This window comes from Salvelinus namaycush, chromosome 8 (assembly GCF_016432855.1).
Source record: "Salvelinus namaycush isolate Seneca chromosome 8, SaNama_1.0, whole genome shotgun sequence".
Lineage (NCBI taxonomy): Eukaryota > Metazoa > Chordata > Actinopteri > Salmoniformes > Salmonidae > Salvelinus > Salvelinus namaycush.
The window spans coordinates 23,400,231-23,472,319 of NC_052314.1; the positions used below are offsets into that span (position 1 = coordinate 23,400,231).

The window sequence follows — 72,089 nt, forward strand, 5'->3', positions numbered from 1 at the left end:
AAAAACAACAGAGGTGATGGGGAAGAGAAAAGGAGCCCCACAGCACAGTGGACTAGGTGATGGTCAATTCATCATCACCATCAGCAGCAGCAGTAGCATCACCATCATCATCATCATCATCATCATCATCTTCTACTGCCTTCACATAGCAGCTCAGCCCAGGTAACTGTACTGCACCACACAATAGATATGTTCTGATACTCAGGGGATATTTGACACACCATGGTGAGAATTGTCTTTGAAAGCTGCTGAAAATAACAACAGCCCACCACCTCACCCCCCACAGCTATTCCATAAAGCAGCAGAGAATGCCACTGGGCACATTGCATTGTTTTCTACTGGTGTCAGCATTCTACACACTCTTGGCTCCCGAGTGCAAAAGGTTTGGCATTCAACATCTCTTTTCTCAAACAAATCTGAAGTCTAGGCTTGGCAAAACAGATGTATGCATAATGGAAGACAAAAGAGGAGAATCGTATGAAAAATGTAGCTGTCGAGTGTATTCTTCTCAAAACACAGATGAGGTAGTGGTGTGAGGCTAGCGGAACTCGTCAAGTCTGAGCTTTAGTACAGGATATCTCTGCTTTCAGTTTCAAGTTTTATTGTCACATGCACAAGTACAGTGCAATTCCTTTCATACAAACCTAAAATCCAACAATGCATTAATCAATAACAATGTAATACTAGAAAAGAACACACAAGAATTTAAGTAAGCATACTATCTATAGGGTCAGTTCCAATACCGTATTTACTATGTGCAGGGATACTGTAGTGATGGCTGTAGATACACTAGTATGTGGACACCTGCTCGTCGAATATCTCATTCCAAAATCATGGGCATTAATATTGAGTTGGTCCCCCCTTTGATGCTACAACAGCCTCCACTCATCTGGGAATGCTTTCAAGTAGATGATGGTACATTGCTGTGGGGACTTGCTTCCATTCAGCCACAAGAGCATTAGTGAGGTTGGGCGCTGATGTTGGGCGATTAGGCCTGGCTCGCAGTCGTCGTTCCAATTTATCTCAAAGGAGGTCGATGCAGTTGAGGTCAGGGCTGTGTGCAGGCCAGTGAAGTTCTTCCACACCAATCTCGACTACCCATTTCTGTATGGACCTCGCTTTGTGCACTGGGGCATTGTCATGCTGAAACAGGAAAAGGCCTTGCCCAAACTGATGCCACAAAGTTGGAAGCACAGAAACGTCTAGAATGTCATTCAATGCTGTAGCGTTAAGATTTCCCTTCACTAGAACTAAGGGGCATACCCCGAACCATGAAAACAGCCCCAGACCATCATTCCTCCTCCACCAAACTTTACAGTTGGCACTATGCATTGGGGCAGGTACAGTAGCGTTCTCCTGGCATCCGTCACACCCAGATTCGTCCGTTGGACTGCCAGATGGTGAAGCGTGATTCATCACTCCAGAGAACGCGTTTCCACTGCTTCAGAGTCCAATGGCGGCTAGGTTTACACCACTCCAGCCAACGCTTGGTGTTGCGCATGGTGATCTTAGGCTTGTGTGTGGCTGCTCAGCCATGGAAACCCATTTCATGAAGTTCCTGACGAACAGTTCTTGTGCTGACGTTGCTTCCAGAGGCAGTTTGGAACACAGTAGTGAGTGTTGCAACCGAGGACTGACGATTTTTACATGCTACGCGCTTCAGTACTCGGCAGTCCCGTTCTGTGAGCTTGTGTGGCCTACCACTTCGCGGCTGAGCTGTTGTTGCTCCTAGATGCTTCCACTTCACAATAACAGAACTTACAGTTGGCCGGGGAAGCTCTTGCAGGGCAGAAATTTGACGAACTGACGAACTGATACCAAAAGGTGGTATCCTATGACGGTGCCACGTTGAAAGTCACTGAGCTCTTCAGTAAGGCCATTCTACTGCCAATGTTTGTCTATGGAGACTGCATGGCTGTGTGCTCGATGTTATACACCTGTCAGCAACGGGTGTGGCTGCAATAGCCAAATCCACAAATTTGAAGGGGTGTCCACATACGTTTGTATATATAGTGTATTTACAGTATAGGAGTATGGTGACTAGGCAACATGATATAAGATAAACAGAGTAGCAGCAGATTGTATGTGAGTGGGTGTGTGTGTTTAGAATCAGTGTAATTGTAATTGTATGTGCATATTATGTGTGACTGAGCAGAGTGTGTGACTGTGTAGGGCCCTGTGAGTGTGCATAGAGTATAAAATAAAATAAAAGGCCAATAAGGATACAAGGTTAACTCAGATAGTCTGTGTAGCTTTTCACAAGGCACTCAGTAGCCTACCTTCTCTAGTTTCCATAATCATGGCATACACATGTCTATTGATATACATTTGTTCCTTATAAAGGGGTGCACCTAATGGCCACATTTGTCAAGTGATAAACGTTCTTACAACATGGAAAACATATTTGCCGTGAACGAGACAGCAGACTGTGAGTATCACTACAGCATTGTATGGGTATTCAATTTTTAAGAGTTACTATATTCCAACGTCTGTGCCAACGCAGTTTGACAAGAGACAAATTGGCAACCTTAATTGCTTAAATGGAATAATTTAATTGTCTAAAATCCCATTCTTCAGAGCCTTTTTTTTCTGATAAGAAAGCCTAAGCAGAAGTGACATTTTCTTACATACGAACTGTCATTGTGGTCTAATAAACATTCCTATTCAATCTTCAAGGTGGCAACCTGTAATGTAAGTGTCTGCAGATGACTATCTAATGATGAAAAGTGCACCAGATGTCAGGAAAATTACAAGCACAATTCAGTGGAGGCATGGTGAGAGCCTACTGCTAGCAGAGAAATTCACACGATTTCTTCATGGAACAATGGGGAGAATCCATCACATTCCCACTACCATTGGCATATAAAATAACGGAACTTAAAGCCTAATCTCACCAAAAGAGAGCTTGCTAGGCGTGTGTGATTTATTTTAGAATGCATTGTTTTGAATTATAATGACCCAACCGAAGCTGGGTGGGCGGGTTGTCCACTTTGACGCCTCGCTCCATTAAAAAGTGTCTCTATTTTTGCATTTTATCGCTGGTGCTGTAGTCACACTGACAACTGTTGCGTTAGGAGGTAGGTGAAGGAGTCAGGCGCAGGAGAGCAGAAATGTCTGAGATGCGTACTTTTAATAGGCAAGTCCACCAAATACAGGTATGGCACAATCAAAAAGTCAAACGCCCTCGACAACAGAGACACCCGCTACTCACGCATGGAGGAACAAACAAAGTTCCTAAATAACACACTCTATTTACAGTGGGGCAAAAAAGTATTTAGTCAGCCACCAATTGTGCAAGTTCTCCCACTTAAAAAGATGAGAGAGGCCTGTCATTTTCATCATAGGTACACTTCAACTATGACAGACAAAATGAGGAAACAAAATCCAGAAAATCACATTGTAGGATTTTTAATGAATTTATTGGCAAATTATGGTGGAAAATAAGTATTTGGTCACCTACAAACAAGCAAGATTTCTGGCTCTCACAGACCTGTAACTTCTTCTTTAAGAGGCTCCTCTGTCCTCCACTCGTTACCTGTATTAATGGCACCTGTTTGAACTTGTTATCAGTATAAAAGACACCTGTCCACAACCTCAAACAGTCAAACTCCAAACTCCACTATGGCCAAGACCAAAGAGCTGTCAAAGGACACCAGAAACAAAATTGTAGACCTGCACCAGGCTGGGAAGACTGAATCTGCAATAGGTAAGCAGCTTGGTTTGAAGAAATCAACTGTGGGAGCAATAATTAGGAAATGGAAGACATACAAGACCACTGATAATATCCCTCGATCTGGGGCTCCACGCAAGATCTCACCCCGTGGGGTCAAAATGATCACAGGAACGGTGAGCAAAAATCCCAGAACCACACGGGGGGACCTAGTGAATGACCTGCTGAGAGCTGGGACCAAAATAACAAAGCCTACCATCAGTAACACACTACGCCGCCAGGGACTCAAATCCTGCAGTGCCAGACGTGTCCCCCTGCTTAAGCCAGTACATGTCCAGGCCCGTCTGAAGTTTGCTAGAGAGCATTTGGATGATCCAGAAGAAGATTGGGAGAATGTCATATGGTCAGATGAAACCAAAATAGAACTTTTTGGTAAAAACTCAACTCGTCGTGTTTGGAGGACAAAGAATGCTGAGTTGCATCCAAAGAACACCATACCTACTGTGAAGCATGGGGGTGGAAACATCATGCTTTGGGGCTGTTTTTCTGCAAAGGGACCAGGACGACTGATCCATGTAAAGGAAAGAATGAATGGGGCCATGTATCATGAGATTTTGAGTGAAAAACTCCTTCCATCAGCAAGGGCATTGAAGATGAAACGTGGCTGGGTCTTTCAGCATGACAATGATCCCAAACACACCGCCCGGGCAACGAAGGAGTGGCTTCGTAAGAAGCATTTCAAGGTCCTGGAGTGGCCTAGCCAGTCTCCAGATCTCAACCCCATAGAAAATCTTTGGAGGGAGTTGAAAGTCCGTGTTGCCCAGCAACAGCCCCAAAACATCACTGCTCTAGAGGAGATCTGCATGGAGGAATGGGACAAAATACCAGCAACAGTGTGTGAAAACCTTGTGAAGACTTACAGAAAACGTTTGACCTCTGTCATTGCCAACAAAGGGTATATAACAAAGTATTGAGATAAACTTTTGTTATTGACCAAATACTTATTTTCCACCATAATTTGCAAATAAATTCATTAAAAATCCTACAATGTGATTTTCTGGATTTATTTTCCTCATTTTGTCTGTCATAGTTGAAGTGTACCTATGATGAAAATTACAGGCCTCTCTCATCTTTTTAAGTGGGAGAACTTGCACAATTGGTGGCTGACTAAATACTTTTTTGCCCAACTGTAACTGCGTGAAACAAAAAATAGGCACAACCTCACCGAGCGACATCACAAAATAAAACAATCCCGCACAAACCTAGGCAGGCAACAAGGTAAAATTACACACACAGAAATTAAGGCAAATGAAATCCGGTGTGAAAGAACCAAAGACAAAACAAACAGAAAATGAAAAAAGGATCGGTGATGGCTAGTAGGCCTGCGAGCGCCGCCCGAACAGGGAGAGGAACTACCTTCGGTGGAAGTCGTGACACACACAAAACAATAAAAAATGTGTTATTATGAACTTTTTTGAATTCTGAAAAAGGTAGCTAAGTGTTGTGGCTTTACAATACACATTAAATTAGACCAATTCACAGCAAACACAACATCGCTATCAGCAAAGATGATTGGAGATATTGACTATCCTGCTAGCATACAGTTACTGCTCTGCCTATCCTGTCCCCTCCAGCGTTCGACATAACCAGTTTACTAACCACCGGCACTGGCAACCATCGTTACATGCACCTGGCACCCATCATTACGCACACCTTTGTCTCATCATGAGACACACCTGGACTCCATCCCTTCACTGATTACTTCCCCTATATCTGTCACTTCCTGTGTTCCGTTCCCCAGGCAGTATTGACTATGTGTTTCATGTCTATATGCTACTCCTGTTTCTTGTATTGTTCTATGTTCCGTTTATTATTAAACTCACCGCCTGCACTTGCTTTCCGTCTCCCAGCGTATATGTGACAGTATCCAATCACTCAGCATCTGTTGTAGACAAACAGGTCGAGATGCGAATGAGGTGAGCCACTGGTCCTTCTCAAGCATGCCTCTCTTCCTTGCACTCTTGCGAGTAGGGAAATGCTGTGACACAACTCACTCATAGAACTAGGGTTACAAAAGTAACACTAAGTCACATTTCTAATACTCGTAACAGTATGAGATATGGCCAACTCCCATAACACAGACATGCTCTCCGAAGCCAGGGTTGTCTTAAACAGCATTACCCCTTAGAGGCTCCGACACTGAGGACAGTCCACTCCCTTATCGCCGTGGGAACGTACAGGCGCTCAGGAGAACAGGTAGTGGGTGTGGGTTCCCTCTCCAGAGCCTGGCGAGTGTCCACATCTACGTCCCACACCACAGGGGATATGACAAATGAAGGTGCAGTGACATCCAATCGGTAAAACCTCATAAAAGTATGCGGGGTGGCGCAACATTCCATCTCGCAAGAGGTAGCCATACCTCTGGTGCAATAACCTCTCACTCAATGTTGACAAAACAAAGGTGCTGATCGTGGACTTCAGGAAACAGCAGAGGGCGCACGTCCCTATCCACATCAACGGGATTGCAGTGGAGCAGGTGGAAAGCTTCAAGTTCCTCGGCGTACACATCACTGACGATCTAAAAATGGTCCACCCACACAGACCTCAGGAGGCTGAAGAAATGTGGCTTGGCACCTAAAACCTTTACAAATGCCCAATTGAGAGCATCCTGTCGGGCTGTATCACCGCCTGGTACGGCAACTGCACCGCCCGCAACTGCAGGTCTCTCCAGACGGTGGTGAGGTCTGCCCAACGCATCATCGGGGGCAAACTACCTGCCCTACAGGACACCTACAGCACCTGATGTCACATCTAGGCCAAACAGATCATCAAGGACAACAACCACCTGAGCCACTGCCTTAGTTGCATAGTTTGGACAACAGCCACTGCCTCTTGCATAGTTTGGAGCTGTGCTTTGGGTCATTGTCCTGTTCACCCTGCTATCATCCAGAAGGCGAGGTCAGTACAGGTGAATCAAAGCTGGGACAGAGAGACTGGAAAAACAGCTTCTATCTCAAGGCCATCAGACTGTTAACTAGCCATCAATAGGGGGCTTCCAATAGGCGGTTTCACCCCATGCTTCCTGAAGCGCCTCCCACAAGTTGGGTTGGCTTGATAGGCACTTCTTACGTACCATACGGTCCAGCTGCTCCCACAACAGCAGGATTTAGATCCAGTGACTGTGCTGGCCACTCCATTATAGACAGAATACCAGCTGACTGATTCTTCTCTAAATAGTTCTTGCGTAGTTTGGAGCTGTGCTTTGGGTCATTGTTCTGTTCACCCTGCTATCATCCAGAAGGCGAGGTCAGTACAGGTGAATCAAAGCTGGGACAGAGAGACTGGAAAAACAGCTTCTATCTCAAGGCCATCAGACTGTTAAATAGCCATCAATAGGCGGCTTCCACCCGGTTACGTAACCCTGCACCTTAAAGGCTGCTGCCCCATATACATAGACTTGAAATCACTGGCCACTTTAATAATGTTTACATATTTTTGCTTTACTCATCTCATATGTGTATACTCTGTATTATATTCTACTGTATTTAGTCTATGCCACTCCGACATTGCTCAACCTAATATTTATATATTCCTTAATTCCATTATCTTACTTTAAGGTTGTGAATTGTTAGATATTACTCCACCGTTGCAGCTAGAAACACAAGCATTTCGCTACACCTGCAATGACATTTGCTAAATATGTGTATGTGACAAATAAAATTTGATTTGATGAGCCTTCAAGCTCTCCGGGGGCTGTAAACCCTATTATAAGCCAATATAAAAGCCTCCACTATCCAATGGGATAGCCGTTGACGAGAGAGGGGCCCCACTTTAAGTGTGGGTCATTGTTACGCCATGCTCTCATTCTATCCAAGCAGATATGCGAAGCACATACTGGAAATAAACGGTGGAGACTAGGGATGTGACAAATGTAAATAAACAAATGTTTAAACAACCCTTTTTAAATAATTTAGGTTCCGTTTTTAGTTTCTCTGCTGTGTGTCTCGGCTCCATGTTCTCAGTGGTTAGTACATGCGACGTCATGTCACATTTCTCATCAATGTGATTGCTCGTTGCAGTGACGTATGACAGCGTGTTCATAGATGTCCAACAATCTGTTTTTAACGCCACTTATGGGGTATTTGAGAGCTAGCGCTTTCTTATTGCAGAGCAATCAATTTCTCCATCCGGTTTTTCGACATGGCATCTTGTAGTCGGGTTCTAGATATGCCATCAAGGCATTGACGCCGACATCCTCTACCATTGACAATGGCAGCATATCCACTGCAATCATTTCTGTAATCAGCGCTGTGATTTTCTCACCATTATTGCACCTCTTTCATGTGAAGAGCCTGTCTCGTGTGTTTTTGGGGTCCTGGGCTGCTGCCAGCAACAGTTTGGGTCTCATGGTGCCTCCCTTTCAGATGATAAAGCATTGCACCTGTACTACCACTGTAGCTCAATTCCACTTCAGAAAGTTTGCATTTCACCACCTTCTCATTTACCTTCTCAAAGTATTGCTATACAGGAATGTTGTTTCTGTTCTTTCCCTGTCTCGCTCTCTGCCATTTTTCCAACTGTTAACGATGATGACATGTGGTGCGCTTTATATTCGTGGCAAATAATTTGCAAGATGCATATCACCTCCTAGTAACATTACAGCTTAAGGTATTTGTTTAATTTACATTTTTCCCTTTATGATGATGATCGGGACCTGTTAGTGGTAGTTTTGTGAGAAGTGCACTGTAATTTAATAAAAATATATATATTTTTATTCTACACAATCCCAATTTCATTTAATAATTTAAATGTTCAAACGTTCACACCCCTAGTGGAGATGCTCTTCTTCTGTAGAAGTGAAAGGTGGCGGGTGGAAAGCCATAAGCTCTAAGGCGAGACAATTAGCAATTGGCGATGACCTTAGGCATAAAGGTGGGGTTGGGTAATAGCTTTACCTTTAATAACCTTGGGACAAACTGTAGGCACGCATGGTGGACTGACAGTGCGTGTAGCGCACTCACTTGCTTTGTTAATGTAAGGGAAATTAGCAAAGCCGTCTTGAAGGAGAGATATTTCAACTCCAAGCTTTCCAGTGGTTCAAAAGGTTGCTGTGAAATCACCTGAAGCATTATAGAAAGATCCCAAGACTGGGCTAAAGGCTTGGAGACTGGGCTAAAGGCTTGGAGACTGGGCTAAAGGCTTGGAGACTGGGCTAAAGGCTTGGAGACTGGGCGTAAGCGATGTGCTTCCCTCATGAAAGTACATACCAGAGGGTGTTTCCCTACTGTGTTGTTGTCGAAACCTATGTGACTGGCTGAGATAGCGGCTAAAGGTCCTCCAAAAGATCCTGCAAGAAGTATAAAACCTTGGATACAGAGCATTGGAACGGAATGGTCTGTTTTTGGTCACACCACATTCAACGAAGATCGAGGGGCTCCTCCAGTGATGAAGAGCCGAGACAGTCCGTGGTCATCATTATCTTTAAATGAAGGTGCCGTTGTGGGTATCTGCACTTCGCCTGTGTCCAACGCAGGAAGTCTCTTATTCTCAGTAACACCAGCGGTAGAACTGAGATGGTGGTTGCCATCAACCCCAGGACTCTGAGACACGTTCTGAGTATGGTGACCATATTACCGCCACACCGGCAGTCACAAGTCATGACTGCAGTCAAATTCCACATGACTGCTGAGTCATGGTAACTATGCTTCTCCAAAACTGCGCTCTGATGCCGCTGATGGTCATTAGTAGCAAAACTTGCTACCGGCCAGCCAATCGCTAATGACCTGGTACTCAGCACTCTATAGTCCCTCTAATCACTCTGACACCAATGCAAATGAAATCGACAATCAAATCAAACACTTGATGAAAGTGCTGGCATTCAGAGTTTGAGCAGAATAGGATCACCTGTTGCTCAGTGAGAGACAGGTCCTCATAGCTGGTTGATGCATGGAATGAAATAAGTGTTCCTAAGCCCATGTTGCGCAACATTTCTATAGGCTATGCAATTGCATGAGAAAACAGAGTTTTGATGGCCTCTTTTAAACAGAGGAAGATCCCATAAGCTTTCTATAGGCTAGTCTTACTATGTTCATTTCTTAACTTTCATAATATTAAGCACGTTGCTTCACTTTACAACCGGAGTAACCTACTTGGAGGCCTGATAATGAACCGTGGGAAAAGTGTCCTCCATTCGATATTCAAGTGCATACAGATGACATGTCTTTATTTTGCACCTGTTCCGCCAGGTGCATGATAATGGCCGATTCTAAATCAAAATAATTTCACACATATATTATTTAGTATATATATGAAACAGGGCATGCATTTTTTTTGCAACTTTTTCAAATCATAGTCGTATGTATCATGCAGCCTAGCCCATAGGCCTATATATTTTGGTTTGTATCACAACTAAAGTGGCCAAATAACTCTAAGCACAGCCTATAGGCCTAGGACCCATGGAGCAGGGTTGGAAAGCACATAGCCTACAGAGCCTAATGAAACATGTTCTTATAACTTTAGTCATTGCGCAATCCTGTGTGAAAACAGAGTTTTGACTGTTAAAAATCCAATTCAATCAGTGTAGACGAAGGGGATTGGACACGTTAAAGAAGGATTTTTATGCCTTGAGACAATTGAGACATTGATTGTGTGTGTGTGCCATTCATAGGGGGCCTTAGATAGTAGGTGCCAGGCACAGGCTTGAGTGTGTCAAGAACTGCAAAGCTGCTGAGTTTTTCACCCTCAACAGTTTCCCATGTTTATCAAGAATGGTCCACCAGCCAAAGGACATCCAGCCAACTTCACACAACTGTGGGAAGCATTGGAGTCAACATGGGCCAGCATCCCTGTGGAATGCTTTCGATACCTTGTACAGAACATGCGTCAATGAATTGAGGCTGATCTGAGGGCTAAAGGGGGTGCAACTCAATATTAGGAAGGCATTCCCTATGTTTTGTACATTTTGTGTATACTTACACAATAGCAGTAATGTAATAATAGTAGACGGCGCTACTATGAAGAAACACTTGCTTGCATTTACATTTACTTGTAAAATAAATCTCATCTGTTTAGCCTTCAGGGTAAAGACATCAGTGACTGAACTGTAAAACTCCTCCATGTTGGCTCTCAGTTTTAAAAGTCTCGATTTAAGATTTTCAACTGTATGTCTTTATCCATTTCAGTGCAGAAACGGATGCTGTCGTGGCTGGTATAGTGAGGACCAGCTGCAGTAGGACTAACTTTGTTGTAGATTCGCCCAAGTCCTAATCTGATCGCCTGTTTACTACGAGTTTAGCTTTCTGCAAGCCCAGTTCATAGAAACTATCTAAGTGTTGTCGCTGCCATTCCACTACTTTCATTGTGTTGCTGATATGGTTACGGCAGAAACCCATATCGATAATTTTGTTCTGCAGAACATGGAAGAGCGCGTCAGTTTCATTGACAATTTCATCATAGGTGATGAGCAAAAAGCAAACAAGGTGGCAGTCTCTAAATGGGTTGCTAACTGTTCAGTTTGTCTTCCAGCAAGGCATGTAGACTAATAATTCCACATAGTTGCCCCTCGGCCAGTTTGATGAGCTGGCACTCATCGTTTCCACAAAGCTGTCTACATACCACCACAAACCGATGCTGGCACAAAGACGCACTCAATGAGCTGTATACGGCCATAAGAAAACAGGAAAACGGTCATCCAGAGGCGGTGCTCCTAGCCGGGGACTTTAATGCAGGAAAACTAATCCGTTTTACCTAATTTCTACCATCATGTTACATGTGCAACCAGAGGGAAAAAAACCTCTAGACCACCTTTGTTCCACACATAGAGAAGCGTACAAAGCTCTCCCTCGCCCTCCATTTGGAAAATCTGACCATTATTCTGTCCTGATTCCTGCTTACAAACAAAAACTAGAGCAGGAAGCACAAGTGCCACGGTCAATAAGAAAGTTGTCAGATGGCACAGATGCTAAGCCACAGGACTGTTTCGCTAGCACAGACTGTAATATGTTCCGGGATTCTGGCATTGAGGAGTACACCACATCAGACACTGGCTTCATCAATATGTGCATCGATGAGGTCGTCCCCACAGTGACCGTACGTACATACCCCAACCAGAAGCCATGGTGTACAGGCAACATCCTCACTGAACTAAATCTACCCAAGGAGCAGAAATCTAACCCGGAAGCTTATAAGAAATCCCGCTATGCCCTCCGACATACCATCAAACAGGCAAAGAGTCAATACAGGACTAAGATTGAATCGTACTACACCGGCTCCGATGCTCATTAGATGTGGCAGGACTTGCAAACTATTACAGACTACAAAGGGAAGCACAGCTGCAAGATCCCAGTGGCAGGAGCCTACCAGACGAGCTAAATCACTTCGATGCTCGCTTCGAGGCAAGTAACACTGAAGCATGCATGAGAGCATCAGCTGTACCGGATGACTGTGTGATCACGCTCTCCGTAGCCGATGTGTGTAAGACCTTTAAACAGGTCAACATTCACAAGGCCGCCGGGCCAGACGGATTACCAGGACGTGAACTCCGAGCATGCGCTGACCAACTGGCAAGTGTCTTCACGGACATTTTCAACCTGTTCCTGACTGAGTCTGTAATACCAACATGTTTGAAACAGACCACCATAGTCCCTGTGCCCAAGAACACGAAGGTAACCTGCCTAAATGACTACCGACCCGTAGCACTCACATCTGTAGTCATGAAGTGCTTTGAAAGGCTGGCCATGGCTCAAAGCAACACCATTATCCCAGAAACCCTAGACCCACTCCAATTTGCATAACGCCCAACAGAACCACAGATGATGCAATCTGTATTGCACTCAACACTGCCTTTTCCCACCGGGACAAAAGGAACACTTATGTGATAATGCTTTTTATTGACTACAGCTCAGCGTTCAACACTATAGTGCCCTCAAAGCTCATCACTAAGCTAAGGACCCTGGGACTAAACACCTTCCTTTGCAACTGGATCCTGGACTTCCTGACGGGCCGCCCCAGGTAGTAAGGGTAGTTAACAACAATTCCACAATGCTGATTGTGAACACTAGAGCCCCTCAGGGGTGCGTGCTCAGTCCCCTCCTGTACTCCCTGTTCAAGCATGACTGCATGGCCAGGCACAACTCCAACACCATCATCAAGTTGCCGATGACACAACAGTGGTAGGCCTGATCACCGACAATGATGAGACAGCCTATAGGGAGGAGGTCAGAGACCTTGCCATGTGGTGCCAGAACAACAACCTCTCCCTCAACGTGATCAAGAAAAAGATGATTGTGGACTACAGGAAAAGGAGGACCGAGCACACCCCCATTCTCATCGACGGGGCTGCAGTGGAGCAGGTTGAGAACTTCAAGTTCCTTGGTGTCCACAACACCAACAAACTATCATGGTCCAAACACACTAAGACAGTCGTGAAGAGGGCACGGCAAAGCCTATTCCCCCTCAGGAGCCTGAAAAGATTTGGCATGGGTCCTCAGATCCTCAAAAGTTTCTACAGCTGCACCATCGAGAGCATTCTGACTGGTTGCATCACTGCCTGGTATAGCAACTGCTTGGCCTCCGACCGCAAGGCACTACAGAGGGTAGTAGTGTCAGAGGAAGGCCCTAAAAATTGTCAAAGACTCCAGCCACCCTAGTCATAGACTGTTCTCTCTGCTACCCCACGGCAAGCGGAACCATAGTGCCAAGTCTAGGTCCAAGAAGCTTCTTAACAGCTTCTACCCCCAAGCCATAAGACTCCTGAACAGCTAATCAAAGGTCCACAGACCCCTCTTTTATGCTGCTGCAACTCTCTGCTTATTATATATGCATAGTCACTATAACTCTACCTACATGTACACTACCATTCAAAAGTTTGGGGTCAGTTATAAATATCCTTGTTTTCCAAGAAAACAGACATGAAATTAGTTTCAAAATGAATAGGAAATATAGTCAAGAAGTTGACAAGGTTATAAATAATGATTTTTAATTGAAATAATAATTGTGTCCTTCAAACTTTGCTTTCATCAAATAGTCCTCAGTTTGCAGCAATTACAGCCTTGCAGACCTTTGGCATTCTAGATGTCAATGTGTTGAGGTCATCAGAAGAGGTTTCACCCCATGCTTCCTGAAGCGCCTCCCACAAGTTGGTTTGGCTTGATAGGCACTTCTTACGTACCATACGGTCCAGCTGCTCCCACAACAGCAGGGTTTAGATCCAGTGACTGTGCTGGCCACTCCATTATAGACAGAATACCAGTTGACTGATTCTTCTCTAAATAGATCTTGCATAGTTTGGAGCTGTGCTTTGGGTCATTGTCCTGTTGTAGGAGGAAATTAGCTCCAATTAAGCGCTGTCCACAGGGTATGGCATGGCATTGCAAAATGGAGTGATAGCCTTCATTCTTCAAGATCCCTTTTACCCTGTACAAATCTCCCACTTTACCACCACCAAAGCACTCCCAGACCATCACATTGCCTCTAACATGCTTGACAGATGGCGTCAAGCACTCCTCTAGTAAGCACTCCTTCATTTTTTCTGCATCTCACGAATGTTCTTCATTGTGATCCGAACACCTCAAAATTAGATTTGTCTGTCCATAATACTTTTTTACAATCTTCCTCTGTCCAGTGTCTGTATTCTTTTGCCCATGCTAATATTTTCTTTTAATTGGCCAGTCTGAGATATGGCTTTTTCTTTGCAACTCTGCCTAGAAGGCCAGCATCCCAGAGTCGCCGCTTGACTGTTGACGTTGAGGCTGGTGTTTTGCGGATACTATTTAATGAAGTTGCCTGTTGAGGACTTGTGAGGGGTCTGTTTCTCAAACTAGACACTCTAATGTACTTGTCCTCTTGCTCATTTGTGCACCGGGGCCTCCCACTCCTCTTTTTATTCTGGTTAGAGCCAGTTTGTGCTGTTCTGTGAAGGGAGTTGTACACAGCATTGTACGAGATCTTCAGTTTCTTGGCAATTTCTCGCATTTTTTAATTTCTCAGAACAAGAATAGACTGACAAGTTTCAGAAGAAAGTTCTCTGTTTCTGGCCATTTTGAGCCTGTAATCGAATCCACAAATGCTGACGCTCCAGTTTTCAGCTGTGCTAACATGATTGCAAAAGGGTTTTCTGATTATCAATTAGCCTTTGAAAATGATAAACTTGGATTAGCTAACACAACATGCCATTGGAACACAGGAGTGATGGTTGCTGATAATAGGCCTCTGTACGCCTACGTTGATATTCCATAAAATCCGCTGTTTCCACCTTCAAAAGTAATTTACAACATTAACAATGTCTACACTAAATCTCTGACAAATTTGATCTTATTTTAATGGACAACCAATGTGCGTTTCTTTAAAAAATAAGGACATATCTAAGAGAACCAAACTTTTGAACGGTAGTGTACATATTACCTCAATTACTTCGACTAACCGGTGCAACCACACATTGACTGTGTACTGGTACCCCCCTGTATATAGCCTCGCTATTGCTATTGTTATTTTGCTGCTGTTTAATTATAAAAAAATCATAATGTACTTGTTTATTTTTAACTTAACACGTTTTTCTTCTTAACTTCTTAAAGCATTGTTGGTTAAGGGCTTGTAAGTCAGCATTTCACTGTTGTTATCGGCGCATGTGACAAATATTTGATTTGAAATGCCAACTCCTGTTTACCTAGGTAGCATGTAGCAATAATTAGCTAGGTCTTTCAAAATCTCACGGTTCTCTTTTTACCATTGCATTGTGTATGCTGTTGATGTTCAATCTTCGTTGTTCATTCAGATTAAATCCTGCGACTAGTGAGGTCTGGCCACCCGACAACCTGCATGCTCGACACCATCCCCTCCTCTCTTCTCCAGACCATCTCTGGAGACCTTTCCTCACTTCCCTCATCAACTCATCCCTGACCACTGGCTGCATCCCCTCTGTCTTCAAAATGGCCCTAGTCACTTCCCTCCTCAAGAAACCAACACTCGACTCATCTGTCGTAAAGAACTATAGACCTGTATCCCTTCTTTCTTTTCTTTCCAAAACACTTGAGCGTGCTGTCTCTCGTCAACTCTATCGTTATCTCTCTTAGAACAATCTTCTTGACCCTAACCAGTCAGGCTTCAAGACAGGTCATTCAACCGAGACTCATTTTCTCTGTGTCTCCTCTGTTCTCATCCTCCTAGATCTATCCGCTGCCTCGACACCGTGGACCATATGATTCTCGTCTCCACCGTCTCAGGGCTGGGCGTCTCAGGCTCTGCACACTTTTGCATTGCATCCTACCTGTAACGCCACTCCTACCAGGTGACGTGGAGAGGATCTGTGTCTGCACCACATACTCTCACTACTGGTGTCCCCCAGGGCTTGTTTCTTGGCCCTTTCCTCTTATCTCTACAAACCAAGTTACTCATCTCCATCATATCCTCACATGGTCTCTCCTATTATTGCTTTGCGGATGACACTCAACTACTTTTCTCCTTCACCCCTTCTGACACCCTAATGGCAACACGAGTCTCTGTGTGCCTGACATATCTCAGCCTGGATGTCGGCCCACCACCTCAAGATCAACCTCGACAAGATGGAGCTGCTCTTCTTTCCGGGGAAAGCCTGCCCACTCAAAGACCTCTCCATCATGGTTGACAACTCCACAGTGTCGCCCTCCCAGAGTGCAAAGAACCTTGGTGTGACCCTGGAAAACACCCTGTCATTCTCTGCAAACATTAAAGCAGTGACTCGCCCCTGTAGTTTCATGCTCTACAACATATAGAGTATAGACTACAATCCTACCCCACACAGGAAGCGGCGCAGGTCCTAATGCAGGCACTTGTCATCTTCCGTCTCGACTAGTGCTACTCGCTGTTGGCTGGGCTCCTTGATTGTGCCTTCAAACCCCTGCAACTTATCCAGAACGTTGTAGCTTGCCTGGTTTTCAACCTTCCCAAGTTCTCCCATGTCACCCTGCTCCTCCGCACACTCCACTGGCTTCCAGTCTAAGCTCCCATCCATTACAAGATCATAGTGCTTGCCTACTGAGCAGCAAGAGGAAATGCCCATCCCTAACTTCAGGCTATGCTCAAACCCTATACCCCAACCCGAGCACTCCGTTCTGACACCTCTGGTCTCTTTGTCCTCCCACCTCAGCCCAGTCCAAGCTCTTCCTTTGCTGATAGCTACTTTATTGAGAAAAATTAACAGTACAGTAAGTCGCTCTGGATAAGAGTGTTTGCTAAATGACTAAAATACAAAATGTAAATGAAATGCCAGATCTACCTGTGAGCTGCCAAATGTCTTAAGAGCTATCTGGCTTTAATGTGAGACAAATGTATCATGCTTGTTGAGTGCTATAGGCAAGTTGTTCAAGTCGCAGTAACTGCTCTTTTCTACACGCTGTCGCTGGTGGAGAATAACAGCAGGCAGGGGAAGCAGTAGAGTAGCAGAGCAGCCACAGAGCCAGTCTTTCCGTTGATACCACTCAGATTGAAAGGATCCTGTTATTTTCTGTCCCTTTGATGTAGGTCTCTGAGCTTAGAGTTGGTCTTCCGTCCCTTATCACCCTGTTTGCTAGAAAATATATATTTTTAAACTGTTTCAGATGCAACATGTTCGCCATCCTGATCAGCTTACTAGCAGTAAAAACAAGCTCTGCCTATTTTCCTTCCAAGCCTATTACTTTTTTCTCGCCAACAAGCATAGTCGCGGAAAGTAGGAGTGATGAGGGTACTGCACACCACCGATCATTAAAATAAAATCCCCACAACATTTGTGAACTAGGCCTTGATTACTCCTGTAGGCGCGGAGAAAAATACGCATTTTGCATGAACTGGCACACACATTTTTTGGGGAATATTTTGTGCGTATGCAACATTTATAAATGAGGCCTCAGGTCCTAACATAAGGATGACTCGGAATATGCTATTCTGTTTTTCTGAAATAGGTAACATTTTCTTCATATCATAATGCTCATTTAGACCTGCATAAAATGAATAATGGATTTCTTGTGATGGTGTAGGCTATATTAAGTGGATTTATTAGAGTTTTTAAAATGTAGATGTTCAAAATGTCCGCATCAGTGGCTTGTAGGCTATGCGTGGAAGCACAAAGATGCTAAACCTGTTTATGTTAAAACTGGAAATTATTTGCATGACAGTTACTGGCTGACAAAATATCATGACCACCAGCCACTGTGCTGCACCCTAGAGAAGGCAGGTCAGGACACGGAGTAAACTGTTTGCCCCTCTCTGCCGCTGGGGACGTACCCCTAGGCCGGACACCAATTCTTTCCCACGGGGAAATCAGGTGGGCGGGACACAAATGCCGTAGAAGCAAAGGACTGCTTCCCCCACTGTCGGCCTCTGTTAGGAGAGCTGATCTGTGGGTTAGCAGCCTGCTGTGTCACTGGGGGTCTTGCGTTACGGAAAACCCTGGTGCCAGCGAGTTGCCCACTCCCTGCACGAAGCCTTAGCTCGTGGAGGGGGAGACCGGGTTGCCATGGTAACCAGGTCTACGTGGCAAGCAGAGTGCTCATCTCTTGTAGCAAATCGGCTTGGTTAGCCAAAAGTAAGGATGTTATGTTCAAGGCCCGTACTGAACTTGCCACAAACACTTAGACCTTTGGTCTTCCCAGGGACAGCAGTACCGGTCATAGACGAGGTACTGGGGTTGAGGTGGCTAGCCAATGACGGCTTAACCACCAGCGGCTTCCATGTCAACAGTGTCTGGTTTGGACCTGGCTGGACAAGTGCTTGCCGTCCCTAGGAGGGGTGCGTCAGTTGAGTGGGTTGAGTCACTGACGTGATCTTCCTGTCTGGGTTGGCGCCCCCCCTTGGGTTGTGCCGTGGTGGAGATCTTTGTGGGCTATACTCGGCCTTGTCTCAGGATGGCAAGTTGGTGGTTGAAGATATCCCTCTAGTGGTGTGGGGGCTGTGCTTTGGCAAAGTGGGTGGGGTTATATCCTTCCTGTTTGGCCCCGTCCGGGGGTATCATCGGATGGGGCCACAGTGTCTCCTGACCCCTCCTGTCTCAGCCTCCAGTATTTATGCTGCAGTAGTTTATGTGTCGAGGGGCTAGGGTCAGTTTGTTATATCTGGAGTACTTCTCCTGTCTTATCCGGTGTCCTGTGTGAATTTAAGTATGCTCTCTCTAATTCTCCCTTTCTCTCTTTCTTTCTCTCTCTCGGAGGACCTGAGCCCTAGGACCATGCCTCAGGACGACCTGGCATGATGACTCCTTGATATCCCCAGTCCACCTGGCCGTGCTGCTGCTCCAGTTTCAACTGTTCTGCCTGCGGCTATGGAACCCTGACCTGTTCACCGGACGTGCTACCTGTCCCAGACCTGCTGTTTTCAACTCTCTAGAGACCACAGGAGCGGTATAGATACTCAATGATCGGCTATGAAAAGCCAACTTTACTCCTGAGGTGCTGACTTGCTGCACCCTCGACAACTACTGTGATTATTATTATTTGACCATGCTGGTCATTTATGAACATTTGAACATCTTGGCTATGTTCTGTTATAATCTCCACCCGACACAGCCAGAAGAGGACTGGCCATCCCTCATAGCCTGGTTCCTCTCTAGGTTTCTTCCTAGGTTTTGGCCTTTCTATGGAGTTTTTCCTAGCCACCGTGCTTCTACACCTGCATTGCTTGCTGTTTGGGGTTTTAGGCTGGGTTTCTGTACAGCACTTTGAGATATCAGCTGATGTACGAAGGGCTATATAAATACATTTTATTTTATTTTATTTTATTTGTCCCAGTTGCGTTTGCCTTCCACCACGCAGAATGGGTTTGCTGATTGGGACCAAGTTGTTTCCAAGTTGTTTCCCCGGGATGGTGCGAGAAGGGAGTTACCTCACATCGAACCAGTCCCTCTCGGTGCTGCCACCCCTGACAGGTGATGGCCAGTCGATACCGAATCTGGCCATTGCCCATTTACAGACATTCACAAGCCCAAATCTTTTATTGGGTGCCGATGCTGCGCTGAGAGAGGAACAGGGCCTCCCTCATCGATTTGGAGTATTTCTTCCTCATCGATATCAAGGTTGTCATCCTCCTCGCCGACTGTTTTGTCTTGAGACAGTGGGTTGAGGACCCCATATTCCATAGCCTCCTCCCAGGAGGGTTGGGTTTGTGGGGTAGCCTCATTGCCCGATGGTTGTGAGGGTGACACGTCTTGTATGGGGGTTGCTCTGTGCACTCGCTGATGGAGGGATTTTGCAGGCAGTGTCCTACAACTCGGGGCTAGCGAGTGATGCTGTAGAGTGCTCAAAACCTAAGCAGGCGATGCACATGGGGTGTGTATCCTTGCCTGCTATCTTCACCCAGCATGGACACGGGTGTGCCGGTGCTGGGGCGGGGGCAGGAGCCCTGCTCGGTTCTCCCTGAGTAGGGGTAGCAGGCTCCATGGCTCAGAGAAATAGTATTCCTTGAGCAAAGTGTGAGTTAACTACCGATCACCTCGCAGCTAATAGCCTAGCTAGTTAGCACACAGCTAGCTGGAGAAAGAAGTGCTTTCTTTGTTTCTTGAAGAACAAAGCGTATCTCTTCACCGTTAAAGTTTGGTAGGAAGACAGGAATCAAGTCGTACTGCGGAGAACTTCAGTGAGCGTAGTCTCTTCCACAAGGAAAAGAGGCGAGAATGACCAGTGGGCGGGCGAGTGGCTCATTATAAGGAGGAGAGGGCCTCACCTCATTTGCCACTCGAGCTGTCTCCAACAGACGCTGTGATTGGATACATCGAGCCAGTGATTCGCCTCTGAGCAAATCCCATAGTGACACATCGAAACGAGTATTAGAAATGGAACCATTAAATACATATTAAATGAGATTGATGTTCGTTAATTATCTGCCCACCCGAAACAGCTTAAGGAAGGCATTCATTTATCCATGTAATTAGCTTCGATATTGCACTATGACTTTATATAATTTCCAAGGAGGAAAGTTGTGCCTTAAAAGCAAGTTTAAGCACAAAATCTCTTGAAATTCCAATTCCAAATCAAAAAAGGTTTTAGTGTATTGAATGAAAAATATTCCATTGTACCTCATACAGCAATCTTTTTTTTTAGGTCATTTAGCAGACACTCTTATCCAGAACGTTTTACAGGAGAAATTAGGGTAAAGTGCCTTGCTCAAGGGTACATCGATAGATTTTTCACCTAGTCGGCTCGGGGATTTCAACCGGCTACCTTTCTGTTACTGGCCCAATGCTCTTAACTACTAGGCTACCTGCCACCCTATTTTTACCCATGTATCATCCAGAAGACAAATTGAATCAGTTATTTTCAAGAGACTTAGTATATGACTGTCTTTCACATAACAGAAACAGTTGTTTGAGATTTATCTCAGGTTGCATATGCAATGCCTTGACAAGATGCATCCCTCAGTTCACTAATCTACGATGATTTGAGCCGAGGCAAAGATGCTGATTTGCTGTTTCTGTGTGTCCAGGATGGAGCAATGTCAGCATTGGCTGACCTGAGGGGAATGGACAGGAGTCTGAGATGTGTCCGGAGGAGAGACAGAGCACTGTCCACTGCCTGCACCCTCATCCCCACCTTCTCTCCCCCTCCTCTCTTCCCTGGATCCCTGGCGGCCGTACTGTAGCCAGTCAGTTCAGGCTCAATGCCATCACCCCAACACAGAGACCCGAGCAACTGACCTTCCCACTGACCGTTTATCAAAGCCCTGATGCACACGGAAAACTGCTAAACACATAAAGCTCTTAATTTTTTGATTAGTAGGCAGGTCGCTAAATTTGATTTAATTGGGCCCCCAGATAATGTGAAAGAAGAGGGATGGAGGGGAAAAAGAGCGAGAGAGATTAACCAAACTTAACCTGCTCTCCATTTCAGTCCATTCCAATAATAATGAAACAGAAAGGGACATTAACAAAATAAATAGCGAACGGTCGGCTGTGGTTCTGGAGCCCTTTGCCATTTGTGCCTTCCTCATTCAATAAAGAATAAGCACTGTCATATGTAAGGGACTACTAGTGGGCACATAGACAGTTGATAATCATATCATTAGGATGCAAATGGCACATTAACAACACTGAAGCTGTAGGAAGAGATGGCTTCTAGTATCTGGTTTATGGCAGCATTAGCAGAGAATGTAATTATGAGTCTAATTGTCCTCTACCCACTACTCATACTATATTGAGCAGTTAGTATTTATGTGTCTCCATGAACATATTTTTCCTGGAAAAGACGGAACCACCAGTAGGCGAGCTGACGTGACAACCCGCTGAGTGGACATGTGTTCATCCTCCCTCTGTAAATGACTTGGCGCTTTAGCCAAAGATAATCTGTCTTCATTTCCTGTGGAGGACCCACTTCTCACACCCTCACAGGCTTACCCCCCTGCCACACATTGGTTCCCCAGCAGTCGATACACCATGGCCTGGCTCAGATGGTGGAAGAAATAGATGGGGTTTAGCTGGATGGCTCTAGGAGAGAACAGAGAAATAAAAAGCGACTGCTACGGAATAGAGATTCAACTAGTTCAGAATGTTTTAATACTATAGTTTTACCCTCTGAGCATCTGCTTAAACGTAATGTCCTCTAAAAGTGTAAAACAACAACAGCTTTTCTTTGATGCCTGGTTAAATTGTAAAAAATAAATGACATATTGCTGAGTTGTCATTATTGTGGGTCACGGGGGAAATTATGTCATTGTGCAGAGTCAGAGTGATGTTGGCAGCAGCTTTTTCAGACAAAGAAATACTTTTATGGCAGATCAGTTATGGAAATTTATGAGGTAATCATAGAAATGAAACTTTCAATGGGAGCAAGGAACTGTGGTGCAAGGAGGGAAAGAATTGAGGCCTGATAGGTTTAATGTGAAATGTGAAATTACTTTTTTGGTGCAATTATTGTTTCTGATGGGTTTGCCATTTTACATGCCTTATACCCTTAAGTCTAAGCTTAAAAAATACTAAATCATCAGGATAACTAATGTAAAACAAAATGAAATAAACAAATTAAATTACAATAGTTTGTATTAAACAGAAAAGGAGGTGGATTGCGTAATTTCACCCTCCACTCAAGCCGTGCAATAAAGCATGTGTCCAACAGTTTGCCAGTCAACATAGCTGCCTTTGAAGGCCCATTACTGTTCCTCTCCTTTGTCATCCTGCAGCACACAGCTCAGTCCACAGCAGCACCTCTTACTAAGCCTGGGCCAATTAATAGCATGTTTCTGCTGCCTTCAATACTATAATTATTGAGCAGGTGAGCCCCTAAAAGAGCCCCTAACACACCTACCTTTTGACTAAGCAGATGAGTAACATTGGGCCATCCAACATGTGACTGCACTAGCGTGAGATATTTGGCTTTTCTTTCTCCTAGATTCGCATGCGCCTGAGTGTCTTTTGTTCCCCCACATATCATTTGCCCTCCCCAAACATATCCCCATCCCACGCTGTCTGTGTTAACTGAATAATTCAACGGTTTGAAAACATTACAGCTATTAAGCACAAGCCCTATTAACCTATAAAAGCATTCTGTTTTGCTTGGCTGATGCCTCTGTGAACTGTGCTCACCTAACACGCCATGGATCTTTGGCTCAAATACTGTCATCATCATCGTCCCCACTCTCCCTCTGCATCACTCTGTAATGTACAGTACGATGAGGGTCATCTCAACTCCTTATGCATGGGATGAACCTCGTGTCCAGACAAGGGGTTGAGAAAGAGAGATTGCGTGTGTCTCGCACTCTCCAAATTAACTTGATGAGGGCAATAGAATTCATATCAGAGATTTTCTACAGCAAGCTGTGGCATTTCGGGAGGAAAATAACTGCTTATTCCTTATTTAACATCTCCGAGCTTCGGAATGTAACAAATACAGCAAAGGTCTCTGAAGGCACGTCTGGGTGCTGCCAACATTTCCTTGGCAAAAGCTTCGTACAAGGACGCAAAAGCAGGTCTGCCAGCCAACCTTTCTAAGATGAACTTCTCATTCAAAACCAGACATTTGACCTGGCTGGCATTAGTCAAATATAACCTGCTGTAGAAACAGCAGAGACTATTCACTAACTTTTATCATATCGTTCTGTTATTTTGACAGGGCCAGAGCATATCATCATCTCCCTAATTAGGACATCATGGAGAGTTAGTTCTGTTCTCTCCTGTTTGTCTGAATCTGGCCTGACATTGGCTGGTTGATATCTCAGCACCACTCTCCATGTATTGTAAGCACGTACCTGCAGCTAAGGAGAACAATCTGCTAGACAATAAAATAATGCAATATTAATTTGTTAGTGCCTATCACTTTGTAAAAGTTTTGTTAAACTCCTTGCACAGAAACCTCCCCACAAATGCTCAGTATTCTTTACTAAAACTGTTTATGGCCATCGTATTTAATCTAAATGGAAACAATTACCTGAGTGGGGCTAGGCTCTTTAAAGCCTCCTAGATAATTACACCCATTAATCTGCTGCCTTAACTAAATGGCTGGCATTTAGATGAATGCACATCTTTTTAGCTATAGTTTCTTGAAAGTGTTCTATTTAAAACTTTACATATAGAAATGGCAAATAAATGGCCATTGTTCAATGAACATGAGGGAGACTTCAAATCTCCCTTGACATTTTTTTCAGTCTGAAGAAGATGGTGGGACCTCAAAATAACTGTCTGTACATGACAAACTCAAAGTGTGCGATGTGACAGCGTGCTTACAGAACAGCATAGGAAAGAGATGGCATCTACAACCTGAAGACAAGAGACAGACGCAGCGCTGGAACAGAAAGTAATCTGCAACACTGTCATCGCAGCGGGTTCAAAGATTGAGCTATGGTATTTTTATCTGTATTGTTTTGTCGTGTTCTAGCCTCCTTCGAAAGAAACAAAATCCATTTACGGGGGAATCGACGTGGCTGTCTTTGATCCAATCCCGTTTTTGCACTCATCCTGCTCAAAGCCAGCTCCTATGAAGCAACAGAAAATACAAAATGCACCACATTGAAATGTATTTTCTGCCAAACACTAATGACACACAGCCGGTAAATGCAAAACAAGGAAACAAAAGGAAAAAATGAAGCTGTAATCTATTTGGGGTTTCAGGAGCCGTGAATATGTGTGCTAGATTGGAACCCATCCATTATCCAAATGTTACCAACTCCATAAAACCTCAAAACACAGCAGCCTGCGATAGAAATGAAGGCAGCTGCCATTTGTTGAATAATGATGTTCACTGGTTCGACTGCCAAGGCCAAATTTGATTCCAAAGGTAGGACAAATATATTACATACTGTATTCGAATAATGTATACATTATCATAATCCCGCAATACCAACCCAACATGCTCTTGTGGAAATGTTAAACCAGCCCTTTTCAAACTTTTCTGGCCAATACCCCTTTCCAATTTTTGACTGGTTTTACATACTCCCAACACCTATATTAAGTTTAACACCACTGCTCTAAATCACCTGTCAACCTGATCCTGATCCCTAAAACGGGAAGCCTGGGGAAGTTCCAATACAGAAATCAGCTGAAGAGGGGTCGGAACCAGGTGTAAATCAGTGACGCATCACAACACGTCAAACCAATCAAATACCTTGCTTGGGTGGAGCTCCAAAGGTGCTCAGCAGACTAGTGCCGTAGGAGCAACAGTGTGTGAGAACTAAAAATGTCAACAAAACAATCCATGGTGACAAAACATTTTGCAGCACACTGGTTTTCACAGCATTTCTCTGTTCTTTCGAGATGAACTGAAACTTCAGCAAGAGGGGAGAAATGGTCTACAATGCTGTCCATGTCAATATTTAAAATGTTGACTTTTCTGAAGTGATATTCTTCTGAAAAAGCGAGCATGAGGGACTAGAAGTAGCTAGCCACAAGAAAAGTCACCTAACCCTGTAAGCTACATACAGTTGAAGTCGGAAGTTTACATACACCTTAGCCAAATGCATTTAAACTCAGTTTTCTACAATTCCTGACATTTAATCAGAGTAAAAATTCCCTGTCTTTGGTCAGTTAGGATCACCACTATTTTAAGAATGTGAAATGTCAGAATGATAGTGGAGATAATGATTTATTTCAGCTTTTATTTCTTTCATCACATTCCCAGTGGGTCAGAAGTTTACATACACTCAATTAGTATTTGGTAGCATTGCTTTTTAGTTGTTTAACTTGGGTCAAACGTTTCGAGTAGCCTTCCACAAGCTTCCCACAATAAGTTGGGTGAATTTTGGCCCATTCCTCCTGACAGAGCTGGTGTAACTGAGTCAGGTTTGCAGGCCTCCTTGCTCGCACACGCTTTATCAGTTCTGCCCACAGATTTTCTATGGGATTGAGGTCAGGGCTTTGTGATGGCCACTCCAATACCTTGACTTTGTTGTCCTTAAGCCATTTTGCCACAACTTTGGAAGTATGCTTGGGGTCATTGTCCATTTGGAACACATTTGCGACCAAGATTTAACTTCCTGACTGATGTCTTGAGATGTTGCTTCAATATATCCACATAATTTTCCTGCCTCATGATGCCATCTATTTTGTGAAGAGCACCAGTCCCTCCTGCAGCAAAGCACCCCCACAACATGATGCTGCCACCCCTGTGCTTTAAGGTTGGGATGGTGTTCTTCGGCTTACAAGCCTCCCCCTTTTTCCTCCAAACATAACGATGGTCATTATGGCCAAACAGTTCTATTTTTGTTTCATCAGACCAGAGGACATTTCTCCAAAAAGTACGATCTTTGTCCCCATGTGCAGTTGCAAACCGTAGTCTGGCTTTTTTATAACGGTTTTGGAGCAGTGGCTCCTTCCTTGTTGAGCGGCCTTTCAGGTTATGTCGATATAGGACTCGTTTTACTGTAGATATAGATACTTTTGTACCTGTTTCCTCCAGCATCTTCACAAGGTCCTTTGCTGTTGTTCTGGGATTGATTTGCACTTTTCGCACCAAAGTACATTCATCTCATCTTTTTCTGAGGTCTTGATTGATTTCTTTTGATTTTCCCATGATGTCAAGCAAAGAGGTGCTGAGTTTGAAGGTAGGCCTTCAATTGACTCAAATTATGTCAATTAGCCAGAAGCTTAGCCTATTCTGACCCACTGGAATTGTGATATAGTGAATTATAAGTGAAATAATCTTTCTGTAAACAATTGTTGGAAAAAATTGTGTCATGCACAAAGTAGATGTCCTAACCGATTTGCCAAAACTATAGTTTGTCAACAAGAAATTTGTAGAGTGGTTGAAAAACAAGTTTTAATGAGTCCAACCTAATTGTATGTAAACTTCCGACTTCAATTGTTGGTGTAACTAACTTGCTAGTTACTAGCTTGTTCAATTTCTCTCACGATTATAAAGCCAACAAAGTGTTAATAAAAACACTATATTATTGACCTAAAAGGTAAGCTGTGTTAGCACAGTCGCTAGCATATCTAGGGTCAGTGATACATAGACCAACCATGTACTTTATATCTGTCACGCTGGTATGAATGATTCTGGAGACAGACGCAGGAATGCGTAATAGTTAAAAAAAATGTCTTACTCAAATTACGGCGTGCCATGTATAGACACGGGGACGAAGACCAAACAAAGACGTAACAAAAACTCAGGGTTGAAACCCGAACAAAAGAGCGAAGAGATTAACACATGGGACGAGACCCATAATCATCTGCGCAATCCACAATGGTACGAAAGCCCAAAACACACCGCACAGGTACTCACACACACCAATGGACATAGTAACAATAATCTACCAGACAAAGGAAACCAAAGTGCACATATATACAAATAATAATCACTGGGAATAGGGGACAGGTGTCCGTGATGAAAGTTCCGGAGGGATCCGTGACAGTACCCCCCCCCCCCCCCCGCTATCAGCAGCGCAACGACACCGGCCTCGAGGACGATCACAGGAACGCAGTGCGGGTCGATCAGGACCAAATTAAGCTGCCGAAGTTGCGTCGTTGTCGGACGGGCCAGTTGTGGCACTATCGTCGAACGGACCCGTTGTGGCGATGTCGGACGGCCCAGTTGCAGCTGTCGAAGTTGCGGCGGCGCCGGACGGACCAGTCGCAGCGTCGTTGGACGGGGCATTCCCGCTGTCTCCCTTAATGTTTGATTATTCTGTCACGCCGGTATGAATGATTCGGGAGACAGGCACAGGAATGTGTAATAGTAAAAAAAAAAACTTCTTACCCAAATTACGGTATGCCGTGTAAAGGCACGGGGACGAAGACCAAACAAAAACTATACAAAACACAGGGTAGAAAACCAAAACAAAAGAGCGAGGAGTATCTCGCATAATTAAACAAGCGCCCAATGATTAACCCACGGGACGAGACCCGTAATCATCTGCGCAATCCACAATGGCACGAAAGCCAAAACACACAGCACAGGTACTCACACGCACCAACGGACATTGTAACAATAATCGACAGCACTATGGTGAACAAAGGGTATATATATACAAATGCAATCAGTGGGAATAGGGGCCAGGTGTCCGCAATGAAAGTTCCAGTGGGATCTGTGACAATATCTATGGGAACAACTACAATCATTTTGAATGGAACATTGCTAAAATGAATTAAATGAAATTAACCTCATCAAATATTGCTTGTAATGCTCATCTCCTGTAGCCTAATTATAATGTCCTTATTTTTTATACTGTACCTAAATTACAAGGGTTGGATTTGCACTAAACATTTGTATATGTCAGCACTTAAAAGGCATGTACAAAATGTGATATATGGTTTACCTCATGTACAGTGTCTACTGGTATCATTTTAAATTGAGAACATATAGCTCAACATGTAAACAATGTGTGAGTTTAGCTGTTCTCTGCTTCAGATGACAGATGCCCATAAGGCCAGTAATGCCATCATACTGTAGGCCTATGGCTGCGTTGGCGATGCCATATGAGAAGCTGCTAAATGGATTCACATAGCTGATATACTGAGAGAGAGTGACAATCAAATAAAACAGATTGTAGATCTTACAACTAGACAAAAAGGAATACAACACAGAAACACAGACACATCAGAGACAGAACCCCTTCCCCTCTTTATTGCAGGATTGTGATATGTGATTAATCAACATTGACACTGCCAACTCTTGTACGGAAATAATACCAAGAGAAATGTGAAAGAAAGTTATAAACTAAGGAAAGTTGTCCAGGGAATTAATTGAATAGAACGTTGCCAATGGCAACCGACAAAAGATGGCAACAAGGTTGACGAAAACTGCAGAACAGATGGGACATTATTTTGTTGACATAACCATGGGTGGCAATATCTCCAATCATGAATGACGACCTTGGACATGTAGTGGTGTGGGAGTAGAGGTTAAAACCCAACAGTTACATCAACAGCAGCACTAAAACCTACATTGTTACATAGCTCCATAGATGATAGGCTCAGACGAGGGAAAAGTTTCACATATACTGTAATTCCCAGGCACTGTGTGCTTCCAAGGGTAAGAAGACAGTGGGGCCAGGACAGGGTGAGTTATGGGGGTCCAGGTCTGGGTCCTAATGGAGGGGGCGGTAGACAGGTGTAATGGTCTGACTAACAGGCCGGTCGGAGGGAGAAAGGCAAGGGGAGGTCAGGCGGACGGGCAGCATGGACACCGCTCAGAAATCACTAGCTTTTATCTCAAAGCTCCATTAACACACCCTCACTATTATACACATAGAATCAACAGTATACAGAGGAAGACCTTTCAGATGGCTTTTGGCTACACAAGATGGGTAACATTTATATTATCCCTTTGCAAAATTGATGTCTATGTGAGATGTTTTCAGGCTTGTTAAGGGTAATTATGACTTACTCTCACTGTAGAGTCCTTAGCTGGGTGTTTTTGTGACTATGAATCTGACAAGTGTCCTAATCCTTACTTGTGGGAGTGGTTGAGGGCTATCTCTGGTCTCTTCAGTCTCAGGGAAAAGGAAACAAGTCTGGACTTAATCAAACTGGCAACCTTAGAAATGTCTTCATACTCCATTTGCAAATATTTTTCAACTGCAGCATCTTTTTAAATATTGCTGAGAGAGAGAAAGAGAGAGCAAGAGAGGCTTTCATTACCCAAATCTCATAATTGAGTTACAGTACAGTCTCTACCTTGATAATAACCTGAGTATTTCAACATTAGAACACAAAGCTTCTCAAAATAGACAGAAATTAGTAACATCTCAGCAGGCAGAATGTTAACACATTTGACACCAAGTCTAAGAAATCCTTCTCTTGCCTGCTTATACTCATTTTGTCTTTGCACAGGAACATTTCAAACAAGTCCTGGTTTTTCTAGGGATCATGGAAAACATGTCTCAGGTGCAGTTGGGGTGACCATACACTCTCAGAAAAAAATATGCTACAGTATCTAGAATCTAAAAGGGTTATTCGACTGTCCCCATAGGAGAACCCTTGTTGATTCCAAGTAGAACCCTTTTGGTTCCAAATAGAACTGTTTCAGGTTCTGTGTAGAACCCTTTCCACAGAGGTTTCTACATGGAACCCAAAATGGTTATACCTTGAACCAAAAAGGTTTTTACCTGGAACCAAAAAGGGTTATCCTATCGGGACAGGCAGCCGAATAACCGTTTTAGAATAGTTTTCTTCTAAGAGTGCACTGTAACAAATTAGTTATCAAAGGAGCTTAATCAAATGACTAAGTCAACACTTTAGTGCCACTGGCAGAACTATGCAGCATGTGCTAACGAGAGGACATCTCTCAACAATGTACGGGAAAGGATTCATAAATGATTCATTTGCATATCAGAGACTGAGAGATGTACCTGGCTGTACAGTAATGAAATCATTTATTTTAGCAAAGAATCAACTGAGATTGTTTTGAAAGTTTCACCTTGAACACTAGACCAGAGGGGTATACTACAAAGCAGGTTCAAGGAGTTAGCCAGCTAACTTGCCTAAATATTATGATACAGTGCCAAGTTAAAGTCTACTAGCAAAGTCTTCACATTTTGCTGCCTTACAATTAAATCTTAAAAGGGATAATTTTTTTTTGAGTGGTTCAGTCTCAGTCCTGACTTAAATCTGTTTGAAAATTTTGAGAGAAAACAATGGATACAGTATGTGGCCCTAAGAGTTGTGTAAAGTTGGTAGAATCGTATTCAAAATGATTCACAACTGTAATGGCGGCCAAAAGCTTTCTCCAAGTGTTATTTGGGCTCCGGAGTGGCGCTGTGGTCTAAGGCACTGCATCTGTGCTTGAGGTGTCACTACAGACACCCTGGTTCGAGTCCAGGCTGCATAACAACCAGCTGTGATTGGGCAGTGCAATTGGACCAGTGTGTTCTGGGTTTTGCCAGTGTATGCTGACAGTTTACATTTTTTATTAATTTAGATTTTTTTTTCAAAAACATTTTTATTTGTATGAAACATTTTTATTTGGAAGATTTGATGTGGAGTAGGTTGTGTAGATTGATTGAATAAAAAATAAAAAAGTAATACACAAGTGAAACTTTTTCAATGAACCAGAAAGTCAAGCTTTTTCTGGTTGCTAATCAAAGTTTGCTGGCTAACGAATTGATCTTGCTTTTTAGTATACCACTGAGGGTTTGCTTCTTTGTGGGATTTTCAAAGTACATGAGCTTTATAATAAGTTGCTTTGAACACCTCTCCAAACATTCTGTTTTAACCATACAACATTGTGCCATCATTATTACAAGCCAAATAGATGTACAGAACTGTATCTAAATATGTATTACATTAAAGGCCATGGCATTTGTAACACATTACATTTGTTAAAATGGAGGTCAAACACCCTGGGGGAAAGCTGTCTGCTGCCATAAGTTCCGGCAGTTTTAATTTCAAGTTTTCAACACTTTGATTTAAAAATGTTTGGTAATTATTTTACTAGACCGGGTGAGGGATGAATACAATAAATAATAATGTAATCTATTTGTTTATAAAGTGAATAAAAAAATTAATAAGGTAGGACTACGGACAGATATAATTTAAATATCAAGTACCTCCAGAGCTGTGTTAAAACGACTGGCTGTGATCCCATATTTCTTCTGTCGGTAGTATGAGTCGGCATCCTGTAAGGCTAGATCCAGCCATTTGTCATTTTGAGGCAGAAAGCCGAGATTAGGTCCACTTGGAGGGCCTACTATTTCAGAGGCTTGACACATTAATTGTGAAGCCGAGGAGGTGGCTGGGGACTTGGAGGGCTGCTGGGTAATGTTGTGCTGCTCGTCACCGTACACTAGCTTCATCTCAGCCTCCAACAGGCTTTTTAAAGAGGTGTGGAGGGGTGGAGGCAATGGGCTTCCCTCATCACACGCCCCCTGCTTCTCCTCTGGTGGTCCAGCTCTAACACCCCTGCTGTCCGTCTTTCTCTTCTTGGTCCTGGTGCCATCTCCCCTCACCCTCACCTTCCTCCTCTTATTAGGGCCACTCTCCTTGGGTGTTGGTGGTGCGTGCTTGGGTATTGTGACTCAGATCCTCCTCTCTCTGTAGCCGTGCTGGGTCTCTTAGGCTGAGCCTAATGATCTGAAAGCTGTCAAACTCCTGCAGATTGAACCATGATGCACTGTTAGGAGATGATCACCAATATGAACAGAATTACCCATGAGGCCAAAGACTCCTACTGCAGTGCATTAAGATGGAAATGTTCTGAGATAGGAATATATTTGTTACTGTGTAGGCCTAGACCTTGTGACTGGTATGTGGGAAGAATTTTAAAAGAAACAAGGTTTAAATATATAATTCCTGCAAAATATGTGTTATAGATTATAAACCAAATTCCTAGTCTACATCAGAACTTTTCAAAGTAGGAAATATGACGTTTCTCAAACATAAGGTATAGGTTACATATTTTTTAAACCAGGCAAGTCAGTTAAGAACGAATTCTTATTTACAATGACAGCCGACCCCAGCCAAATCCGGACGACACTGGACCAACTGTGTGCTGCCCTATGGGACTCCCAATCACAGTCGGATGAGATGCAGCCTGGATTTGAACCAGGGACTGCAGTGAGGCTTCTTGCACTGAGATGCAATTTGTGCGGCAAAGAAACGCCTATTCATAAAAAACGTATTTGATTCCAATATTTCCAAGTGAACCCGTAGCTTTTAGTAAAATGTATTTGTACACTGTCTGCTGCAACTTGGTTTTTCTTTAGTAAAATAAGATTGCAGTATTTAGTTTTGGTGAAAATGGCATCACATGCAGATCATAAATAAATAAGTTGTGTGCATAGGCAGTAGGCAGTGGCATAGCTCAGTTTCGCTGGGGCTCACAAGGTATTGAAACTCAAAGAAAACAATAAAGCGCAAAACGAAACGTGACGCTCATGTAGTGCTCGCAGGCAACTATACCTAGACAAGATCCCACAAAGCACAATGGGGAAATGGCTGCCTAAATATGATCCCCAATCAGAGAAAACGATAAACAGCTGCCTCTGATTGGGAACCATACCTGGCCAACATATATATATATATATTCACCTAGATAACCCACCCTAGTCACACCCCGACCTAACCAACATAGAGAATAAAAAGCTCTCTATGGTCAGGGCGTGACAACCCAACAACTATTAGTCCATTGATGACATAGTCCAAAAATGTTTTGCATGTCTGAAATCAAGTTTTCAAGATTTGTAACTTTCTAAATACAGAAATCATCCCCATATGATGCATTTTGAATCATATAACTCTAATCGGAACATCAAACACCAAAATATCGTTTTTGGGTGGAGTTTACCTTAAGTCTGCGTTTTTCTGCCTGTGAATTTGATAGCAAATCAGCTCTTTCAATATAGCTACCTAACAAGCTAGGTTTTGATTTGAATTCACCACCCTATTTTTTGGTTGTCTCCTGACCCATGAGGAGGACTGCAAAGTATGGCGAGCTGGCAGTGAGGAAACCATCGCTCAGTCTGAGGATTCCCCCGAAGTGTTGTGCGTGCTGTCATCGTACAAGACCAAGTCAATGACCATGGAGAAGTCACAGACAGACGGCGGGGACTGCGAGGTGCCGGTGAGACGTCTCGAATGGAGAGTGAACTGTGTTGCCTGCCTGCCACCAGAGGACCTGCTCATCTCCCTGTTGATAAACCCCTCCCTCTACTCGAGCTATGTGGATCCCTCTCGACTGTCGCCCCATATGTTGGAGGCTTCAAACACCCAAAACGTTCAACTCTAGCTCACAATTGTCATTGTCCAGACCTACTCTCTTATGTAGCTACACATACACTACAAAAGTATGTGGACACCTGCTCATTGAACATCTCATTCCATTATCATGGGCATTAACATGGAGTTGCCCCCCCCCCCCCCCCCCCCCCCTTTGCTGCTATAACAGCCTCTACTCTTCTGGGAAGGCTTTCCACTAGATGTTGGAACATTGCTGCGGCAATTTGATTCCATTCAGCCACAAGAGCATTTGTGAGGTTGTAGGCCTGGCTCGCAGCCGGCGTTCCAATTCATCCTAAAGTGTTCGATGGGGTTGAGGTCAGGGCTGTGTGCAGGCCAGTCAAGTTCTTCCACACTGATCTCGACAAACCATTTCTGTATGGATCTCGCTTTTAGCATTGTCATGCTAAAACAGGAAAGGGCCTTTGTCAAACTGTTGCCACAAAGTTGGAAGCAAAGAATTGTCTAGAATGTAATTGTATGCTGTAGCATTAAGATTTCCCTTCACTGGAACTATTGGGCCTAGCCCGAACCATGAAAAACAGCCCCAGACCATTATTCCTCCTCCACCAAACTTTACAGTTGGCACTATGCATTGGGGTAGGTAGCGTTCTCCTGGCATCCTCCAAACTCAGATTCGCCCGTCGGTCTGCCAGATGGTGAAGCGTGATTTATCACTCTATAGAATGCGTTTCCACTGCTTCAGAGTCCAATGGCGGCTAGCTTAATCACCACTCCAGCCGACGCTTGGCATTGCACATGGTGATCTTAGGCTTGTGTGCGGCTGCTTGGCCATGGAAACCCATTTCATAACGCTCCCGACGAACAGTACTTGTACTGACGTTACTTCCAACTCGGTAGTGAGTGTTGCCACTGAGGACAGACAATTTTTACGCGCTACGCACTTCAGCACTAGGCGGTCCCGTTCTGTGAGCTTGTGTGGACTACCACTTCGCGGCTGAGCTGTTGTTTCTCCTAGACGTTTCCACTTCACAATAACAGCACTTACAGTTGACCGGGGAAGCTCTAGCAGGGCAGAAATTTGACAAACTGACTTGTTGGAAAGGTGGCATCCTTTGACGGTGCCACATTGAAAGTCACTGAGCTCTTCAGTAAGGCCATTCTTCTGCCAATGTTTGTCTATGGAGATTGCACGGCTGTGTGCTCCATTTTATACACCTGTCAACAAGGGGTGTGGCTGAAATAGCAGAATCCACTAATTTGAAGGGGTGTCCACATACTTTTGTATATATGGTGTATATTTGATTTGATGCTTCTTTATTTTTCTTTTCAAACAGTTTGAGATTCTTTCTTTAATGAAAAGTGCCATAGAAGCTAAATAAAGGGTTCTTATTATTATTATTATTATTATTATTATTTTTTTTTAATTTTATCCCATTTTCTCCCCAATTTTCGTGGTATCCAATCGCTAGTAATTACTATCTTGTCTCATCGCTACAACTCCCGTACGGGCTCGGGAGAGACGAAGGTCGAAAGCCATGCGTCCTCCGAAGCACAACCCAACCAAGCCGCACTGCTTCTTAACACAGCGCGCCTCCAACCCGGAAGCCAGCCGCACCAATGTGTCGGAGGAAACACCGTGTACCTGGCCCCCTTGGTTAGCGCGCACTGCGCCCGGCCCGCCACAGGAGTCGCTGGAGCGCGATGAGACAAGGATATCCCTACCGGCCAAACCCTCCCTAACCCGGACGACGCTATGCCAATTGTGCGTCGCCCCACGGACCTCCCGGTCGCGGCCGGCTGCGACAGAGCCTGGGCGCGAACCCAGAGACTCTGGTGGCGCAGTTAGCACTGCGATGCAGTGCCCTAGACCACTGCGCCACCCGGGAGGCCCCGGGTTCTTATTATTTTAATGATGCTGATATAAAAAGGTTCAGTTTTGAAGCTAATTTCCCCAAAAATTATAATTTCTATGTCTATGTCTATGACATGTTCATATGCTATCTAGAGGGCCCAACCTCCTGGGAGCCCCCAAAGCTTGTGGGCCCCCCAGCCTTGCGGGGGCTACGGAGGGGTGTGCTACGCCAGTGGCAGTTGGCCCTTGTATGAACAGTGATTCTGTAAACAGTGCCAGACAGGTTGGAGTGAATTAGCTTTTTATGTCCCCGTCCACAACGTTCTTGAGTAGTACGGACCCTAATTAGGTTTTCAAGACTAAAAGTAGTAGCCTCAAATAAGGAAAAACTCCAGGTAAAAATAGACTTTCTCTCGTCCTTGGCCTATATCCTAATCTGAATTTGGTGCAGGTCATGTTGTTCTTCACATTACCGTCTCTGGTAAACACACGTTATATCAAATACAATCTACGTTTATTTGTCACATGCACAGGATACAGAAGGTGTAAACAGTACAGTGAAATGGTTACTTGCATATTTGCATAGTTGCAATATCAAAAACAGAAAGTTTCCAGATAATTATTAGATGACGCTTACCCAGACACACTTGTCTAAATTGAAGGGTCATGTGAAATAAATGCTATAATCACCACATCTAGCTAAGTGGATGGGTCCCTATTGTCTAGATTTGTACACATGAAATACAGTAGATGGCCGTAATCACCCCCAGACACACCTGGCTAACTTGATGGGTCTTGTAATCACCTGGAGAAGTGGAGTCTTTTGTTTGGACTTGTAGTTAGCCAGCTAAACAATGAACCGGAATAATCTGAACTCATACTACTACAAATATGAACTGATTGTCATAGCTGTAGTATGAATATGCAGGTAGCTAAAGCTAACCAACTAGGTTCAATATTAGCTAGCTAGCTAACATTAGGCTATAACTAGCAATGCAATTGGATTTCTGATTCAAATAATATTACTAACAGATCATACAGATAACATTAGCTAGCGAGCCAGCAAGCTAATGTTCGCTAGCTAGAGTACAGTATGCTTTAACTTGCAATGAAAATGAATTTCTGACAAAATTAGAAACGTAGCTAGATTATTATATGCTGACCACAATGCCCGTGTCGTGTGCACAAGCATTGCAAAATAAATGTACACAAACATGTTATTCAATCATTTCATCCAAACTCAAATGAAAGCTTCACGGCCGACTGGAACCATTTAACTCCGCTTTGTTTGTAGCTACATCTTCTTTGGCCAGCGTTATGTTAAGTTACTCTGGTTCACACTGACCGTGGCTTGTGTAGAAATTAGCCCATCACAAGTTTTTCCAACTGATCTGTCAATAGCACCTGCTAAATTCAGGGCATGAATGTTGTTGAGAAAAGTAGCAAAACGTTTCTAGTTCTCAATGGCTAACGTTATACATTTCAAAAAAGCCTTGATAGAAAGGTTTATCAACACATACTGAGCAGCTCATGCAATAGACAGAAGCATGCTACATGGCAGACCAATCCAAACTCATCTACAGCCATGTCCAGCCCATCCATTATCTCAGCAAATCATGGCTAGCGGGAAGGTTCCTGACTTTTTCTGTGGATTAACCAACTAGGCTCGTAAGTAAAAAAGTGTATTCGTATTTACAGATGGAATACAAGTTTATTATTAAGGCACATGAACGTTCACGTTCCAGAAGGCATTTCCGAGACAAAAAAAGCATTTTGACATTTAAAAAAAAAAGATGTTCAAATGCCTCTCCTGTGAAGTAATGACGTGCGATATACGCCTAGCTTCCTGAAACGGGTCACCCTTGTCAAATGCAGATGGGGAGAAGTGTATGGAGTAAACTAATAAAATGGCTGAACCTCCATCCCATCCCAATCTCTTAGACATTGTAATTATGCAATTTTTTGTCTGCTGCATCAATATGGCACTTAAAACTGACAGACCCAATTAAAAAGAAAATGTGTCAATGTAATCAGATTGCCCCAAGTCTTTTTTGTCTCTTCATCCGCTGGTTTAGAATCTGACACTAAAAGAACAATAAAAGCTTGTTATTGTATGAGACTCATTTGCTATTGTGAAGATTTATCATGCAACAGTTCCTTAAAAATTACAAAAGGGCTGGAGGGTGCTCAAGTACGGTGTCACATTCAGCTCTGCTAGGACTACACTCAAACTGTCTGTGGCATTTTACCTATGCCCTGCGCTGTGCTATAGGGCTCTTAATGATTCAGAGTGAATGATACACTAGACAAGGACTATGAGTATGATACGAGTGTGCAGAGCCATAATTGATGCAAGCAGTAGAATCAGATTTAAAAAACAGATAAAAATGCAACTTATGGAACAGTGGGGACTGTGAAGAGACACACACACAGGCACAGCCACACATACACATGATAAGATACGCATTCTACATGCACGTACACATGGATTTTGTATTGTAGATATGTGAAAGTAGAGTAGTTGCCTGAGGGAACACACTTAATGTATTGTGTAAATGTTATGAAATGTAATATCATGTAATATTTTAAATAGTATATAACTGCCTTAATGTTGCTGGATCCCATGAAGAATAGCTGCTGCCTTGTCAGGGTTCTCTCCAGTGGTAAAAATCCTCTGTTGTTCCTTACCAGTAGTCTGAGTGACAGGACCATGGTACTGGCACACGTTGCACAGCAGAGTGGACCTGTAAAATTGTCGCAGAACAGCAGACACAGCTATTTCTCTGTTGCCTATTGTTTCCCTTTAATGCATATAAATAGCTGTTTATTCCACCTTTTGCTGACCACTCTTTTAAGTGCCTGGGTTCAATGCCACAGTCCACACGGCCTGGCAAAGTGAAACGTATATAAATCCTCAGCTCTGAATTATTATGAGTCCATTAGAGCCAATCTTATGGTACTGTAAATGGCTGCTATATGATTAGTGCAGAGTACATCTGTGTGAAGTACTTTTATCACAGAGCAGTTTCTTTGCATCCGTATTTGTCTAGAGAGCTGTTAGCAGCTGTACCATTTCCTGGATAAGTAAGAGGAGGCCTGTTATAGTATGCAATATATTTCACCTTAAAGAAGTGTTTCTAGACACCGCTTTTTCTCTCCATCTCTTTACTAATAATGAGATAGCAGCTCATCCATATGCATCTCCATTACTGAAGAGGACCTTGGGAGTATGTTTGTGCTGAGTCTTCTGACCTTTCTTAGTCTAATACAAGTCAAGCACACTATGTTCAATGAAATAAGAAGCCAGCTCACAGACACCCTTCAGATTTTTCCTGCTTCATTTGTTCCTTCTCATAATTGCAACTGCAACCCAATACATACCTTGCTCACCCTAGCTTGGAAAATATAATACCGATGACATGCTACAGTGGAACACTTTTCCTTGTATATTCAGTAGTCAAGCCTGGGGAGCCATAAAAGTAATGACATAAAAGGTGTTAACGTCACCAGATGAAGAGGCTGCTGCGATGTGGAAGGATTGGAGTGGGTGGTGGGAGGGGGGACAAAGGAAATATAATATATTGAGTGTATCTAACAAAGAAAGTAGAGCCATATAAGAGCCAGTTTGCTCACAAAGGCTGAGGCTGACAAGGCTGATTACATGATTTATATAAACTGGCTGTAGCTACAGTTTAGCAGCAAACGGCATAGGGAGACAAGGCTAGTACTCATTGTGAGTCAAAGTTAGTACCAGTGCTACGGTTGTGGTTCTGGTAGAGGAGATGGAGATGGAGGAGGAGGAGGAGGAGCATGGGGAAGGGTGGGTGGTAATGTAAAATTCATTTAGACATACAACGAATCATATTAATTAAAATCATAAGTCCGTAACTGATTAACAATACAAACAAATTGGTTTAGAAGAGACTCTGACTCCTTCCTCTAAATTATTAACATAACAGAATCACAGTGAAATTTGTTATTACAAAAAAAATTGCTAGTGGCCAACTTTGTAATCCTTGATTCCACTGAGTTAAGAGAGCGTTAAACCAATTCCAGCACTGACCCTTGACTAAACCTTTACTATAAACCTATAACTGCCAATGCTTAATCCTATCCTTATGTCATCATATTTATATGGGGGTAAATCACCATGAGGATAAGTATCTGGTTCTTAGATTAATAGACCATGGTGGGGAATAAAAGTGGATGAGAAAATGCTTTAGGGCCATATCAAGAGACCTACAATCTTCCCTGCCGTATATTTTCATCTGAAATGATGCCGTTACACTTCAAATTAAACAGGAAAAAAACCTGCTGGATACACTGCACATTATCTATGTGTCCCTCTAGTAATGAGGTTGAGGTCTGCCTTGCTGTGACAGCTCCCTGCTTGGGTGGGAAGTGTTCTTTATTCATACTGGGTTGGATGACTTTTAAGGGTGCTGGTAGAAGACATTATCCAGGATTTCCACCCACAACACTACTGACTTAACATCATGGATAGTTCTGGGAAAATGTACTTGTATATAGGCTTGGAGAAACAGATGGACATTAAAAATGTTGTGCAGATGGCTCAGCTTTTGGACAGGGAAATGTATAAATACAGCAGAAACTAACATAGACAGATTGCTTAATATGATTCATAAGCAGCAGGTTAGTTAGAATTGACCCCGTATTGAGCAGCCTTTGTTCTTTGGCTATCCCCATAGGAGAACCCTTTTTTGTTCTCGGTAGAAACCTTTTTGGTTTCAGGTAGAACTGTTTTGGGTTCAAAGTAGAACCCTGTGTGAAAAGACTTCTTCATGGAAGCCAAACGGGTTCTACCTGGAACCAAAAAGGGTTCTTCAAAGGGTTCTCCTATGGGGACAGCCGAATAACCATTTTAGGTTCTAGATAGCACCTTTTTTTCTAAGAGTGTAGTGTACAAATAGGTGCAGTATATGAACATGTTTCAGGGAATGGCATGGTCAATACCATGTTCTAGGAAACAGTTTTAACACATTTACATCCATGTAAGCCATTTTCACTGTCAGTTGAGATCTCTGATCAAGGACAGTAAGCTCAGTTGTGAACTTTTGTTTTACCATCACATGCATATTCTAAAGATTGCATTGCGATATAATTGTGTTCTGTGCACTATAGTGAGCTTTACTTGACACCACTCTGCCTACAACAATCTGCTTTTAGGTGACACCATGTTTGGACATACATTCAATTATCATCAAGAGAGATGCCTAAAGCCTGCGTACCACTACTTGTTTGCCCCAAAAAGTAGAATTTGGGTCCAAAAGCTAATACAGGATAAGAAAGTGAGCTGGGCGGAAGGCGATCAGACAACGGCAATTGAATCTGAGGGGAAAAAATGAAATTGTGGTAAAGATTGTTACAATATGTCAGCGAAAGAGTGCATCTATCACCTTCTCTGTAGATTTCAGTGTTTGCCACAGTGGGGCTGGCAGCATGGAGGATTCTGTCAGTGTTATGGATGGTGCTGGGGGCTGAGCAGCAGCTCTCAACCAGACCCCCAGAGAGTGCCATTACTATGATGTTCAATTAGCTCACAGCCCAGACTCACTACCAGGGAGCTCCTCTCTAAAGAATAGATTCTCTAGGTAGGGAGGGGAACCTTTTAATATTGAATGTTTCACTTTTGAAATAGACATTTGAAAAACAGACATGAGAACATCAACAATAACCCATAGATTAAATGTAAAGAATGTATTTATTGATAAATATTGGTTTATTTATGTTGTAGAAAATATCAATGCAGCTACTGCCTCTGGCAGTTCATAACAAATTATTGGACTTATCCTGTGGGTTATGTTTATGTTTATCTGATTCTGGTGGTGCTTCTCGATCAGTTATTGCACAATTATACCAGCTGTATGTGTTAAAGTCAAAGAAGTGTTGTATTTTACTAAGATATTAGCTTTTTTCAATTAGAGGCTATGTGTGAATTTGAATGTATACAGCTTTTGACAATGATGTAGATGTGGTTGTGATAAATGTTGGCTCTAGCCTACATATGGCTGATTTGTCTGAAAGCTATATCCAGTACCATGGTCACCATGGTGATCCTGTGAAAACATTCATGATCTTATCTGGGTCATAACATAGCCATATATTTACATAAATACATGGCTCTGGGTCATAAAGGATGCTGGCAGGATTAAACCATGATCTAGACTAGAGCTCTTTAGTGAGCTCTTTAGTGAGATCATATCAGGTACAGCTGTACAGCCACACAACCCTTCTTTAGCAACACAACACTTCTGAAATAAAATGAATGTTAGTTGGAACAGAAATCAATGCCTTCTGTAATTTGCCATCAATATCTGTAACGGTTGTCCTCCTCCTCTTCGTCCGAAGAGGAGGAGTAGGGATTGGACCAAAGCGCAGCGTTGTTATATGACATAATGATATTTATTAAAGTAAAAACGAAACACGAAAATACTTCAACAAACTACAAAAACAAATAAACGATGTAGACAGACCTGAACTAGAGAACTTACATAAACACGAAGAACGCATGAACAGGTACAGACTACACAAACGAACGAACAAACGAAACAGTCCCGTGTGGTGCACAGACACAAACACGGAAGACAACCACCCACAACAAACAATGTGAAACAACCTACCTATATATGGTTCTCAATCAGAGGAAAACGTAAACCACCTGCCTCTGATTGAGAGCCATTGTCACGATCGTCAAAGGGACTGAGAGAGGACCAAGGCGCAGCGCGTGGAAAGTACATCTTTTTATTTAAAGAAGGAAAAAACAAAACAAACCAACAAAACAGACGACCGTGAAGCTATACAAACATAAGTGCTGACACAAAACACTTCGACATAGACAATTCCCCACAAACAGCTAAAGCCTATGGTTGCCTTAAATATGGCTCCCAATCAGAGACAACAATAACCAGCTGTCTCTAATTGAGACCCAATTCAGGCAACCATAGACTTTCCTAGATACCTAAACTCAACCATAGACACAGCTAGACTTCTATACTAAACATAAACCCAACTACTCTAATAAACCCCCTAAACCTTACAACCACCCTAGACACTACAAAAAAACACATACATTCCCCATGTCACACCCTGACCTAACTAAAATAATTAAGAAAACAAAGAATACTAAGGCCAGGGCGTGACATAACCCCCCCCTTAAGGTGCGAACTCCGGGCGCACCAGCACATAGTCTAGGGGAGGGTCTGGGTGGGCGTCCGTCCACGGCGGCGGCTCCGGCACTGGTCGTGGTCCCCACCCCACCACAGTCACTACCCGCCTCCGTAGCCTCCTCCAAATGGCCACCCTCCACATTAACCCCACTGGATTAAGGGGCAGCACCGGACTAAGGGGCAGCACTGGACTAAGGGGCAGCACCGGACTAAGGTGCAGCACCGGACTAAGGGACAGCTCCGGACTAAGGGACAGCTCCGGACTAAGGGGCAGCACCGGGATAAGGGGCAGCACCGGGATAAGGGGCAGCTCCGGACTGAGGGACGGCAGCTCCGGACTGAGGGACGGATCCTGGCTGGATGACGGCTCTGGCGGATCCTGGCTGGACGGCTCTGGCGGATCCTGGCTGGACGGCTCATGGTTGGCTGACGGATCTGGCTGCTCATGGCTGACTGACGGATCTGGCTGCTCATGGCTGGCTGACGGATCTGGCTGCTCATGGCTGGCTGACGGATCTGGCTGCTCATGGCTGGCTGACGGATCTGGCTGCTCATGGCTGGCTGACGGATCTGGCTGCTCATGGCTGGCTGACGGATCTGGCTGCTCATGGCTGGCTGACGGATCTGGCTGCTCATGGCTGGCTGACGGATCTGGCTGCTCATGGCTGGCTGACGGCTCTGGCTGATCCTGTCTGGTTGGCGGCTCTGGCTGATCCTGTCTGGTAGGCGGCTCTGGCAGATCCTGTCTGGTAGGCGGCTCTGGCAGATCCTGTCTGGTTGGCGGCTCTGGCAGATCCTGTCTGGTTGGCGGCTCTGGCAGATCCTGTCTGGTTGGCGGCTCTGGCAGATCCTGACTGACGAATGGCTCTAGCGGCTCCTGACTGACGGGCGGCTCTGACGGCTCGGGGCAGACGGATGGCTCAGATGGCGCTGGGTAGACGGATGGCTCAGATGGCGCTGGGCAGACGGATGGCTCAGATGGCGCTGGGCAGACGGATGGCTCAGATGGCGCTGGGCAGACGGATGGCTCAGATGGCGCTGGGCAGACGGATGGCTCAGATGGCGCTGGGCAGACGGATGGCTCAGATGGCGCTTGGCAGACGGGTGGCTCAGATGGCGCTTGGCAGACGGGCAGTTCAGGCACCGCTGTGCAGACGGCAGACTCTGGCCGGCTGAGGCGCACTGTAGGCCTGGTGCGTGGTGCCGGAACTGGAGGCACCGGGCTAAGGACACGCACCTTCAGGCTAGTGCGGGGAGAAGGAACAGGGCATACTGGACCCTGGGGACGCACATTAGGCCTAGTGCGTGGTGCCGGAACTGGTGGTACCGGGCTGGGGACACGCATCTCAGGGCTAGTGCGGGGAGCAGCAACAGGATGCACAGGACTCTGGAGACGCACAGGAGGCTTGGTGCGTGGTGCCGGAATTGGTGGTACCGGGCTGGAGACACGCACCATAGGACGAGTGCGTGGAGGAGGAACAGGGCTCTGGAGACACACTGGAAGCCTGGTGCGTGGTGTAGGCACTGGTGGAACTGGACTGGGGCGGGGAGGTGGCGCCGGAAATACCGGACCGTGCAGGCGTACTGGTTCCCTTGAGCACCGAGCCTGCCCAACCTTACCTGGTTGAATGCTCCCCGTCGCCCTACCCGTGCGGGGAGGTGGAATAACCCGCACCGGGCTATGTAGGCGAACCGGGGACACCATGCGTAAGGCTGGTGCCATGTATGCCGGCCCGAGGAGACGCACTGGAGACCAGACGCGTTGAGCCGGCTTCATGACACCTGGCTCAATGCCCAATCTAGCCCTACCAGTGCGGGGAGGTAGAATAACCCGCACCGGGCTATGAACACGTACAGGAGACACCGTGCGCTCTACTGCGTAACACGGTGTTCGCCCGTACTCCCGCTCTCCACGGTTAGCCTGGGAAGTGGGCGCAGGTCTCCTACCTGCCCTCGGCCCACTACCTCTAAGCCCCCCCCCAAGAATTTTTTTGGGCTGACTCACAGGCTTCCTACCGCGTCGTCGTGCTGCCTCCATTCGCCGGTATCCCTCCTCACACTGCGCCAGAGAATCCCAGGCTGGCTCCGGCACTCGCCCTGGGTTGATCGCCCACCTGTCGATCTCCTCCCACGTAGTGTAGTCCATATTACGCTCCCATTTCCATTCCTCCTTGCGCTGCTCCTGTTGCCGCTTTTCACGCTGCTTGATCCCGCATCGGTGGGGAATTCTGTCACGATCGTCAAAGGGACTGAGAGAGGACCAAGGCGCAGCGCGTGGAAAGTACATCTTCTTTTTATTTAAAGAAGGAAAAAACAAAACAAACCAACAAAACAGACGACCGTGAAGCTATACAAACATAAGTGCTGACACAAAACACTTCGACATAGACAATTCCCCACAAACAGCTAAAGCCTATGGTTGCCTTAAATATGGCTCCCAATCAGAGACAACAATAACCAGCTGTCTCTAATTGAGACCCAATTCAGGCAACCATAGACTTTCCTAGATACCTACACTCAACCATAGACACAGCTAGACTTCTATACTAAACATAAACCCAACTACTCTAATAAACCCCCTAAACCTTACAACCACCCTAGACACTACAAAAAAACACATACATTCCCCATGTCACACCCTGACCTAACTAAAATAATTAAGAAAACAAAGAATACTAAGGCCAGGGCGTGACATAACCCCCCCCTTAAGGTGCGAACTCCGGGCGCACCAGCACATAGTCTAGGGGAGGGTCTGGGTGGGCGTCCGTCCACGGCGGCGGCTCCGGCACTGGTCGTGGTCCCCACCCCACCACAGTCACTACCCGCCTCCGTAGCCTCCTCCAAATGGCCACCCTCCACATTAACCCCACTGGATTAAGGGGCAGCACCGGACTAAGGGGCAGCACTGGACTAAGGGGCAGCACCGGACTAAGGGGCAGCACCGGACTAAGGTGCAGCACCGGACTAAGGGACAGCTCCGGACTAAGGGACAGCTCCGGACTAAGGGGCAGCACCGGGATAAGGGGCAGCACCGGGATAAGGGGCAGCTCCGGACTGAGGGACGGCAGCTCCGGACTGAGGGACGGATCCTGGCTGGATGACGGCTCTGGCGGATCCTGGCTGGACGGCTCTGGCGGATCCTGGCTGGACGGCTCATGGTTGGCTGACGGATCTGGCTGCTCATGGCTGACTGACGGATCTGGCTGCTCATGGCTGGCTGACGGATCTGGCTGCTCATGGCTGGCTGACGGATCTGGCTGCTCATGGCTGGCTGACGGATCTGGCTGCTCATGGCTGGCTGACGGATCTGGCTGCTCATGGCTGGCTGACGGATCTGGCTGCTCATGGCTGGCTGACGGATCTGGCTGCTCATGGCTGGCTGACGGATCTGGCTGCTCATGGCTGGCTGACGGCTCTGGCTGATCCTGTCTGGTTGGCGGCTCTGGCTGATCCTGTCTGGTAGGCGGCTCTGGCAGATCCTGTCTGGTAGGCGGCTCTGGCAGATCCTGTCTGGTTGGCGGCTCTGGCAGATCCTGTCTGGTTGGCGGCTCTGGCAGATCCTGTCTGGTTGGCGGCTCTGGCAGATCCTGACTGACGAATGGCTCTAGCGGCTCCTGACTGACGAACGGCTCTGACGGCTCGGGACAGACGGGCGGCTCTGACGGCTCGGGGCAGACGGATGGCTCAGATGGCGCTGGGTAGACGGATGGCTCAGATGGCGCTGGGCAGACGGATGGCTCAGATGGCGCTGGGCAGACGGATGGCTCAGATGGCGCTGGGCAGACGGATGGCTCAGATGGCGCTGGGCAGACGGATGGCTCAGATGGCGCTGGGCAGACGGATGGCTCAGATGGCGCTGGGCAGACGGATGGCTCAGATGGCGCTTGGCAGACGGGTGGCTCAGATGGCGCTTGGCAGACGGGCAGTTCAGGCACCGCTGTGCAGACGGCAGACTCTGGCCGGCTGAGGCGCACTGTAGGCCTGGTGCGTGGTGCCGGAACTGGAGGCACCGGGCTAAGGACACGCACCTTCAGGCTAGTGCGGGGAGAAGGAACAGGGCATACTGGACCCTGGGGACGCACATTAGGCCTAGTGCGTGGTGCCGGAACTGGTGGTACCGGGCTGGGGACACGCATCTCAGGGCTAGTGCGGGGAGCAGCAACAGGATGCACAGGACTCTGGAGACGCACAGGAGGCTTGGTGCGTGGTGCCGGAATTGGTGGTACCGGGCTGGAGACACGCACCATAGGACGAGTGCGTGGAGGAGGAACAGGGCTCTGGAGACACACTGGAAGCCTGGTGCGTGGTGTAGGCACTGGTGGAACTGGACTGGGGCGGGGAGGTGGCGCCGGAAATACCGGACCGTGCAGGCGTACTGGTTCCCTTGAGCACCGAGCCTGCCCAACCTTACCTGGTTGAATGCTCCCCGTCGCCCTACCCGTGCGGGGAGGTGGAATAACCCGCACCGGGCTATGTAGGCGAACCGGGGACACCATGCGTAAGGCTGGTGCCATGTATGCCGGCCCGAGGAGACGCACTGGAGACCAGACGCGTTGAGCCGGCTTCATGACACCTGGCTCAATGCCCAATCTAGCCCTACCAGTGCGGGGAGGTAGAATAACCCGCACCGGGCTATGAACACGTACAGGAGACACCGTGCGCTCTACTGCGTAACACGGTGTTCGCCCGTACTCCCGCTCTCCACGGTTAGCCTGGGAAGTGGGCGCAGGTCTCCTACCTGCCCTCGGCCCACTACCTCTAAGCCCCCCCCCAAGATTTTTTTTGGGCTGACTCACAGGCTTCCTACCGCGTCGTCGTGCTGCCTCCATTCGCCGGTATCCCTCCTCACACTGCGCCAGAGAATCCCAGGCTGGCTCCGGCACTCGCCCTGGGTTGATCGCCCACCTGTCGATCTCCTCCCACGTAGTGTAGTCCATATTACGCTCCCATTTCCATTCCTCCTTGCGCTGCTCCTGTTGCCGCTTTTCACGCTGCTTGATCCCGCATCGGTGGGGAATTCTGTCACGATCGTCAAAGGGACTGAGAGAGGACCAAGGCGCAGCGCGTGGAAAGTACATCTTCTTTTTATTTAAAGAAGGAAAAAACAAAACAAACCAACAAAACAGACGACCGTGAAGCTATACAAACATAAGTGCTGACACAAAACACTTCGACATAGACAATTCCCCACAAACAGCTAAAGCCTATGGTTGCCTTAAATATGGCTCCCAATCAGAGACAACAATAACCAGCTGTCTCTAATTGAGACCCAATTCAGGCAACCATAGACTTTCCTAGATACCTACACTCAACCATAGACACAGCTAGACTTCTATACTAAACATAAACCCAACTACTCTAATAAACCCCCTAAACCTTACAACCACCCTAGACACTACAAAAAAACACATACATTCCCCATGTCACACCCTGACCTAACTAAAATAATTAAGAAAACAAAGAATACTAAGGCCAGGGCGTGACAGCCATACAAGGTCAATTAACACTGACACTTAACATAGAACAAACAACACAGACTGCCCACCCAGCTCACGTCCTGACCCACTAAACACAACTATACAAAAGGAAAACAAGGTCAGGAACGTGACAATATCAGCAGGTGTATCTCATCAAGACTAAGTATTGATAGACTACAACCCATTTGTCTATTTTGTATTCATGAAATAAAACCCCCCCAGAAAGACTAATTTTCCACTCAGAAATTGAGGTTGGCAAATGAACTAAATCACTCTGATTGTATCCAAACCCTGGAGTTTGTTTCAGTTAATATTTCAGAAACATGCGGCCTATATTCAGCAGTCATGAAGATGTGCACTTGATTTAATTTTGACACGCAGCTCCCCATTTGTTCACTCAACTAATTACAAAGTAATTTAGGCAATGTTCTGAGGCACATTCTCACTCTCACTCTCTGCTGTTTTTAATAAAAACAACTTTTATTTAGAAGAAAACACATAATGAGGATGAATATATATCTCTGCTGGTAACTCAATGTAGAGTATTGGGTGCCCTAAATCATTGGCTAATTACTGTTGGCAATGGGCTCAAGCAACAAAACACCAGCTAAAATAGGTTGCATACTCAGGTGCAAAACACTTCCTCTACTACACAGGCATGAGTTTAAATATTGAGATTGAGATTGGTTATTGTATTTCCTCAATGGGGCTGGTCTTTTCCTTAGGTGTTTAACAGAATATGATGGATCCTACACTTAGGAACATCAAACCCTTATGGGGAAATACCCAGGGAAATCCTATTCCTATGGGAAAACAAGTTGTGATTCTTTATCTGAATCTCAAAGCAACCCTCCACCATCCATTGTGAAATAGTCATTATGTGGCTCTAAAACTGGGCTCTAAAGCTATAGACAGTATGTGCTAAACCCATTTATAATTATATTATTATTTTACTCAGAATATTGTTGAGATGCCATTCAAAGACAATGGTCAAAATGAATATGTGCACATAGGGAATCTCAATGAATGTATTCAGCTAAAATAAACGTAACGGTTTCATTGTAAGTTTGAGATTGAACCTGTGTTAACACCCTGGCCCAGAGCTGCTCTTGCCTGATTAAACATCATCTGCGTCATTCGCACGTTCGCGCTGCTTTCTGCAGAATCCCACATCAGTTCTGTTACGGCAGTAGAGATGCACCGCAGCCTGCCTCATGTAGGATTTGTGCGGTTAACTGCCAATCTTTTCATATCAACATCGGTGATTATTAGAGTTGGGTAATTTGTCTGGACTTAGTCTATCAAAATAACGTTTTAAACCACGTCGGCGGCGCTCTCCTTAGAACGTCAGACCTGACTTGGTTTCTTCACCGGACTCTATTCTGCTTGATATTCCGTTCACTGTTAAAAACACAGCAACTGTAGGAGGAGCGGGAGTCGGCTGTTTTACCTTCAAACTTTGAGAAGGGATAACGGTTGCACCAAATGTAGCCTGTCCAAGACATGCTGAGAAAAAAAGTAAACTGGTCGTCGATAAAGCTACTTGGGAGTATTGACGGCAGAAACCGGGTGCCATTGAAAAACCTTTGCCACTCCTGTTGTCTCAGTCATCGCAAGGTTCAAACATCATTAACTGTGTATTAATTGGACCTGCCTGATGTCTGGTTCAAAATAACTCGAAAACTCCAAGGATTGCTGAGTCGACGAGCAATATAAAGATTCTTCTATAACTCAGGTATGTTTTTATTAAGCTATCAGCATAGTTCAATAATGGTTAAATAAAAAATAAATACATCGTTATTTACATCATTTAATGATTTAAGTTAGCTCGTGTGATCTATTATGTTTATTAGGCCATTCTTCATTCATTATTTATTTTGCATAATGCAAAGTAGATTCACGCCTCTGGAGGACAACTATAAAGGGGAAACAAAGTTGCCATTTCTGATTGATTCGTGTGTGTGTGCGTGCGTGCGTGCGAGCGAGCGAGAGCGGGATAATGAGTAACTGAGTGAGTATGTATTATATTACATGGAGGTCGATAATTCCAAGTGAGATCAAATTTAACTAGATGAACAAACTGATCATATCTGATTATCATTTCTTATTTAGAAAAAGTATAATTTCCCCCCCACAGCATTGTAATTGAATGAATAAACTAGCTTTTAAGACAGAGGATGTGATTTCATTTACAAATAAAACGAATAAATCTGAAAATAACTCCAGGCCTATTTGATCTCCATAGCGAAATTGGGAACGACATTAGGTGGTATCAGATATGTTATAATGTGTTGTTCATTCTCATTTAATTAACGATTGCTAAAATAAGAAGTATGCAGCTTTGCCAACTTCCCCAGTGTTTTACGATTTCTATCACATAGGCTATTATTCCACCTTTAAGCCCGGCAAGCTCTAGTCGCCCCATTAGAAAACACTGCGTCGCTGTCCATGGTGCTGACAGTTTGCAGAGCAGAGGCAATGGCGGAGCCTGGCTTTTCAATTGAAATCATCAGCACTGCGCGCGGAGGCACAAGTCACAAGGCAGTACGGCATAATTTGCCTCATCTCTCTCTCTAAATGAAACTCTAGCTTGAGTACCATTTTACACAGTAAATCACTGCCACAACTAGCACCATCAACAGTTCTCACACACTTGGTCGGGGTCAAGGCACTGGTTGGATACTCACAACATTAGATTTATGACTGTATGACACGTTCATATTCAATGCATTTAATATGTATCAATATTCAATATTCAATGCATATGTCGTGCATATGTCGTGCCACCTGCAATGACAATACAGTTCATATCTGACCCCCACCCCCCCCCCCCCCCCCTCTGTACAGTGCATAGTAATGATAACACTATGTAGGCCTGCCCTCAAATTGCTTGCTTATTTCCTGATAACAGTGATTGTGATAATAAAGGATAGCTTGAGATAGCGTTTTCAAGTTCACTCAATTAGTGGCACTGCCAAACCCAGTGGTTGTTACCCTCTGGACTGTTTTCCTGTAGATGGCAGTACAGGTCAGATATTAATTTACACACAACACCATTAATCCTGATAGGACATTGACAGGTCTAGTGTAATTGGGTATCATAGCAAGATATTGGTGAATGATTTATTGTGGCATGGTGATGGCCTAATGTATCTTCAACATAAATATGCATGTTTGGATGGATGGTGATGTAAAACACTGACTTCAGTAAATCTAAAGACAATGTGCAGAGTATACAGTAATGTGCATACTAGGGCATCTAAATTCACTGGTTACACAGTTGTGCATGAGACACTTTTCTTCATGTCATGTAGAAAACCTGGAGATCTTTATGAAGGCCTGTTCACCTTAGGCTTCAGCAGTGATATACATATGTTTGATCTTAATTTGATCACTCTTTTGTTGCAGAGAATTTTCCTGCTGCATCAGGAAATTCAAATGAGCCTCATCAGTTCTCTTTCTTTCCAATGTGGGGGCAGTCGAGACATTGGGATCAGAGCTTGCTATCAAAACAATTGTATCTCTGGCTCGCTCAAACGCTAGGCCTAGGTCCTATTACTGCAACATTCAAATATATATTTTTTAATCTGAAATGCAGCCATACAGATAAACAACTGTCATTTTATAGCTTAATAACACAAGATATATATTGGTCTCCACTAGGCTAAGGTCAAAATGTAGTTTAATTGTGGGTTTGTCTAGCCGTTGGGGCAGCTGCCTTCAGTGCGCACATATAGGCCTGTTGTGTCGGTGTGGGTTCTATTCTGGCCCATGTCCTTCTGGCACAAATAACTTAATCCCCATGATTGACTTATCCCCCCCGATTGATTAAGTTACACATTTCAAATATGGACAGTCCAGGGATATTTTACCCCCTTGATAAGAAATGACCATGCCAGACACTTTTGGATAACATAAATAGGAAACAAATAAAATAATTATAGTAGGCTACAGTACACCAACATTAGTTTCCATTCATACAAAGTGTCAGGTAAATCGACACAATAGAAAACAATGAAATACTTGATTTCTATTGTATGGAATGTTAGCCTATACATTGTCACCTAATGAAAGAGGTGAAAACTGTTAATAAACTACTGTGTTTCTTTGGCTGAGTTGATTTGGGCCACCAGTTGATTTACAGATGTAGGCCTGCAGTAGAACGATATACTTTCATCCAGTGTGTATACTCATCCATGTTTTATAGTTAGGCAGGCTATGTATACTTTGTCAATACAGTTCTGGTCTTTGGTGTGGATTGAAAGCTTGTATTATGTGGTTTTAATATTTCATTTCGTAAAGCTGTCAAGGTGTTTATGAGTTTGAGCCCATCCAAAGACAATTTCGTTGAGCTGAGACACTTTTCTTTGTTGTGTAAATGATAAGACTATTTGTTTTACTTCTTGAAAACGTTTAAATAAATACAATTAACTTGGGGGCCTATTGTAGGCTCAGGATGGTCACTATATTGCCCAGCACTGGGTGAAAACTCATGAAGCTTTGAGCCGGAGATCACTGCTTAGACCACTGTGCTACGGCAGTTCACTCTAGCAAGCACTAAGAATACTATGAATATAATACATAGGCACATCGTTTTTCATTATTTTGTTTTAAACCACAGTATTAACCTTAACCACAATGAATCCCTAAACTGTTAACCTTTAAGTTGTTTCTGTCTTAATTCTGTAACCATGTGGAATGAATGCATCAAAAATAGACATTGATCCATGAGACGTGCTGTAGGCTGCACATAGCCTACATAAGTTACAATGTAGGTACAGTGTGCATTGTATACAAACAACGCCTTCAGCTGCACCCTGGCGACGATTATAAATATTTCTTCAGATATTAAAATCCTCTTGCTGCAGGATTATTTTCCTCCTGGGACGAAATGGGTCAAATTAAGATCCGACATCTGTACTAATATGGTCAATTCTGATTCAGTGAGAACTAAGCTCACTATGCAATTAAAAAGTGCTATTTTATTCATCTGTTTTCGATAAGCAATGCAGAGGCTCTGTTGGGTGTCACAGGCATCATGGTTTGGTGGCCTGTTGGTGACCGTGTGTTCCTCTTTGTAGAGATGAAAGGCAGAACTCTTTGACAACAACACCAATACAATTGTCTTTGTATTTTTCTGCAGGCCGGCTCCATGTCCATCATATGAATATTTAGAAAGTGGTACTCTCACTATCCTACTCTTTTCCTTTCGGCAGGGTTAATATCTGCCTGGCATCCAAACTAAATCTTTATCTTTACCCCTCTCTAACAATACCGCCAGAGTGCTTCCATGCTACACTTTTGATTTGTATTTTAAACAATCATTCCATGGGTCATGCTGTCTGGCCATTGTTGATGTCCCATTGAAAATTAGTATTGAATTAAGGATTAAACACTGTAGACTGCCAACAGATAGATTAGTTGATTCCGTTTGAATGTCTACTGTTTGTCTGCTTAGATAAGGAGAAAGGCAGATAGACAGCAATTAAACATATATTCTGAGAAATAGAGATAGAGTTCTCAACATCCTGTTGCAAATTATAGTGGAAGTTGTCGAAGAAGTGAAAGAGTGTGGTGAACAAACATTCACCTCTGAAGAGCTACAGAGGCTCAAATTCATACTCAAGTTTTCATTGTCAAATCAAGTGTTGAGTGGCATTGAGAAGATTGAATGGTCCTGTTACTCAAACAAGGGCTTTTAGATTAACCAATATTGAAGAAGGAGTTATTTTCCTTTCTTTGGTTCAAGGAGATGGTGGGGGTTGATAGAAGTTAGTTGCTGTTACAAACATGTATTTTAGTTTGTACATGAGAGACTGATTGGCTAATGGGCCGACGGTATTGTATCACTTTCAAATACTTTCTGTTAAAACTGCCATGTTTTGCTTCATGTTGTGCTGTAACCTGAGTTATACTGTTGATTTGTCCTGAGTGTTTACTTGTTTGCCCAGGGCACAGGAGGGTAATGTAGCTAATCTAAATAACATCATGTTTTCTCTATGAAGGGTCACTTCCTCACTCTGTCTCACATTAACAACAAATCATGTAACAAGCACAGGAACTCTAGGTGTTAGTTAAGACGCTGCTCTATTTCTGGCGTCTGTCACTTGATCACTGGAGTGTCCTTTTTTTTAACACTTCAAACCTGAATGTTGCCTCCTTGACATACATAGCAATAATAATATATGCCATTTAGCAGACGCTTTTATCCAAAGAAACTTGCATCCAAAACGTAAGTATGGGTGGTACCAGGAATCCAAGCCACTATCCTGGTGTAGTAAGCCCCACACTCTACCAACTGAGCTGTATGTCCATTGTTAGTGAATTAACTCTACACACAGTGTGCCATACAAGTTTTCTGTTTTCTCCATTGAGTTAGTCAGACTGATGTGTAAGCTGAGTGTTCCCCAGTCTTTCAGCATTTTTGTAACTCATGCTCATTGTCCTAATCATCTCTGTTACCAGCCTTTGTCAATAGAAAATATGAATCTCATTTTTTTTTTAACTTCTGTTCTGCAGTGCTCATCTCATTAAGTTGGGATATCGCTCCAATCTGTTTGACCCTAATGGTCACGGTGACAGTGCTGTACTGTGGCTATCTCCTTGTTTAGCACAGCTCCTCTACCTGACACAGGCGTGAAACACAGCAATTAGCCACGTGGTCATGGCTTATATTAAGGGGGGTGAACAGGGGGATGAGACAGAGGCTGTGTCCCAAAATGCACCTTATTGCCTATATAGTGCACTACTTTTCTACAAGGCCCATAGTGCTCTGGTAAAAAGTTATGCAATGTAGGGAATAGGGTGCCATTTGGGATGCACCCAGAGTCACAGAGCTGACGGATGGCAGAGGGCAAAGCCATGTTACGTAATACAGCTGTGGTGACGGTCAGACTCAGACTCATTGGGTTCATTGAGCAAATTGATACGACAACATTAGTGAAGTTTGAATATTCCCCATTAGGGAAGCCACACATTAAATTAAGATGGGGAACGGCGTAATTTTGTCTCTTTGGTGAGTATGACACTGATGAGTTGAGCCAAGTGTTCTGTTTGTATTTGGGTGAAATAGGACTGAGTTTGCTGATATCTTCTTTACCAGAGTACATTGATTTGGTATTGGTAAACCAATGACTGATATAACCTTCCTAGTCATTAGTGGGGATCAGACACTCTAATAGACATATTCATCTATTTCATGCCCCCAGTGTTGATATCATTACTTTGCATTACTTTCCTATGATCTTTAATAAGAAGATTTTTCTCAAGGTCTGGTTTATGAAACCAGGCAGTTTAAACTTTATCTTTACAATTTGAATCCTCACCAGGACTCAAATACTTCACAGAGTTGTACCATTATGCAACATTTCCAGGTTCTGGCTCTAGCAACGACGCCATAATATGATTCTAAATGTGGCTTGGAAAATTACGAGCGACAAAGCATTCAAATATTGAATGCGGAGCTCAAGGCAAGATTTAGATGTTTATTTATTAAATTGCGCTTCCTACTAATTCATGGGGTGTCGTTATTAATTTTAGTCTGTCGTTTTGACTCGCAGCATTTTTTGCACACTCTGAGGACAATGAAATAAGATCTGAGGGAAAGTAAACATGAAGCGAATGGCAAATGTTCCCCACATTGGTCATCAAATTCAAAACCCCGTGGAATACAGAAGGCTTTGGAGTCAATTATCAGCAAAAGGTTTGTACATCTGCAGTCTATCTGAATTATTACAGCCAATGGAGCACAGGAGTTCAGATCCTCTCACTGGAGAAGATAGCCATCTCTTTGACTCACTAATAAAAATGGCTGCTTCATTAAGAGCAGGGGGCCTCTGCCTGTACAGTACTTAAGTGTAATCGGACAGGTCTTAAGGGAGAGATGGGGAGGTCAACTGTTGGTTGCAGACAGTCAATTGGGGTTGGCGTCAGCTTGATTAATTGAATGACAATGTGAAGATGTTATTGAGATTTCCTGGTCACAGTTCCGTGGCTCTCCACAGCTAATGCAGAGGCATGACTGACTATAACACCAGTGTGTGTGTGTGTGTGCACGTGCGGGCACTTGTGTGTGCGTGTGACCCTATGTGTGAGTAGTGGAACGGTGGGGGTAGATGGGTGGTTGGTTGAGTGTTATTCAGAGCAAAAGGTTCCATATTGTCTGTATGATTTATGTTGTGCTTCTCAGCAGACGTTGACGCCTTAGAATGGCCAGAGCCAAGGGAGTGGCAGCTCAGCCGCCCTTACGGGACGCTACATGTCCCCGCCACCCATCACGTGTTTGGCTGCGTACATTGTCACAATGTGTTCAGTGAGATGATGAGGACTGTGACCTATCCGCCTTGACATACAAGATGTCCATCCGCCCTGCTCCTAACAGCAGCACTGCCCTCTCCACCAGATTAAACTCCTGACCAGCGCAGTAATATACTATATGGTGCACCTATCTATTGGCTGTAGATCTTTCTCACAGGGCCACTGCCAAGGTTACAGATGCCAACATGCTGCACCACAGGCAGGCGCTCATGGCAGAAACAAAGCCACTGACTGAGCCAGAACCTCCTCCAGAGATAGCTAGCATAGCAACTGCTAGCTATCTACAGTGCACACGAGAGTAAACAGTACTGGTTTTAAAAGGCATAAGGAATGTATTTCCTAATACCATTCACTATACAGGCTAGTAATTTATTCTGTTTAGGCTGCCCTTTATAGGTAATGAAATTCTGTTATGTGAATCTAGCTATACTTTACTTTGCTGAAGATGCCACTAACAAGCTTACCCCAGAAGCTCAGGGCTCCTTCTCACTAGCATTAAGCAGAGTTGGAAATGTAATTATTCTAATTGTTTATTCTCTCTCCATCCTTAACAAATGGCCTGCACATTAAGCTGAATCTCCTGTACTGAAGCCATTGTACCTTACCTTCTATTCGCAACCGCCCCTTCCCTTCTCCTTTCTCCATTTACATTTACATAAGTAGATGTTTGACTCTGGTCTCAGCCCAATGCTCCTGCGGCACTCCGCTCCCCCTGGCAAAGTAAGCAGCAGTTAAAATTTTTATTGAGCTACGCTCTGTGAAGAGTTAAACAAATCAGTACTTCCATGTTTTAGGGATGCCTTGTCCTCTACAGAGGCTCTGTGGGACACCCGGAGAGAGAGGTCTGAGTTTGTACATCGATAGGGCTGCCTCTTGTTTTTTAATGTCAGAAACACTTGAACATGTGCCACACTCTCTTCTGTCTCCCCCTCGTTCGTCTGGTGTTGTGTTTTTGTTGCAAACGTTAAAGACCTGAAGATGTTGTGTGAACCTTGTTGGACAGATCATGACCCCTCCTGCCAGGAGAAGTAGGCCAGAGGCCTGTTAGACATGGGGATCATGTACTCCCATGGCTTTATGGGTCAGTTGTGGGGAGAAAAGCAGAGCAGTGGAGGAAGGGAGGCGTACTCACTGTGCAGAGCAGACAGCAGGAGGTGGAATAGCCACTGGCTATAAGAGTGCTGGGATATGGGTTATCACCGCAGTCGGAATGAAACCTTTGTCACCTAGCTGTGTGATCCACAATACCTTAGTTTGAACTCAAATGAGCACCTTAGGTAGAGCTACCGCTGCCTCTCCACCGCGTATTCTGTTCTCATAAGCATGGGGCCTCTTTGGAGTAAGACGGTTGGTTCTCCAAGGTTATCTCTGGGGAGAGCTGGTATGAATATGGAAGTGAAATACTGGGAATGAAGGTTGATCAGAAATTCAAATAATTCCGGCCAGCTAGAGCACACTTTGGTTGATGTTGAACCCTTTGCATATACTTCTGTTCTCAAACCCCATCGCCATAAAGGAAATGCATGAACAGGAAATGCATTTTTTATTCCCGTTTCACTTTTAATTTCAATTTTTTTTGTAGTCAAATGCTTCCATTTTGACTTGCAGGTGAAGATTGTGACCTTGGAACGCCATTTGATGCATTCTGCAGTCTGTATCTGTCTGGCTGTATGTTTGTTGGGATAAAGAGGCAGGGCCAGTGAAATCAGCCTTTCTCTATGTGTGGACCTCCATTCAGCCTGATATTAGACTGAATCAGCAATGGGCTGAGTGGCCCTGATCATTAATATGCGATTTTTCACTCTCAACCCTCACAGAGCCCTCTAAAGCTCTTATTACCAACTTAATTAAGGGCTTGAAATCAATGCACTATCACATTAAATAAAACACAAACAGCAGAGATGGAGGGGACATAGATTTCACCACAGAGTTAATTACAGAGTATATGTTACCAAAGGACTGTTTTATGTTGGCTTTTTGGTTTTTAGTGTGCCCATCTTAAACCGCTCGGCCCTCTCTCACTTGGCTTTTACAGACAGAATTACCACGTTGTCCGTGTGAACGATAAAAAGGCGTGTCTGCGTGTAAAAGAGGGAGCAAGATTGCAGTTTGATGGCCAGAGCTGAATCTTTACTGCTGGTTATTACCAGTTCCATGTTGGTTTTATTAATTTATTTCCCTTTTTCTGAGGTGTGGTAAAAATGTCTAATGTTATTTAATAGGGCAAATGTGTTTACCAGCAAAAACAGCCTCTTGTGATGGCCTAAACCAGGGTTCCTCAACTGGCGGCCAACGGGCCAAATTTGGCCCGCAGCTGATTTTATTTGGCCCACCAAGATTTCTGAGCAATATAAATATATATATATATATATATATATATATATATATATATAATCAGCTCCAAGTGATTTTAATCTTGGAAATATGTTCCAAATTATTCTCACGCATAATAGAGAGATATATGATCGTATACAAACGTAAGTAAGGTTTGAAATGCTAATTTTTCACTCATATCTTATATCTGTTTGGGCTTCTTTGCAATCTAAAATTATTTGAAATTATGTTCCGACTTCCTGACGATCGGCCCGCAGCTATATCTAGGTAATGATCCCTGGCCTAAACTATCACTACGGTAAACCCCAAACAACCTGCAGGTTAGTGTTTTACGTCATGAATCTTGTTCTAGAGGGCAGCCCTGCAGATTGGGCACTAGCTGGCACAGCCCATCTAGCGGAAGTCGCTCAGTTCTGCATCCAGGGCAAGATTCATGACAATAAACATCAACCTGCAAACATCCTAAGCCCAGTTTCCCAGAAGCCTCTTAAAACCTTCTGGCGCAGGCGTTCCGCTAGCGACACACCTCGACAACATCCGGTGAAATTGCAGAGCGCCAAATTCAAAATACAGAAATAGTCATAATAAACATTCATAAAAAATACAAGTGTTATACATCGGCTTAAAGATTAACTTCTTGTTAATCCAGCCGCTTTGTCAGATTTCAAAAAGGCTTTACGGCGAAAGCATACCATGCGATTATCTGAGGACAGCGCCCCGCTTACAACTGCATGCAAACATTTTACAACCAAGTAAAGGAATTACAAAAGTCAGAAATAGTGATAAAATGAATCACTTACCTTTGAATATCTTCATATAGTTGCAGTCACAAGAGTCCCAGCTACACAATAAATGTTTGTTTTGTTTGATAAAGTCCCTCTTTATATCTCAAAAACTTTTGTTGGCGCGTTTTGTTTAGTAATCCACTGGCTCAAAGGCGGTCAAAACATGCATACGAATACATCCTAATAGTACCGGTAAAGTTCATCGAAACATGTCAAACGATGTTTATAATTAATCCTCAGGTTGTCAATTGTCTAAATAATCGATAATATTTCAACCGGACAATAGCGTATTCATTTATTTTGGTATTGTCCATATGTAGCTCGTTTTTGGTCACAGGTCCAGGAATGGCTTGAAGAATTGCAACATTTGCCTAGAACTAACGTTACAGATAGCAATACTCGGTGATTTGAAAAGCGATAGTCAATCAATAATATAATAATTATTTTAGCAAAAATGTTTATTTTTAATTTACAATCTGTAGAAGCTATGATAATAGGAAGGTTCAATTCTTTTGTGAAGCATCACAGCACAGTTGAAAAATATATGGCAAATAGAAATCCGAAATGGATGATGTTGAGAGATAGATGGGAGGGGTTGAATGGAGCTGAAGGGTGGGACTAATAACAAGATAAACAATGTAAAACATACGGGATCTGTAAAATATATATAGGTTCGGAACTTTTGTGAAATAGCACAGTTACAAATAGAAATCAAACTGGATGGACATCAGAAATAGAGGAAGGACTAAGAACAAACAAGAGAGAACTATTGTAAAGTAGACTGTGTCTGTAAAATGTGTATAAGATGTATAAATTGAAGGTAAAAGTGTTTATTAGTTTACTCCAATTGGGGGATCGGTGGTAGGGTTTGCGGGGAATAATAATAAAGGTATATTCTTTTAAAAAGTATGTATGTCTATATAGGTATGTGTATGTATATATGTGTATATGTATGCATGTGTGTATGGATATATTTACCCAAAATATATGGGGGATTGGAAATGATGCAGACAATTACATTGATGGAAGCAACATTCTTTCCGCAATATAAAGCTGATCCACCACTTAAATTATTATTATTTTTTAAAATAGCGTATTCAGTAGAAAGGAAAAACAACGAAGGGCGCGCAGTCGGTCACGCGCGCAAACCAGCTCTGCATTCTTCCTCAGTCCACTGACAAAAAGGTCTCATTCTTCTTCATTTTTCAGAAAACAAGCCTGAAACAATGTCTAAAGACTGCTTACATATAGTGGAAGCCATAGGAACTGAACATCTGGGTCCTAACCCATTAGATACTCTATAGGCATTCAATTGAAATCACCACATCAAAAAAAATCCCACTTCCTGGATGGATTTTCCTCAGGTTTTCGCCTGCCATATCAGTTCTGTTATACTCACAGACATTATTTTAACAGTTTTGGAAACTTTAGTGTTTTCTATCAAAATCTACCAATTATATGCATATCCTAGCTTCTGGGCCTGAGTAACAGGCAGTTTACTTTGGGCATGCTTCTCATCCAGACGTCGAAATACTGCCCCCAAGCCATAAGAAGTTTTAAGGCTAAATTCATCATTAGAAACTTTGTAGGAGCTGTTTCCCAAAGCCATCGTTATTAACGTTGCACTTGAATACGCTCGTAATCTAACACCTGCCTCAGACTACTCGTAGAACAGCTAAGTGCGTCATTAAATGTTTTTTCCCCTCCCGAGCCACTTCATACACAGAAGATATTCACTAAACATAGAATCACATGATTTATTTGTCTCTCTATGACCGCTGATAACTTTTAAAGTTGACTACAAACACAAAGTTGCCAATGTCTTTGCAAGTGATAAAAACAAGCAACCTATAAAAATATGATTCAGATGAAAACTGAGATGACTGCATTAAAATATAAATAGTAGGTTATATGCCTATTTAAATCATATTGAAATACATTTCATGTTCAATCAAGTGAGTTCCATTTTGCTACTTGTAGGCTACTGTCTATAATTTTTCTGAATACATTTCATGATGTGTAGCCTAACATCTGCCAAATGATGTGCCAAATCGGTGGTTTAGTGCATTTTTATTGGGTAGGCATAGAATAAGCCACCTCAATATTTGCAGTCTTAGGTGGTAATATCTCTCTAGGAGCTGATCCATCGTCAGTATTGTGAAATAATTCAAATTTTAAGGTACAGTTTTAATAGAGAAAGCAAATCCGAGGGCTGCGCTCCCTTTCTTTTGATCCTATCAGTATTTACACATGCTCCAATGACGCACTTAGTGACCATTCTCTCGGCGTGGTATTTTGGGAAACACATGTTACGTCTTTGGCCGTTGTAGGAAAGATGCATCATTAAAACACTCGTAAGCCTCAATTCCATCGCTATCCGGAAATCTAGGCCCAGGTCATCTACAATAGGTTTTCGCATTGTGTGGCGCCAACGAGACACTGAGATAGTGTATAGTCTGGATTTCAGAGAGGTTACAGGTGGATTGTCTTGCTTTAAAAGCAATAGCATGATACCCGAGGTGAATGTAGAATGGCTTCAGAAACGCTGTGGGAGCCAGACAGGTCGTATCAGACACGGCTGGGTTGATTCAATGGAGGCAGAATTAGTATGCCGGGCCACAGTCATGTCCCTGCTTGTGATGATATAATTTGTAGTGCTCTCCGTTGAATGTCGCCCCATAGTTTACTTGTCCTTACAGCCAACCTGAGCCTCGGAGCAGAGCCTAGGAACAACGTTCAAATTTGATGACAAGTATTAAGCATTGAGCTTCGGTGACTATTGGATTAAGGGAAGCAATAATATCCTGTCCTACAGGTAGAGTTGTCCTATAGCCGCCAGCAGAGGTGCTGACACAGACCTCAGGCAGGTAGATAAACTAGACTACAGTGGTTGGTGGCAGTGAACAAGAGAGAACCATGAGAAAACAAGTTTTGATCATTAACGGAAATAAAAGTGCTGCAAACATGTTGGATCACCATTTAGGTGAAGGTGCCGCCAACTAGCACTAGCTAACGTTAAAGATGCGCTATTCTGGGATCTTAAGCATAACAAATTTGTAACATATCCTGTCTAGGACATGCGTTCCGCTAGCGGAACCCCTCAACAACATTCTGCTGAAAAGGCAGCGCGGGAAATTCAAAAATATTTTTTTGAAATATGTAACTTTCACACATTAACAAGTCCAATACAGCAAATGAAAGATAAACATCTTGTTAATCTACCCATCGTGTCCGATTTCAAAAATGCTTTACAGCGAAAGCACAACATATGATTATGTTAGATCACCACCAAGTCAAAAAACACACAGCTATTTTTCCAGCCAAAGACAGGAGTCACAAAAAGCAGAAATAGAGATAAAATAAATCCCTAACCTTTGATGATCTTCATCAGATGACACTCATAGGACATCATGTTACACAATACATATATGTTTTGTTCGATTAAGTTAATATTTATATCCAAAAACCTCAGTTTACATTGGCGCCATGTTCAGAAATGCCTCCAAATATCCGGAGGAGTTGCAGAGAGCCACGTCAAATAACATAAATACTCATCATAAACTTTTATGAAAGATACATGTTTTACATAGAATTAAAGATACACTTGTTCTTAATGCAACCGCTGTGTCAGATTTCAAAAAAACTTTACGGAAAAAGCAAACCATGCAATAATCTGAGACTGCACTCAGAAAGAAAAAAATCCGCCATGTTGGAGTCAACAGAAATCAGAAAATACATTATAAATATTCCCTTACCTTTGATGATCTTCATCAGAATGTACTCCCAGGAATCCTAGTTCCACAATAAATTGTTTTTTTGTTCGATAATGTCCATTATTTATGTCCAAGTAGCTACTTTTGTTAGCACGTTTAGTACACATATCCATACGCTCGTGCAGGTCCAGGCGAACGTCGGACAAAAACTTCAAAAAGTTATATTACAGGTCGAAAAAACTTGTGAAACTAAGTACAGAATCAATCTTTAGGATATTGTTATCATAAATATTCAATAACGTTCCAACCGGAGAGTTCCTTTGTTTGTAGAGAAGCAATGGAACGCAGGTCGCTATCATGTGAAATGCGCGTGACCAGGACCTGGCTCTCTGCCAGACCACTGACTCAAACAGCTCCCATCCGGCTCCACATCACAGTAGAAGCTTAATTCAAGGTTCTACAGACTGTTGACATCTAGTGGAAGCCGAAGGAAGTGCAAACAGATCCATATCCTACTGTGCATTCAATAGGCGATGAGTTGAAAATCGACCAACCTCAGATATCCCACTTCCTGGTTGGATTTTTCTCAGGTTCTCGCCTGCCATATGCATTCTGTTATACTCACAGACATCATTCAAACAGTTTTAGGAACTTCAGAGTGTTTTCTATCCAATAGTAATAATAATATGCATATATTAGCATCTGGGACAGAGTAGGAGGCAGTTCACTCTGGGCACGCTATTCATCCAAAAGTGAAAATGCTGCCCCCTATCCCAAAAAAGATATTGTAAGAATTGGATTTGTAACATATATCATACAAATTGGATAAAAAAAGAAAAAAGGACGCAACATTTCATGCAGGACGTAGATCATACAAAATCAGGAGTGAAAGTAGATTTAATTTCTTAACGGTAAGTGTATTTTCTTTATCGACTAGGGGTGTAATCATAGAATTACACTAACGTTCAAAAGTTTGGGGTCACTTAGAAATGTCCTTGTTTATGAAAGAAAAGCACAATTTTCGTCCATTAAAATAAAATTTATCAAAAATACAGTGTAGACATTGTTAATGTTGTAAATGACTATTGTAGCTGGAAACGACAGATTTTTTTATGGAATATCTACAGGCTCAAAACGGCCAAAAATAAAGAACTTGCTTCTGAAACTCGTCAGTCTATTCTTGTTCGGAGAAAGGCCCCGGTGCACAACTGAGCAAGAGGACAAGTACATTAGAGTGTCTAGTTTGAGAAACAGGCGCCTCACAAGTCCTCAACTGGCAGCTTCATTAAATAGTACCCGCAAAACACCAGTCTCAACGTCAACAGTGAAGAGGCTACTCCGGTATGCTGGCCTTCTAGGCAGAGTTCCTCTGTCCAGTGTCTGTGTTCTTTTGCCCATCTTAATCTTTTCTTTTTATTGGCCAGTCTGAGATATGTATTTTTCTTTGCAACTCTGCCTAGAAGGCCAGCATCCCAGAGTCTAATGTTTTGCGGACACTATTTAATGAAGCTGCCTGTTGAGGACTTGTGAGGTGTCTGTTTTTCAAACTAGACACTCTAATGTACTTGTCCTCTTGCTCATTTGGGCACCGGGGCCTCCCACTCCTCTTTTTTATTCTGGTTAGTGCCAGTTTGTGCTGTTCTGTGAAGTGAGTTGTACACAGCGTTGTACGAGATCTTCAGTTTCTTGGCAATTTCTCACATTTTTTAATTTCTCAGAACAAGAATAGACTGACAAGTTTCAGAAGAAAGTTCTCTGTTTCTGGCCATTTTGAGCCTGTAATCGAATCCACAAATGCTGATGCTCCAGTTTTCAGCTGTGCTAACATAATTGCAAAAGGGGTTTCTAATGATCAATTAGCCTTTTAAAATGATAAACTTGGATTACCTAACACAACATTCCGTTGGAACACAGGAGTGATGGTTGCTGATAGTAGGCCTCTGTACGCCTATGTAGATATTCCATAAAAAATCTGCCGTTTCCAGCTACACTAGTCATTTACAACATTAACAATGTCTGCACTGTATTTCTGATCAATTTGATCATATTTTAGTGGACAAAAAATTTGCTTTTCTTTCAACAACAAGGACATTTATAAGTGACCCCAAACTTTTGAACGGTAGTGTATATAGAATCCCTATTCTTTTCATATATGATGTCTGTGGGCCTAGTAGCCTAGGCCTAGTAAATATTTGTCATATAATTTTTAGCATGCAATACCTTTTAACATATCAAATCAAATGTATTTATATAGCCCTTCTTACATCAGCTGATATCTCAAAGTGCTGTACAGAAACCCAGCCTAAAACCCCAAACAGCAAGCAATGCAGGTGTAGAAGCACGGTGGCTAGGAAAAACTCTCTAGAAAGGCCAAAACCTAGGAAGAAACCTAGAGAGGAACCAGGCTATGATGGGTGGCCAGTCCTCTTCTGGCTGTGCCGGGTGGAGATTATAACAGAACATGGCCAAGATGTTCAAATGTTCATAAATGACCAGCATGGTCAAATAATAATTATCACAGTAGTTGTCGAGGGTGCAGCAAGTCAGCACCTCAGGAGTAAATGTCAGTTGGCTTTTCATAGCCAATCATTAAGAGTATCTCTACCGCTCCTGCTGTCTCTAGAGAGTTGAAAACAGCAGGTCTGGGAAGGGTAGCACGTCCGGTGAACAGGTCAGGGTTCCATAGCCGCAGGCAGAACAGTTGAAACTGGAGCAGCAGCACGGCCAGGTGGACTGGGGACAGCAAGGAGTCATCATGCCAGGTAGTCCTGAGGCATGGTCCTAGGGCTCAGGTCCTCCGAGAGAGAGAAAGAAAGAGAGAAAGAGAGAATTAGAGAGAGCATACTTAAATTCGCACAGGACACCGGATAAGACAGAAGAAGTACTCCAGATATAACAAACTGACCCTAGCCCCCCGACACATAAACTACTGCAGCATAAATACTGGAGGCTGAGACAGGAGGGGTCAGGAGACACTGTGGCCCCATCCGATAATACCCCCGGACAGAACCAAACAGGAAGGATATAACCCCACCCACTTTGCCAAAGCACAGCCCCCACACCACTAAAGGGATATCTTCAACCACCAACTTACCATCCTGAGACAAGGCCGAGTATAGCCCACAAAGATCTCCGCCACGGCACAACCCAAGGGGGGGCGCCAACCCAGACAGGAAGATCACGTCAGTGACTCAATACACTCAAGTGACGCACACCTCCTAGGGACAGCATGAAAGAGCACCAGTAAGCCAGTGACTCAGCCCCTGTAATAGGGTTAGAGGCAGAGAATCCCAGTGGAGAGAGGGGAACCGGCCAGGCAGAGACAGCAAGGGCGGTTCGTTGCTCCAGAGCCTTTCCGTTCACCTTCACACTCCTGGGCCAGACTACACTCAATCATATGACCCACTGAAGAGATGAGTCTTCAGTAAAGACTTAAAGGTTGAGACCAAGTCTGCGTCTCTCACATGGGTAGGCAGACCATTCCATAAACATGGAGCTCTATAGGAGAAAGCCCTGCCTCCAGCTGTTTGCTTAGAAATTCTAGGGACAATTAGGAGGCCTGCGTCTTGTGACCGTAGCGTACGTGTAGGTATGTACAGCAGGACCAAATCGGAAAGATAGGTAGGAGCAAGCCCATGTAATGCTTTGTAGGTTAGCAGTAAAACCTTGAAATCAGCCCTTGCCTTAACAGGAAGCCAGTGTAGGGAGGCTAGCACTGGAGTAATATGATCAATTTTTTTGGTTCTAGTCAGGATTCTAGCAGCCGTATTTAGCACTAACTGAAGTTTATTTAGTGCTTTATCCGGGTAGCCGGAAAGTAGAGCATTGCAGTAGTCTAACCTAGAAGTAACAAAAGCATGGATTAATTTTTCTGCATCATTTTTGGCCAGAAAGTTTCAGATTTTTGCAATGTTACGTAGATGGAAAAAAAGCTGTCCTTGAAACAGTCTTGATATGTTCGTCAAAAGAGAGATCAGGGTCCAGAGTAACGCCGAGGTCCTTCACAGTTTTATTTGAGACGACTGTACAACCATCAAGATTGTCAGATTTAACACAAGATCTCTTTGTTTCTTGGGACCTAGAACAAGCATCTCTGTTTTGTCCGAGTTTAAAAGTAGAACGTTTGCAGCCATCCACTTCCTTATGTCTGAAACACAGGCTTCTAGCGAGGGCAATTTTGGGGCTTCACCCTATTTCATTGAAATATACAGCTGTGTGTCATCCGCATAGCAGTGAAAGTTAACATTATGTTTTCGAATGACATCCCCAAGAGGTAAAATATATAGTGAAAACAATAGTGGTCCTAAAACGGAACTTTGAGGAATACCGAAATTTACAGTTGATTTGTCAGAGGACAAACCATTTACAGAGACAAACTGATATCTTTCCGACAGAAAAGATCTAAACCAGGCCAGAACTTGTCCGTGTAGACCAATTTGGGTTTCCAATCTCTCCAAAAGAATGTGGTGATCGATGGTAACATAGATGGCGCAAAGCTCATTTTCACCATGAACATGCACCCTTATAATAAAGCATTCCATGCATCCTCGCATTTGCAGACTTATGTAAGATAGCCTACTATTACTAATGTGATGATTAGATTGGATAGTGATCATTTAGGTTAATAATATAACTCAATAACTGTTCGTAAATAGACTGTTCCATGCAGCTCACAGTGGCGTAGAGTAGGCTTAGCCTATAGGATTATCAGATACATTTCTTGTTGGCCTTTTATAACACATTTCATGCAATTCTACTATACTTTCTATGAATGGAAACATTAGCATAATCTTTTTTAGTACTTCATAAATTACAGGGTAGCCTACTCTGCTGACACTGACGAACAGATCAATAAAACCGTTGTTGTCTGATCCATATAATCGGCCTATGAAAGGGGAGACACAAATACAATATGACGTCGATCTAACCAGGACGAAGACATTGTTGTCCAAAAACAAACAATGTGGCACTGACCCAATGATAAAGACAGTGAATATGCACACTCACCGGGGATATGGCCAATGTTCTCTGCTGGTGCCAATAAGATACTAGGCTACTGTTCACTCAAATCAAGTTGATAATTTTGATAACTTCAAATCAAATCAAATCTAATGTTATTGGTCACATACACGTGTTTAGCAGATGTTATTGAGGGTTGTAGCGAAATGCTTGTGTTTCTTGCTCCAACAGTGCAGTAATATCAAATAAGTAATATCTAACAATTTCACAACAATACACAAAATACACACAAATCTAAGTTAAGGAATGGAATTAAGAATATATAACTATATGGACAAGCAATGTTAGAGTGGCATAGACTAAGATACAGTAAAATAGTATAGAATACAGTATATACATATGAGATGAGTAATGCAAAATATGTACACATTACTAAAGTGACTGGTGTTCCATTTATTAAAGTGGCCAGTGATTTCAAGTCTATGTATGTAGGCAGCAGCCTCTAATTTGCTAGTGATGGCTATTTAACAGTCTGATGGCCTTGAGATATAATCTGTTTTTCAGTCTCTCGGTCCCCTCTTTGCTGCACCTGTACTGACCTCGCCTTCTGAATGATAGCGGGGTGAACAGGCAGTGGCTCAGGTGGTTGTTGTCCTTGATTATCTTTTTGGCCTTCCTGTGATATCGGGTGCTGTACATGTCCTGGAGGGCAGGTAATTTGCCTCCGGTTGTGCGTTGGGCAGACCCCACCAACCTATGGAGAACCCTGCGGTTGCGGGCGGTGATACAGCCCGACAGGATGCTGTTGCGCCTTCTTCAACCATCTCTGCAGCACTCCACCAATCAGGCCTCTGTGTGGATGGACTATCTCAGTTTGTCAGTGATGTGTACACAGAGGAACTTGAAGCTTTCCACCTTCTCCACTGTGGTCCTGTCTATGTGGATAGAGGGGTGCCCCCTCTGCTGTTTCTTGAAGTCCACGATCATCTCCTTTGTTTTGTTGACATTGAGTGAGAGGTTATTTTCCTGGCACCACACTCCTAGAGCCCTCACCTCCTCCCTGTAGGCTGTCTCGTCATTGTTGGTAATCAAGCCTACTGCTGTTGTGTCGTCTGCAAACTTGATGATTGAGTTGGAGACGAGCGTGGCCACACACTCATGGGTGAACAGGGAGTACATGAGGGGGCTGAGCACGTACCCTTGTGGGGCCCCAATGTTGAGGATCAGTGAAGTGGAGGTGTTGTTTCTTCCTTCACCACCTTGGGGTCGCCGGTCAGGAAGTCCAGGACCCAGTTGCACAGGGTTCAGACCCAGGGCCTCGAGCTTAATGATGAGCTTGGAGGGTACTATGGTTTTGAATGCTGAGCTATAGTCAATGAACAGCATTCTTACATAGGTATTCCTCTTGTGCAGATGGGATAGGGCGTTGTGCAGTGTGATGGTGATTGCATCATCTGTTGATCTATTGGGGTGGTTAGCAAATTGAAGTGGGTCTAGGGTGTCAAAGACAGACTTAAAGACAGATTGGAGTCTTTTCAGTGTCATCTCTCTACAGCAATAGACATTTGCTTTCCAAACAGTTTTTCTGCGATTGTGTTTTTAAATATTGCAATATGCCAGGTCTCTCTGCTTTTCACTGACAGTCACAACTTATCAATCAACTAGGCCTATTTGGTATTTGCCTTGCACGCTGAAAAATTGCAGCCCCTTCCATCTGAAGAATTTAAAACAATCCACTTCCTTTTTTAAAGAAGCTAATGATGCTCTGTGGCATCATGCTTTCTGGTGTAGTAGCCTATTTTGAATGATTGTATTTATTTCTGTATAGAGGGGTGTAAGCTAATTAGGCTATATAATTTTGGCAATTGAATTCAATTTACTTTAGGGAATGCTTCTCCTAGCCTTATGGACAAGCTGCCTATGCCTTTTAATGTGGCCTAAACACAACCAGTCATGATGTTTTCATCTGATTGTCAAACAATCACTTAACAAAGATGCTCCTGTAGGCCAGCCGTGTACATTCGTCAACTCACAAAATAAGTTCAGCATCCAAACCCCAACAGTGCACTATGCAACCGCAATTTGTTGAATGGAAAGAGACATATGTTACAAAACACTTCCGTGTGTTGTAATGGGATTCTGCGATTGTCCTTAGGCCTACACGTGAAGCCTGAATTGATACATCCACTGTTGTCTGTGTGCACGCCTCGGTCTTGTCCACATGCATCTTGACCACTCATCCCGCCTTGCCAAAATATAAGTGCTCTCATCGAACCACAGCGCAATTTGGAGCATATACCACCTGGTTTCCAGTCAATTCGCTCGTTTTTCATGCCGTTGTCATGCAGTAATGTTAATATTTTATTAATATTAATCAAATGGCCAATGGACTATTTACATTGACCCCCCCTCCATTTGTTTTGTACACTGCTGCTACTCGCTGTTTATTATCTATGCATAGTCACTTCACCCCTACCTACATGTACAAATTACCTCAACTAATCTGTACCCCTGCACACTGACTCGGTACCGGTACCCCCTTTATACAGTGCCTTGCAAAAGTATTCATCCCCCTTGGTGTTTTTCCTATTTTGTTGCATTACAACCTGTAATTTAAATAGATTTTTATTTGGATTTCATGTAATGCACATACACAAGTGTGTCCAAATTGGTGAAGTGAAATTAAGAAAAAAAGAACGTTTCAAAAAAATGGAAAAGTGGTGCGTGCATATGTATTCAACCTCTTTGCTATGAAGCCCCTAAATAAGATCTGGTGGAACCAATAACCTTCAGAAGTCACATAATTAGTTAAATAAAACATATGGAAGGAATGTACTCTGGTCAGATGAGACTAAAATTGAGCTTTTTGGCCATCAAGGAAAACGCAATGTCTGGCGCAAACCCAACACCTCTCATCACCCCGAGAACACCATCCCCACAGTGAAGCATTGTCGTGGGAATGTTTTTCATCGGCAGGGACTGGGAAACTGGTCAAAATTGAAGGAATGATGGCACTAAATACAGGGAAATTCTTGAGGGAAACCTGTTTGTCTTCCAAAGATTTGAGGTTCACCTTCCAGCAGGACAATGACCCTAAGCATACTGCTAAAGCAACGCTCGAGTGGTTTAAGGGGAAACATGTAAATGTCTTGGAATGGCCTCGGCAAAACCCAGACCTCATTCCAATTGAGAATCTATGGTTTGACTTAAAGATTACTGTACACCAGTGGAACCCATCCAACTTGAAGGAGCTGGAGCAGTTTTGCCTTGAAGAATTGGCAAAAATTCCAGTGGCTAGATGTGCCAAGCTTATAGAGACATACCCCAAGAGACCTGCAGCTGTAATTGCTGCAAAAGGTGGCTTTGGGCCGGTGAATAGTTATGCACGCAAATTTTTTTGTCTTATTTCTTGTTTGTTTCACAATAAAAAATATTTTGCATCTTCAAAGTGGTAGGCATGTTGTGTAAATTAAATGATACAACCCCCCCCCCCCAAAATCCATTTTAATTCCAGGTTGTAAGGCAACAAAATAGGAAAAATGCCAAGGGGGTGAATACTTTTGCAAGCCACAGTATAGCCTCGTTATTGTTGTGTTATTGTGTTACTTTTTATAATTTTTTTATTTAGTTTATTTGGTAAATATTTTCTTAACACTTCTTTAACTGCAGTGTTGGTTAAGGTCTTGTAAGTAAGCATTTCACCGTAAGGTCTACTCTTGTTGTATTCGGCGCATGTGAAAAATAAAGTTTGATTTG

The 72,089-nt window shown here is 43.7% G+C and overlaps 1 pseudogene; it reads left to right on the plus strand.

The window, feature by feature from the left end:
• The first annotated feature begins 5,635 nt into the window (after nt 1–5,635).
• LOC120052073 lies at nt 5,636–35,823 on the plus strand (annotated as a pseudogene).
• The last annotated feature ends 36,266 nt before the right edge of the window (nt 35,824–72,089 follow it).